This window comes from Canis lupus, chromosome 15, assembly GCF_003254725.2.
Source record: "Canis lupus dingo isolate Sandy chromosome 15, ASM325472v2, whole genome shotgun sequence".
Classification (NCBI taxonomy): domain Eukaryota; kingdom Metazoa; phylum Chordata; class Mammalia; order Carnivora; family Canidae; genus Canis; species Canis lupus.
This window is the reverse complement of record NC_064257.1, coordinates 32,557,595-32,629,683: the sequence shown is the minus strand read 5'-3', so window position 1 is coordinate 32,629,683 and position 72,089 is coordinate 32,557,595. Positions and strand designations below refer to the sequence as shown.

The 72,089-nt window shown below is 40.1% G+C and overlaps 1 long non-coding RNA gene across 2 annotated transcripts; it reads left to right on the top strand.

Annotated features, from left to right (window-relative positions):
- Positions 1-35,846: 35,846 nt before the first annotated feature.
- On the top strand, positions 35,847-64,978 carry LOC112654771 (uncharacterized). 2 transcript variants are annotated; one of them, XR_003133349.2, is made up of 4 exons: positions 35,847-35,980; positions 59,986-60,052; positions 64,047-64,166; positions 64,695-64,978. It is a non-coding gene; the product is annotated as an uncharacterized LOC112654771 (long non-coding RNA). The 2 variants fall into 2 exon arrangements; XR_007402166.1 differs by having other exon boundaries at positions 35,978-35,995.
- The last annotated feature ends 7,111 nt before the right edge of the window (positions 64,979-72,089 follow it).

Genomic DNA, 72,089 nt, shown 5'->3' with positions numbered 1-72,089 from the left:
TGGTAATGTGTTCTGAGTTACCTTCCCTCCTGTGACCAGTGTCACGGAACTAATTAGTCCTGGAGAAGGGAAGAGACATCATCTCTCAGTTTGTTGCTCCACCTCTGTTCATGTTATCTCAGCCTTTGGAGGATGGGATTCCTGAAATCCCCAAATGAATGATCTCTATGGTTACACTAAAAAAGAGGTTAAACTTCTTTTGGATAGTGGTTTGCGATGCTCTACCAACAACTTTTACCAGAGTTGCTAATAGTTAACCAAAGGGAGTGACTAGATGGAAAATTTTCCAGGCCTCTCTAGAGCGTACCTTGCCAAAAACCGTGTGAGAGGCAGCCAAAGTCAGGACGAGAAGGGAGAGCCAGGGGCCTGCAAAACACACATGCGTGATTGAAAGTCTTGGCTCTCAGACAGACGGAGCTGTGAGACACCAGAGCTCTTTCTTCTTTTGTATATTTACAGATTCGGGATCTCATTTAGGATCCAGATTCAGAGGCTTGGACCAATTCTCAGGACTTTCTCAGTGGTGCTTACTTCCTCAGTAAATTCATTAGTGACTTTCTGCAGCCTTACCTGAATCACAATCTCTATTTTAGCACCTTGACCTTACTGGCGGCGGGGGGGGGGGGGGGGGGGGGGGGGGGCGGTTGTGCACAGGGGGTTTTGGAAGGGAATGGAGACACGTGGAGTGGGGAGTAGTGGTGTTTCAACCTAAAGCACATTGCTGTTGGTGCTCTGGTGCCTAGTGTTTCTTCATCAAGACCGGAGAGGGGTGCCTGGGTAGCCTGGGTAGCTCAGTCGGTTGAGAGTCTGCCTTGGGCTCAGGTCATGATCTTGGGGCCCTGGGATCAAGCCCCATGTCTTGCTCCCTGCTTAGCAGGGAGTCAGCTTCTCCCTCTCCCTCTCTGTCTCCCTCTGTTCCTCCCCACTGCTCTTGTTCTCTCTCTCTCCAAATAATAATAATAAACAAGACTGGAGATGAGAGAATGCTTAAATTAGATATGAAGGTAGAAGGAGAAACTAGCAAGCCTTACCTTCTCTCTGTAACACTAGCGAAGACATTATTTGTCGAGTGCCAGTGGTGGGCTGCAGAGCAAGCCACTGTTCACTTTTGCTGTCCAGTCCCATGGGTCAGTGAGGATCAGATGGAATTTCTATGTCTCTGGAAACTGTCCCTTTCTCAGGAAGGATCGGAATCTTGCCCCGTGCTGTTGTCAGAGTAAGGCCAGGAAATTTTTCTTGCCCGGTTTCAGAATGAGAGGTCAAAATGCACTAGGACACCACCCCAAGCTATCAAACAGTTAGAGGCTGTCATGGCCACCAATGAATCCTGAAGGCATAGACCAGGCCGGAATTGTTCAGGGTTTCCTTGTGGAACAAAGGAGCAATGCAAGTGGCTAATTATGAAGATAGTTACCCTTGATTTCTATGACTCAACCCAACATTAGCTTGCTTGTTGGGCAATATTGATTTACTTATGGTACCCTGTTAAATTCCATCTTTTAGATGCAGACACTAAAAAACAAACCAAGATCACTAAGGAAGCAAATGAGATGATTGATTTCATTTGAATTTTTTAATTGTTCCTGTTCTAAAGTTATAGAGGAGTAATTTGAACTCTTTTATTGAAAACGAAGATACTAATATCTCCATTGTAAGGTTGTTGTGAGGATTAATAAGTCAAACATGCTTAGGACAGTACCCGTCAATAGTGACGGTTCAATAAATATTCCATTTTTAGTATTATGAATATTACTATGTTTTGAGCTTGCTTTTGAAATAGCTTCTCATTCTTTTTTATGATTTTTCATATATAAGGTGTATATATGTAATTTTGCATAAATACCTAGACATTATCTCACACAGGTACTTACCTGTTATTTAAAGTCTTATTTTTTCCTTCATGTTTACGTTCAATGTCCCTTTCCTTTCTCCTTTGAATCCCCTCTGCACCCCTCTCCACCATGTAGCTGTTGTAAGGTATGTACTTACACATTTCCACCCTCGCTCATATGATCATCGTCTACACATTCCACATTTCTGCTTATCTGTGGGAGAGGTGTGGTTATGGCCCATCTTATGAGCATTGCATCATGCACATTTTCTGTGTCTTACTATTATTATTTTCACTTCAAGTGTAACTGTATAGGAATTCTTCAAAAGTGGCCTTTCTACTGTAACTCATTTTTTGGAATGGCTGCATGATAATCCGTGGTGTGAGTGAGCTGTAATCTATGTAAACATTCTCGCTGATCCTCAGGTACTTTGATCCCTGTTCCCCTTTCCTTTTCTTGCTACTATAAACACTCTGACATTAAGTGGCCTTTTACAAATGCCCTTGTGCACTGGTGATCTGAGAGGTGTCAAGGCAATTGCAGCATTGAATGGCACATATATGTTTAAATTTTTTTTTTTTTTTGTATATGCTGCTAAATGGCTGGTCACAGCAGTTTTAACCACTAAATCTTTCTCAGCGATACGTGACACCCATTTCTCCACATACCTGCCACCAATAGAGGTTACCGATCGTTTCAATTTTTACTAGTCTCACAGATATAAAAAGAGACATTCTTGTTACTTTAATTTGCATTTCCCTGAGTATGATTTATTGCAAACATATTTTCATTTGCTTGTTGGTCTTTTGGGTTTGCTCCTCTGTGAATTTCCTATTCTAATTTTTTATTCATTTTTCTATGAGTTCATTTGTCTATCTTTGTTGATTTGTTAAAAAAAAAAGATTGTCATCTATGGTACAAATATTTCTGAACCTATCATTTGTCTACTGAACTTGTTATGGAATCTTTCTTTTGCCAAACAAAGTTTTAAATTCATATATGATAATGTCTATCTTTTCTTTATAGCTTCTACATTTGATTAAGAAATGCATTGGTCAAGACAGTTCTCCTCCACCTGCAGATTGTGCATACCACATGCATATAGTTTGCTGGGTTTTCTTGAAAGTATTTATTTTTTTTTACAGTTACCTTTAATCCAAAAATCATTTATATTTGTAGATGACATAAGAATGGGGTTAAATTTTTAAAAAAAAATTCAGTTGAATCACGGTATCATAATCAGTTAAATACATATATAAATGTGTGTACACATATATGTTCATGTGTATGTGTATATAGATCTCCACATATATGTGTGTACATATATCCATATATGTAGGGTGTGTGTATACACATATACACATATGTATTATATACACATGTCTACACATCCATATATATGTGTACATAGACCCTATAGCCGTATGTATGTATCTATATAATAATTGATTATATAGTTTCACTGACTTCTTCTACGACCTTCAGGCCTCATCAACCATTTGACTCAGGAGCCAAGGAGAAATTTGAATTAATTGCAGAAGACAAGAAAGCTATGTTGAAGTCCACATTGATGCCAAACCTTCCCTTTCAAACATTTTGATCCTGTGACACCGTAACCCACACTTTCTTCTCAAAATGAATCACTCTTTTCTCATGGATATTTCTCTTGTACTCATCACTATTACCAGTAGAGAAGTTTCTTCATGTACAGATGGATTCTAAAGATCTCACACATCTCCTGCCTACTTACTTTTTCTAAGTAGCCAGAGAAGCAGCAGGCACCAAGTTGGTTTGTCAGAGAGGAGAGGAAAGAGTTAATATATCCGTCTCTCTTTTTTTTCTTAATTTCTTTTACTCATATATCCTGTTTTGGCATCTGGGTACCCGAGACCTAATGTTACTTATAGTCCCATTAAAATTTGAATACCAGTTGTGGACATTTACCAGCAACAATTATGATAGTAAAATTTCAGCATTAACATCTAAGCTTTCAGAAAAGCACAATTAGAAACATTTCCGAATAATCCAGACTTGTTCTTCCAACTTGAGTTATATTTAGAGTCATGGGGGAAAAAAAAGCAAGACAGTTCAATGATTTAATCTAAAATGTGACATGTGATCATGATTCCCCTTTATCCTAGGACAATGTCTCAAACTGGTAAGTGACTAAAGAGTGGTGGTTCTTTATGGGTTTTCCTTTTGGTGACCTTTACAAAGAGGCTAACGTAACAACCTAAGTCAGTTCATTTCTCCTTTCCTCACTGGCTCGAAGAGGTATTGGAGAAGTCTCATTTCTACAAATCCAGTCCTGACTCAATGTCAAAAAATGTTAAGGAACAAGATTTTAAACATAGGTTGCCTAACCCAAGAAAGAAAGGACTTTCTTTCTTTTCTTTTCTTCTTTCTTTCTTTCTTTCTTTCTTTCTTTCTTTCTTTCTTTCTTTCTTTCTTTCTTTCTTCTTTCTGATGTTCGCTGTGAAATTTTATTATATAAAGCATATCCTTCTGCCTTTCTTTTCTGTAAATAAGAAAATAGATTTTCTTCTCATCATCACAGAAACTTACAGAATCATAGGACCTTAAAATTGTCAGGGACATTATAAACCAGTCAATGTTAGAAATCAGCTTCTTTAAACTCTTGTGAAATGCTCTTTTTTTTTTTTTTTTTTTTAAAGCCGCCAGTTGATTTTAAGGGAAGGCCAGATTCTGTGAATGCCTGAACTCTGTTTCATGTCCTACTTCTGTGTTCCTCTGAACTTTATTTAAATGGCTTTGCCTGGAGGACTTTCCAGGGGTGGGGTTTTGTACTTGAACACGTGTGAGAATCCACTTGTGCCCTGCATTCTTAGGGGAGGTGATTTCGGCAGGGGATTTTTGCTTCAGGAAGGGAGGTTGTGTGAGTGCACTTTTTTTTTTCTACTCAGCACAGCTGGTAGTTCCCTACTGACTGGTGTTTGTTTCAAAGTCATGTGGCAAGGGGGGTTTCTGCCAATGTGTACTCATTACACATTCAAATATGACACCCTGACGCCCATTCACAGGATAACTTCAGTGTCGTTATTCAATTTTCCTGCCAGAAATAGGAAGTTTATTCCCAGAGTGAAAGTTGCTTTCTTTGCAAATGCAGGTTTCATACTCAACAGGCATATTTTAGAATTATTGCCTTTCTTAATATTAAATTCATTTAATTATTTAATTTTTCCTTTTTTTTTTAGATGATTACTTGGATGATCATATCTGAAATATTTCTTAATCGGCAGCACATTTGTTAAAGAATACCTTCATGGAACAAGGCAGGGAGGCTTAACACTACTTTATACATTACTATCCTAATATAAACTGACATGTTGTTATTCTTATTTGGGGGGCCCCCTCCGGTGGAAGGTAACACATCTCTGCTATATTGTATGTGGATAAGGCCACATGGTTTGCTTTGGCCAATGAACGGAGTGTGACAGTTACCATCAGAGGCTTCTAGAACCAATGTGGGGTCCACCACTCCACCACTCTTCCTTTTTCTTCTGCCGCATGAGTGGATGAGTTCCAAGTAGGGCAGCCCTGTCAGGTGGATCCTGCTATAAATACAAAGTAGATCAAAACCACAGTGGCCATGGAATATGGGTAAGAAATCAAGCTTTATTATGGTGAACCCCTGAGATCTGAGGGCCATTTGTTATTGCAACATAACCTAACTCATCCGGACCAAGACAGATGGCATACCGGAAGGACTGGAAAGAACTTAAGTTCAAATCCTGGGTCTGCCATTAAATAGACACAGAAACTTGGACATTTTTAAGGTACTGGTGACCTTTAGAACTTGAACCTCAGTTTCCTTGGGAATGGGTACAATAGCCATCACCTTCTAGATCCTACAGGCTTGTATGAAGCCAATATGGCAGCATTTATGCTACAGTGCATTGAAAAGGGTCCTGCCCTATACAAGGATAAAGGGCTGTTATAATTGGATTTTCTCTTTTTTAGTGAGTAGTATGCACCAACCTTTGGCTCTTTTCAAATTTCTAATAAATGTCTTGAAGTGTATCATTCTCATAAAGTTTTATAAGCAGTCAAACACAGATACTCACATACATTTTTCTGAGAATGGCACTTCTGACTGTAGAGGACCACACTTTTTAAGCATCCAGCTTGGAGAAGGATACAGGTGGAGTAGTGTAAAGGTATGTGGACACCTACCTGGCCAGGCCAATCAGCCTGATTATCTTTTTGGAGCGTCGTTCTGGCCAAACAACTTTCACTTTTTGACCGAATATTATAAATGATAGGGATGCCTATTATTTTATTTATCTTATTTGGAAGATTTAGGTGGTAGAAGACCATTAGCTTTCGAATCATGGAGACCTGGCACGTAGTTGCCCCTCAACAAATATTTATCGAATCTACAGACAAATCAGCTCAAATCTCATCAATAATTCTAGCTGTGTGACCTTGTGCAAGATACGTAACATTTCTGGGCTTCAGTTTGCTCACGTGCAACACACAAAACAATAATCTCTACCTTCATAGGGCTTTTAAAGAAAGGATTAATGAAGTGGTAGATGTAGAAGATCTCTCAGAGTGTTTTCTAAAGATTTCATAAGGGTGGAAGTTCATTAACTATGTTATTTCTGGAATGGGTGGCCAGCTTATAGGAAAAAAAGGAGTGGGCTTTTTTTGTTAGAGTAGGCTTTTGAGCTTTTTTGCAAGGTTCTATTCTGGATGTCTCTGAACAATATCAATTAGCATTTTGATAAGCCCACACTTTCTTTGCCACAGAAGGAATCCCATATGAGCGCACCTGTGGCAAGCATTTAAAATGCTTTTGAAAAAAAATAAAATAAAATAAAATAAAATGCTTTTGACACACAAAAGTTTGAAAGGGGGCTCGGAAAAGCTTCCCTAACAAAAGGAACTGCACCACCTCCCTCCAATTGCCTGGTTTCTGGATTGCTTTTCCAACTCCTCTCAGCTATCCCATCTCTACCCCTCTGGGCCACCACCTGCCTCTTTAATCTCCTTGCAGGTCCTTGAAAGGCTGGCTTGCAGGTATTCCTTAACATCAAACTTAAGGCCTTTATACCAGCAGCAATAAGGGAGATGGCCAAGTTTTCAGTGATCTTCATCAACAAAGGGAGACAGGAGGGAACCTGTGCTACACCTGGTGTTCTGCTAGGTATTTCCCATTCATTTAATCCTTGTGAGGTAAGCGGCTTTGCTCATTTTTTTGCAATGATAATTTTAAAACAAGGACACTAAGATACAAAGAAGGTTCAGAAATTTGCCTGAAGTCACATCACCAGTAAGTGGTGGAGCTAGAACTGGAATGCAAATCTAACTCACACGCCCCGCCTCACCCTTCCCTGGCTGTTCCCTAAGCTCAGTGCATGACAGGACAAATCAACAGCTTGGCCCATCTGGAGAGAGCCTTTGGAGTCAGGGGTCCTAGTTCGCCCACTGATCATGTCATTTACTAATTATGTGACCTTGGGCAGGTTACTTATCATGTCTGAACCTCAAGTGTTTCATTAGTAAAAAAGAGATAAATTGCCTCTTTCAGGCAGTGTCCAGGAGAGGACTAGAGACAGAGGGAATCGAATGAGGGCCTGGCATAGAGGAGACATTCAGTGGGTGAAAGTCCTCATGTTATTATTATTGCCCTCAATAAACAGTCCCTGAATAGGATGATGAATTCTACAGAGCAGTACTTGAGAAGCGTCCAATGGGTGATACAGATAGCACCCGCACTTGGAAGGAGGTGTAGGGAGGATTGTTCCTTGCTTGAATAACGGCCAAGATGGAAGCGCAGACAGAGTCACTGTGGAGTCCATGATAGTGGCTCCTGGGCCTGCCCTGCTTTTCCTCAGCATCGTCTCTCTAGGACTGAGGACAAAAGGCTTGAGCAGAAAGCCACATTCAATCAAGGGTGTCGGATGAACTCAATGCTGTTCTGTAAGGGGTAGATTTTGAAGGGGCAGGATGGAGACCAGGGAGGAATGGAAAAGATGATTGAACAAGGTGGGATGGCCAGAAAACTTACAGTATTTACTGGTCTGGCAGGAACTGGGCTGAACTGGAAGGAAGTAAAACGACAGGGCTGGAGAAGAAGCAGTGGGCCAAGTAACGGGGGAAGTCACAGAAAATGGGAGCTTCAAATACAGCACTGCACCCGGTATCTACTGCTGCAGAGTTTGGAGAAAGGGCGAACTCAACAACCAGGCAACGAAGAGACCACTGGTTGTCCTTATAATTCCGTACTGACCTATCTGGTTGTTGGGAGGATGAAATGAGGTATTAGATGCAAAGAGCTTGGCTCAGTGCTGAGCCTGTCCTAGGGGCTATTATTATAGTATCAGATTATTATTTATAACTTTGCGGCATTTAGATCACATTGTGGGGGTAGGAGCAGCAGACCAGAGAGACAGCAGACAGAGATATTTAGGGAGACCCTGTAAGTACAGAGCAGTGCCCAGCCCCTCCAGGGACAGAGATGAAGCTTCCTCCTGCTTCTCAGAACACTGACACATATGTACGTCCCTCAGGGACCTTATTGCCAGGTGTGGAGTTAGCATCAGCATCATGGGTGCAGTATCACTAGCCAGTTTTGCAAGCCAATCTTGGGGACCCTTTCTCGGCACATGTCCCCAACCCAGTCAGTTCCCAGATGTCCTCCTGAGGGATAAAGGCGGGGAGCAGAGATCAAGGCCCGGCTTTTGTCCCAACAGGACTGAGTTACCTGAAGTGATTTTCTATGATCAATCTGAGATTATGAGATGGGACTAAAATTTACTTTGCTTTTTTTCCTGCTTCCAGCAGTGTGGGGTCTCTTGAGGAGGAACAGAGAAGTTGGAGACTAAATAAAGAGCAGTTTCAGAACAAATGTTCTCCGCATAGCTGAGTATTGCATTGGCAATTTTATGACCCACTATGCGAGCACTTAAACAACTATAACACAAGGTAGAAAGTGATAAACACAGAGTACATAAGTGCTGTGGGGATTCGGGGGAATTATTTCAGCTAATTTGGGAAAGGCTTTGTGAAAGTGATGGAACTGGAGCTGTTTTTGTCTCCAACATCTGATTTTGAAAGATTTCAAGCATACGGAAAAATGGAAAGACTCATACAATGAACACCCGCATACCCTTCGATGAGATTCGATGTTTAGCAATATCTTGGAATATTTGTTTTCCCTCTATGTATGAGAATATATGCATACATGGATACGTGTATATATAACATACATAGTATGTGATTTCGAGAAGCATTTGAGGGTAAGTTATGAATATCACGACACTCCATTCCTACATACTTCAGGATGCATCTCTTAAAAATAAAGGCCTATGTAACCCCAACATCCTATCACTGAGAAGAAAATGAGAACTAGTGAGTGATCTGGGGGTTGGAAGAAAGCTGGGGTTTGGGTTTTTGACGACCTATGACAGGGCCCCTTGGACAGAGGTCTCGGAGGGAGACCAAGCCCAGATGCAGTGACTTATTTGGATCCCTTCATTGGACAGGGAAAGTGCTCCTAGACCAGAGAGTTGCCACAAAGGCAGATTTGGAAAGATCTGTGACCAGAAGCCACATTTTCTGATCCCTTTTGCATTGTCCCCACGATTCTCTTCCTGCCACCGGGCTAAATTTAGAACCCGACACTCTTGGTTTCTACACAGGGGTACCTTTGACTCAGCCTCAGTTAGAAAAGCTTATTGGATGGCACCTTTATGTGTGGATTTCCAAGGTGTTGCCAATCTGAATCCCACCAGTTCTCCTGGAAGATCAAGGTTTAAACAGGTGGAGGAAGAGAAGTAGGAATGACGAGCTGCACACCCAGGGGGATTGCTGTGCTGTGCATCAGGACACTGAGTGCTGTCCCGCTTCGCCTTCTGATTAACAGCGTGACTTTACACAATGGTTCTCAGTAAGAGGTGGTTTTGTCTCCCAGGGAAGGTTTGGTTGTTCTGGAGATGTTTTTGGTTGTCACAGTTGTGAGGATGCTGGTGGCATCCAGTTGAAAGAGGCCAGGGATGCCCTTCGACATCCTGTGAGGCACAGGGAGGTCCCACAGGTCAGTAGTGCTGAAGTAAGACCCTCTGTTTTTGAAAATCACTCATTTTCTCAGGCCTTAATATCTTCCCTTTGAAAGGGGGACATCTAGGCTAGCTCAGTGGCTCTCGATCTTGAAGGTGTTTAAGAATTCCCCAAGATGCTTGTTAAATGAGGCAGTTTTCTGGCCCCGTCTTTAGGGACGCTGTACTTGGTCCACATGGCACACCTTGAGAAATGCTGCACTGGTCAGTTTCTAAGCTCTATCTCGGCCGTTCCATTTTCCAATTTTAAAAATGTGGATGAGCAACAAATGTACTTAGCGTTCCTGCCAAAGCACAGGATAAATATGGAAATAGGAAATGGCAATCCTCCTTAAAATCTCCTCACCTAGGTTGTTCTGGAACAACTGATGTGATGGAACAGCAGGAGACAACACATACACTTCTTTGAATTCAAGCTTTGACCGCCCCCCCCCCACCCAAGCATCTTCTTTTCAACAGAGGCTCTTTGTAGCATAGGCCTATGTTTATTTGTTTATTGTGGTGTTTGAATCATAGGTTATTTTAGGGAAAGGGCAGGATTGGGTGTGCTGCTACTGTTGGCAAAGCATGACTCCGAGTGTACTCATAGCCACCAATTACTGCACTTTTTCTTTGTGTCAGATACTTACGTGAAATCATTTAGCTTTCCCATTCCAAGGAAGAAATTACTGGTGTCATTTCTCAGATGAGGAGACTAAGGTTCACCGGCATTTGGTAACTTGCTTTGTTAATGAGTGGTAGAGTCCATTGATCAACCTAGGACTGTTTGATTCCCAAACTCATCCTCTGTCTTTATCACTTACTGCTTCTGGTGGGGACTAGGGTGACCCAGAGGGGCAGAGACAGGGAAGCACGAGGCCAGCGGGTGCAAACACCCTTGCACGTGGCCTGACCCCACACACCTCCATCAGCATGTTCTTGGGCTTGCTTTTGCTTGGGATTTATGTACTTACACTGGAGTGAGATGCTTATTTACGTCATCATTCCTTGAGGATCCAAACTTCTCCCCCAACATTAGTATCTTCAAGGAAGATGTTTTTAAACAAATGTTTGTTTTTTCTTTTATAGAGATGCACTTATTTTTCTAAAGCCTCACATCAGAAATACTGATTTAGAATATCTGGGAGAAAGGTTTGGGTAGTTTTTTTGGTTTGGTTTGGTCTATCAGTATCAAAAATTTCATTAGTGAGATCAGTATTCTTTCTTTTGGTTAAGATCTTTTCTCCAGAAGGCCTCAGGTCAAATGCACATGTTACCTGAACACAGTGACACACTGAGTCATTATGGCAGCCGACATGCTGGGAGGGGTGGGGTAAGAGAAAAAGAAACCTGCAATTGGTGAATGGATGTGAAGATACATTTGGGAGAAGTCTATCCATCCTACACATAGCATGGTGGTGAGACGGACTTCAGGTAGATTCTTCAATGGGAGGTGCAAGATAATTATTTAGGGCCCTTGGTACTGAGAAAATAGGATATGGATTTTGGAAAAGCTAAGGTAAATACTAAAGGGGTTGATTAGAGGGAGGTGCCACAAGTGAATTTCTGTTATTTTATTAAAGCAAGTTGATGGCAAAGACACTACAATGTATTTTAAAGGGACTTAACACAAAAAATATAATTATTACATTGACAGTTTATTAGATGCACTAAAAAAAAAAAAGGAATAGAAATTACAGCTGATAACATGGTTTTGCCACAAAAGGATAATGGCATGCTTCCCATGTTTTCTCATTGGAATGATCACACTTTTTGCAAAATAAGTGTGTGTTCACAGTTGCAATAGTGTACTTTTCAGCTGAAACAGTAAGTCCTGGGTTTTTGTGATTTTTCCTTCTAATCATCTAGAATCTTTTAACTGATAGTTCGTCTCTATCCTGGAAGATGGCACTTTGCCCATATCTCTAAAGTAGCATTTACCATGTTTTATTGCAATTTATCCACTATGCATTGCCTCACTCATGGTGCAGAAAGAAGTACCTAAGGAGCTGAAACTGTGTACCATTCATTTTTGTATATCTACTTGATGGCATGGAGAAAGTATTCTGTACACGTATCAAATAAAAAAAAATGAACAAATATATTTTCTTTCCATATAATCCAAGTCTTGCTTTCATTGACCATAAACTTATTAGAAATAGAAATAAAAATTATTTTCTGCTTGTATAGGAAGAGAATACTATTGATCTGCTGTCACTTTGAAATGAGGACATGGAGTAGGTGATTTACTAGGAGCAGTGATGGAGCAGGAGAGGCCAAACCCCACATTTAACCCAGGTTTATTACAGTCAAACGTATTTCAGACTGGTACCTTGTACTGTTTTTATCGTTACTAGATCTTTAACTTTCATTTACCTCTATTTTTGAGTAATAAAGACAAAAGGTGTTAATTGTAGAAAACAGAACATATAGACATGTGTCTTTGGTCATAAGTATCAGAAACCACCAAGAGCTAATTTAGCCAAGAAAAGACAATTTGTTGAAAGGATATGAGGAAGCTTCCAGAATGGACAAGAGGCCAGAGAATCCGTTTAGAAATAGAACAAGTAGGAATTCATGTAGGTAGAAATTGATTGTGTAGTTCTGGTGCCACTATAGGATTGAATGGGATCTGACGTTTTTCTCTGCCAGTGTAACTCAGCTAAAATGTCTTATTGGCTCATTGTGGCCAATGTGCAAGGTTCTTGGCTTATGCTGTTCAGGTGAGGGAAAGGATCTGGCTGAGGAACCTTGATTATTTTCCCATCAAGATACACACATGAAAAAAAAAAAAAAGATACCCACAGGAAGAAGAGGTGATTTTCCAAAAGGAAATCGGGGACACTAATGGAGGGCAGGAATGAATGCTGGTAGAGAAAAAAAAAGACAGTTATTTAAACCATAATCATGCCAGCACATGAAGATAGCAGCTGGGATTTTATGTTTCCTTTCTAGACTTCATTCTAATCATAATTATAAGATGAGGACCTTACTATATATAGTTTGATGTTTCACTTTTTCCCACCATTAACCATATTTCTAAAGCATTTTTTCTAATAGTGGCATAAAATTTCATCTTTTGGTTATTCTGTAATACATTGAACTACTCTCTATTTGGGCTGTCTTCAGCCCACAAAGACAAAGTGATGTGGAACGATATGGGCTTTGATGTCCAGGAGAATTGAGTTTAAATTCCAGCTTTACCATTCTCTAGTCAGGTGCTCCTAGGTACGCCGTCACGCTTCTGAGTCTCCAGTTCCTTAGTACAAAGTGGGGGAACTAAGATACCTTACAAACTTGGGCAGGCCGAGTTTGAAGGGATTGTGGGCTACCCAAGTAGAGTTGGGAGAAGAGCTACAGACTGGAGGTACAGATTTTGCAAAAATCTGTTTTTAGGAGGTGGTTGAAGTCTGAAGAGGAGATGAAATCAGCCAGAAGGAGAAGGTAGAGAGTCAGAAAGACAGGGAGCCAAGGATTCAAAGTGACCTGGGGAACACTCCTATTTAGTGGAAGGGGGAGAGAGAGTGCAAAAGCCACATGATAAAGAACAGATGGTGGAAGGATGAAAGAAGAGGCATGGAAATAGTGTGGAGGAGCCAAAGAAATTGTTTTAGAAAGAGAACAGAGAGGAAATGGCCAGGGAGTCCCAGCAGAAAGAAGGAACAGTTGGGAGTCAAGAACAGAAGAAGAGGAGACCTGGATGTGGCCAAGTGGTGCACTAATGCAAGGCCTGGTTTGGCAACTGGGAGCTGGACCAATCTCCACGGAGTGGAGGGTCAGAAGCTTTAGAAGGATATACAACGATAGTCCAGTGTTTGTATAAAAAAACAAAAAAACATTTCTATCAACAAGGAAGAGGAAAGAATGGAGAGAAGTTATAGGAGATGAAGGGAGGATTTTTCTTTTTGAAGGGTGTAAGAGACTTCAAGTTTCTAGGCTGGTGGAAAGAAGACAGTCAAGAGGGAGGGGATTCAGGCACAGGAAAGAAGGGGAAGTCACTCATTTATGTACTTCTTCATGTATTCATTCACCAAATTAGAATAGAGTAGCTGCTATGCCCTGAGATCCGTTCCATGCACTGAGAGTACAGCAACGATCGAGGCAGTGTAGGCTGCTGCTTTCAGTGGGGGTGTATTCTGTGAGGAGAAAACAGTTAACCATGATGACAGCCCAATAGCAACACCACAGGAGTAACTCAGAAAGAAAATTTTAGGGAGTAAATATATATATATATATATATATATATACAGAGCATCAAAATAGATCTACTGTTTTGTAATGAGTGGCTGCTTTAGATCAGATGTTCAGATGTGAGGCTAAGGAGGTGATATTTAATTTAATAATTAAGTTAAATGAATATTTAAAGAAGAGCTTTGTACCTCCAGGAAACAAGGGGATTAAAGGAAGGGATGGAAATGTGATCTGAAAGGAAGGTGTAGCCTAGATATTGAAGGGCATTGTGAGTCAAAGTTGTCTTCTTCTTCTTCTTCTTCTTCTTCTTCTTCTTCTTCTTCTTCTTCTTCTTCTTCTTCTTCTTCTTCTTCTTCTTCTTCTTCTTCTTCTTCTTCTTCTTCTTCTTCTTCTTCTTCTTCAAGATTTACTTATTTGAGAGAGAGAGAGACAGAGAGAGAGAGAGCACCTACATGGCACACAGTGGGGTGGGAGGCACAGAGGAAGAGAGACTGGGAGAGAATTCCAAGCAGATTTGCTACTGAATGTGGAGTCTGATGCTGGGCTCAATATCATGACCCTGAGATCATGATCTGAGCTGAAATATTTAACTGGGCCATCCAGGCACCCAAGCCACAGTTTTATTCTAAGTGGGATGAGAAGCCACTGGAAGGGAGTAGTATGACTATATTCATGTCTCAAAAGGACCTCTCTGGCTATGGTGAGAATATAATTTAAGAGGAAGGAGCAGAAGATGGGAGCCAGTTAAGAAGTTATTGCTATAGTCAAAATAAGAGATGATATGGCTTGGACTATGGTGAAGATGTCAGGCAATGGTGGGAATAAGGCTGTATATAGGAATAGAGTCCAGGGACATGCTGGTGGATTGGACATGGAGAAGGGCTCATGGCTACAGCACTTGAGTGGATAGTGGATGATTTTATTGAGATGGAGAAGACTGGGGGCTATGTGCAAATCAAATTAGTTATATGTCAAAGCTGAAATTCAAAAACAACAACAACAACAATGAGCTCTGGACATGATAAAGGAATGATTGATGGGGAAATCACTTGGAGGAACATTTACTGGCTGCCTATCTCTAGCTCTGTGATTGCAGTAGGAGCTCCAGTGCTCCAGTTACTGAAAGCATGTATGGTTTGGAGTAGCCACTCTGGCTGAACTCACTGCTCTCTGTGCTCCTTTGCCCATCATTTTGTTCCCCGGTTCCATACTGTGACTTCTGAGCCACCTGCGTGGTTCTGGAAAATCAAATATCCTTTTTCTGATTTATCATTCAGCTCCCCATCTGAATCTCTGCTCTGCATACTTCCATGATCTCATCGTTAGCCTCAGCTTCAAGATACGCTGTCAGATAGTATCATGATTTCCTTACCTTGTTTTACCATTACACAGAACTAGACCAAAAGACCTTTGCTATCTAGCATCTCCTGCTGTATGACATCTGGGAAGAGAATTCAGCTGTTTGTAATCTGTTAAACTACTAGGTAAATTCAGCCAATGGTTTACGTATTCTGCTATTGTTACTCTTTTTTTTTTTTTTTTTTTTTTTAGAGAGAGAGAGTGTGTGAAGTGGGAGGGGCAGAGAGAGAATCTTAAGCAGGCTCCATGCTCAGCACATGAGCCTGACATGGGGCTTGGTCTCATGACCCTGAGATTGTGACCTGAGCTGAAATCAAGAGTCGAAAGCTTAACCAAATGAATCACCCAGGTGCCCCTGTTATGTTATTCTTAAGAAAATTCTTCTTTGTTACAAGTACCAGTTTAACCAATTTCTTGTTAGGATTTTTTCAGAAATGTCTGGATAGAAGTGTTTATTAAACCAGCAGGCTGAAAAAAAATCAAACTAAGCCAAACCAAAAACCGGCAGGCTGACCTCACTGTATTCTAAGCTACCATCTTCTGTTACTTGAACTTCTGAAAAATCTTCTAACTGATCTTTCTCTGTCCAATTCATTCTCATCCAATTCATTCTTCACAATATTGTTGAGATAATTTCTACAAGAAAAACTTGATCCTAGCAGTTTCCTGCTTACTAGGCTTTAGGACATTATCTTTAGGACAAAGCCTGGTAATCCTTGACAGAGATATTGGGGATCCCCAAATGGCCCAGGTGTGTCCTATGTTTTCCAGTGTCCCTTGCAGTTATTTGGGTCTTAGTGACTAGTTCTGGACAGCAGTGAATGAATGTGTCTCTTTTGGGCCAAAGTATTTAGGAGCCACTGCCATACATACTCATCACCTCTTGTGGTGAGCCTGAAAACTACATCTTGAGATGGCAACATCAAAAGATAATGGGATCCCTGGTGTCTGAATTATTCCGTGGAGAACTGCCCTGAAATGCCATCTGAACTGCTTTGGAATTTACTTGACAGAGAGATAAATTGGTTGAGCCACTGGGCATTAGGGTTCTATTTCTGCAGCACAGCCTAGGCTATTGGATGGCACACATGGTGAGCATAGCCCTGCAGACTCGGACTCCAGCCATCCCTCCAGCTTGTTCAACTGTCAGGCAGGGAGGGAACCTTTCCCCCAAGGTACCATGCTTCCTTCTGCCTTTCGTCACTTCCCACTTGCAAGGTAATTTCTCCTTTCCCCCTCCTTCTTCCAACAGATAGACTTTGGTTAAATCTTACTCATCCTTCAGGTCACAAGTTAACCAGCACTTCCTTAGGGAAGCCCCTGTAGCTTCCCCTTGTCTTGCTCCTTACACATCATTTCAATTACTTGTGTTTAAACAAACCTGCCAGTCAATGCTGCTAGACCCTAAGCTTGGCCCCTTAGACCTTGTCCTTCTTAGGCACCACTCCTCGCTGGCCCCTACACAGAATCTGGCGTTCTAGTAAGGGCTCCATAAATATTTGTTGAATGATGGAATGATTGAATGAATCAGCAGAAGATAAATAAAGGTGAATAAGATGAAGATTACAATGGAAAAAAAAAGGGAGATGTAACACGCGGGCTTTAGCCTGGACCAAAACTAGGCTTGGCCCTGGTGAGCCATCCTAAGAAGCCATGTAAAGTATCGATTCTAACTGAAACTTCTCTATCCTCTGTGATTCCACCTGAAGTATTTGAGTATAAAGGAAGTCTTTCCTTGTTAGGAATCTCTGGCACCTTTTTCTTGCATGTGGGGTAAGGCCCAACTACCTCAGCAGGGTGTATGAGTCAACTGACTGGGCCCTACTTTCCCTCATCTCCTCCCACCTCCTCCATCCATCCGCAGGCACCCTCTGCTTCAATCAAAGCAAATGCCTCATCCTCCCCGAAATACGTGTGAAGCTCCCCCCTTGCCACCTAGCCAACTCGTACTTGTATTTTAAGACTCAGCTTAAATGTCGCCTCCTCTGTAAAGACAGTTTTAAATCCCCTAGTCTTAGGCACTCGGCATTTTGGACTTCAATAACGCTGTGTCTTTACGTAGTAGGTAGAGTGTAATTGTTGATTTCTGTGTGTGTCACTCTCAGTACGAGGGGAGATCCTCTGAGTAGGGGCGATGTGTAACTCACTCATTTTTAGTTCCCATTACAGTGCGTGGCCAAGAGGGAGGCCCGTGAATGCCTACCGAGTGAACAAATGAACAAAAGAACAGAAACAAGGCTGGGTTATTGCAGTGGACGAGATTTCTACTTTCACTCTTTGTTTTAAAATATTTTCTTGAGTGAGTACACAGGGATGGGAGTGGAAGTGGCATAGGGGAATAATAGCTTCTTTTAAAAATCTATTTTCCACTTTTACGTTTTCTCCTAGGACCATCTAGTTTTCAAAGTGCAACACAATTTGGATGGCAGATTTCAGACTCCACGCGTGTTTATGAATTTATTAACTGGTAGCAAAATCTTTATCCGGAATGTACATACCTTTGATTTTTGATGAATAGAAACTAGTTTTTTTCTAATTACCTGAGAATTAATGTTCTGCATACCTTTAGAAATCCGGGCTTTTCTTTGAAAATTTTTTCCTTTATGGCACATGTAGGCTTAACACTTTTTCTATGTTGAGAGTGGGGAGGAGGGAGTTTTATTTGCTTTCTCTTCTCTTCTAAGTGTTTTTTGGATTGCTTTACTTTTTTATTTTTATTTTTTAATTTTTTGCAAGCATTCAGGCTTGAGCCGTGGAAAATCCCATTTCCCCTTCCCATTCGAGGATATTATTGCAAAAGGATGTTAGGTCTTGACAACTCTCCAAGATTGTGTCACTGGCCCCGTATACTAGATCAATTAAAAAAAAAAATCCACATATCCTAGTGGATTGACTAGTTGAGGACCTATTGAAATGCTTACCTTAACACCGGGCACTGGGTCTGCTTTGCTCATACCTCATACCCTTATTGGCTATAGATGAACTACTCCCTGACCCTACCTCACATCAGAGGAACTGGGAAGGGTTTGAAAACTAGGTGCTTTGGAAAATTGGAGCAGACTATCTAGGAGCAAATAATGCTTCAAGGCCCACCATATAGCTCAGAATCTCCACAAAGAGTGGCAGGGGCCTGAGGATTTTTGAAGGAGAGAGATTCTTAACCCATTCAGATTGAGCAAGATCACAAGGAAACAAGACATAAAGATGTCAGTAGGCACGGAGGTGGCTGGTTTCAGTTATGTGTGGTCTGGAGCTGTCAAACCAGAGATATACCACTTGAACCTGGCTGAAAGATCCTAACATCATCTCCGGGACTGTCAAGAACAACGTGTGTGTGTGTCTATGTGCGTGTGTGTGTGTGTATACACATGGTTTTGTACATATGCACCCTCGTCTGCAGGGACGATCATGTTTTGGCCCACAGGTATCAAGTCCTGCTTCCTCTGTCAGGTGACCATGAGTTTCGTGGTACTCAGCAGGCTTTTTGTCTAATGCATTGACACCTTAATGAAAAACAAAAGGTACATTCATCAAAAGAGACAAGATTACTCGAATCATAAATGGAGAACATCAGGGAGGCCAGCAACAATAATAATAATAAATTGCGGCTATTGTCCACAGAAACTTGCTTTTCTAAGGTACTTTTGATAATTGCCTGTCAATGTTTCAGGTTCCACACCCGCTCCTTGAATTGATGGGGTCTATTTATATCACATAAAATTCTTGTATTTGCCTCGTGAAGTGCCTTCCATTCTCAGGCCTGAGTAGGCCGGAGGTTATTTTATTTTTCCAGAAAGGGAAAGTGGCCTTGTTGCATGTGATAACTGTAAGCAGTGCTTTCTGGTTGAAGGCAAGCCAAACAAAGAGACAAATAAACATCAGCCTTAATGGTGAGGCAAAAGGAGCGGACCATAGCTTGGATGGTTTGGGGGCAAGCACGGTGGTGCTCGGCTCCTAACTCGTCTCCGGCAGGTGAGGTGTGGAAGCTTAAATGCAACCTCAGCATGAGGAGCAGCAGAAGGTTCTGGAAGAATGGAGACCATGACAATTGATGTCAGGCATATAGAAGCCTCAGGGGTTATAGTCTGTCTTTATTTAAAGAATGTCCTAATATGAGGGACCGGATTTCATAAAACCACATGCATTGAAAGATACTGAAAGGTCCCATTGGTTCAGTTCTTCTTTAAGTCCTCTCTCCATAGACATAGAAGTGGGGGCATTGGCTGCACAGGACAATGAGGTGAGGAACCCACCATTGTATTTCCATTGAGGGAGAAAGTACCCATTCCAGACATTCGGGTCCTGGTGGTGTTTGTGTTGCTGTGTGACTGGGGACAGCTAGTTTGTCTGCTGGGGGCCTCGGATTCCTTGTGTGTTCCGTAAGAAAGTTGGGCCAGGTCCTACCCGGCTTGAATATGTATTGTTTCCAATCTTGGAGTCCTTCAGCTTTTGTAGCATCTGATCTCACAGTGGGGATCAGCTGGTGTTGACTAAATGAATAAGCCAACCATCGAGCTTTTCTCTAGGACATAATTTGCCTGTGCAGCAATCTCATTTCAGTGTGTTTGGTGACGGTCTGTCAGAATGACAAGGGTTACCCAGGAGAGTTAGCACCCTCCACAAACGCATACCTTCCTCCTTCTTACTAGGTGTGGGAGGCAGCCTCTAAGATGGGCTCCCATGACTGTGGCCTCCTGGTATTCACGTTCTCATGCAATCCCTTCCTCTTGAGTATGGACTGGACACATTGACTCACTTCTAATGGGTAGGAAATAGCAGAAGTGATGCGTTGTCACTTCTGAGATTGGGTTGCTAAAGCCTGTGATTCTGTTTTGTTCTCTTTCCCCTTCAGAGTCTTTGCTCTGGAGGAAGCCAGCTGCCATGTTCTGAGCTCCTTCTGGAGAGGCCCACAAAGCAGAGAACTGGCGTCTCCAGACTACAGCCAACAGAGACCTGAGGCTGCCCATAGTCATATGAGTGAGCTTGGGGGTGGATCCTTTGCTTGTTCAGCCTTAACAGGACTGCTGCCCTGGTGGACGATTCAGGGGTAGCCTCCTGCGACACTCTGAGCCATTCCCAGATTTCTGACTCATAGGAAGTATGAGAAAATAAATGTTTGCTGTTTTAAACTGGTCAGTTTTGGGGTCTTTTGTCACATGGTATATTAGATGACCAATTATGTTACAAAAAAGCATCTAAGTCCACCAGATAATTTAAAATACATGTAATCTAAATAAAAGATATGACCAATAACGTTATGGACAGTTGGAATAGTAACAATAACCAACTCCCACCTGGAACTTATAATGTGCTCAAACTGATAGGTAGGTATAGACACAAACATATATATATCTATATATACTATTACATACCTACATCCATATTAACCCATTCATTCCTCACAACCATGCTGTAAAGTATATGACGTGACTCCTCCCATTTTACAGATGAAGAAGTAGATTCACAGGAATGTTAAATAAATTGCCCAGGGTCAACACAGCTAGTAAAGGCAGGAAATGGTAGACCAAAAGTTTAAACTCAATTTTCCAGATGGCTTGCTTGTTACTGCCATGCTATACTGTACCCATAAAGGAGATTAGGGGGTACCACAAAATGATGAGGTATGATTACAACCAATATAAAGAATGGGATTTTATAGGGAGCGTGAATTGTGATATGGGAGGTATTAGACACCGTGAGATAGAAGCCCAATACAAAAGGTTCCCTGCTGCCGTGGGTTGAAATGTCTATGTTCTTTCAAAATCCATTTTACATTTTGCTAATATTTTGCTAATTGTATGCAATCATCGTTAAAATTGCCGCTGACATTCATTCACACCTTTGATAATCGTCTCGTTACTTACTTGTAAGTCCAGCAAGGTGGACACACTGCATTCTATTCAGTTCAATCTGCCCCCCGCCCCCCCAGGGATGGAAGTCAGGCTGCAGGGTGAGAGTAGGCTGCAAGGTGTGGGCGGCCTCCTAGAGAGGTTTCCAGGCTCCTATTCCACAACTTGGAATCCCAGGAGTTCAACTCAAATGCAGAGTCTCATTTTCAGAGGTGTTACATTTGCATAATTATACCGCTGGCGATAGCTGCAGCTCAGGTAAGTCCAATAAATTGGTGCCTCTGCACAAATATATACTTGCTCCCTTTTCTCCAGGCCCCCATCATCCTCTTATAACCATTCCGTGGCTTCTGGATCTTTCTCAGGTCTCCTCCCCCCTTTGTATCTCTTGCTGGGAAATAACTGACTCTGTGGTCGTTTCCCTCTGTCCTACCAGTGTGTGCCTTCTGCGGGGACAGAAGGCTGAGCTCAGGCGGTGGAGAAGGGCAGGAGCTTCAGCTGTAGGTGACCTGTTTCTGTCCCATTGGAAGCCAAACAACTGTCACTCCAGCCTCATCTCCCTGCCTTCTTCCTTGCCTCCAATTTTTCTCTCTGTACAGTGGACAGCGTATTCACTGAAAACAATTAACTCGGTATTTTTTAAATCTCAAAACAAGGTAAGAATAGGTTAAAAAAAGAAACAAACCAAAAAAAAAAAAAAAAAAAAAAAGAAGAAGACAAGCTCAACAGTGCATGCAATGAAAAGTCTCTGTATTTGATCAGCCCTCTGGTTTCCGAGAACCTCTTCCTATAAGCAGCCACATTTACTGGTTTATTGTATATTTTTCAGACATAGTCTATGTATATACATGTATGTATCAGATGTACACACACATATTTTCGATGAAATTTTTCTTGTACAAAGATGTTTTGAATATGTAAGTTTGATCACCACATACAATTTGGAGCATGACCTTTGGAGCATGCTTTCTGTGACTTTCTTTCTTTCTGTGACTATGAACAAATAAATTGTCATCAGTAGACATAGTCATGATAGAAACTAAGTGACTGACACCAACATTGAAAATTTGGTAGCACAGTGAGACTCTTAGAGAAACGAAAACCAGGGTCTTGATCAAACTGTGCCTGAAGCTATACCAGTAAATATTTTTTAATGTTTTAAGCAAATTTGCATTGGGTTTTCTTGGACTTGCAGACAAGTTAAAGCATCCTGATATACCCCCCTCTTTTCCTGCACTGATCTTTTTATATCTGGCTTACTCTTAGCTAATCTCCAAACCTCTTAACTGTTTTCTCTTTAGAGAGGCTTTTTCTGACTCTCCCAGACTAGGTTGGATCTTCCTTTTATCTGTTTTCCTTGCATTAAGGCCTTTTCCTTCTGCATGCTTGTCACAATGGTAATGAAATATGATTTTTAAATATCTCTCTCCCCCAGAGGACTGTAAATTAAATGAAGTCAGGGCTCTATCTGTCTGGTTCACTGCTCTAGCCTCAGGTTCTAGCATGCACTTCACACTTATTAACCACTCAATAATGATTTGTTGGATGTAAAACTGAATGAATGGTAGAATTTATTATAGATAAGTTGTTCATTCCCAACGATTTTTAGATCAAAGTTAACAGTATTCTCATAGACGGAACTACAGCTTTTTATCTCTGGTCAAACTTGGGCAAGATATTCTGAGTCCCCAGGATATTTTACCAGCTGTAATCCAATTTCATTACTGCATCTCTTGGACAGGATGCATGGGTGATGGTTAAGAGCCCCGTTCCACTGCAGGTTGGATTAGAAACCTGGATCTCTCACGTACTGGGTTTCTGGTATCGGACAGGTTAAAGAACCTCTTTCAGCCACAGTTTATCTGTAAAATGAGGATTTTAATGTATGTACCTCCCAGGGTCACCGTGAGGATTAAGTGATGTAATGTACGTAATGCGTGCAATGCACCTATTTCAATAATACCTACTGACATACAGTATTTTCCATCACATAGTAAATATGTTTACATATTACATGACACATGGAGCTACTTGCTATTATTGTTATTATTTAGAGGTGGACCTCAATTTCTAGGGCTGCAAATTGCGATTTCTCTTTACTCCAGGGCTTTGAAGGGCCTTACTTATGAATGATTTAACAGACACAGGATTGACCCAATGCTGGATTTTTTATGACTGGTGCTTGATTCAGATTCTTGCTTAACCCTGTGATTTTGAACAGCTATTGTTGTTCGAGAAAGAAAACGGATTTGAAGGAGTATTTATATTGATTTATTGTTGGTTGTCTGTTGAAATGTAAATAGCCCTGAATGTGCCACTCACTGGGACAGGGCAGTGTTTTCATAATGGACAAAATAGCCTTGTTTCACTTTAATAACCTGCTTGTGGTCAAACCAGTCATGGGATTCTTTAAACCACAGCAGAATGCCTGCTATTGTCATTTGCATATCAATGAGCAGACAACTCTCTGCTGTCCCTATTACAGGGCACTGCCATTTCCTTAACTTGGGGACAGTACTGAGAAGTTGGTTTGCACACACGATGGCCTATCTCTCCCGTACAGACACATGTGCACTGAGCCAGCACAACAGCTGCTGAGACAGTGACGCAACTTATCTATGGTGTATTTGTACAAGTTAGAATAGGTTGCCCACCCCCAGTATCTCATAGACATACAGGTGTCTACTTCCTTTACAGAAGTTGCGCTGTGAATAGTCATTTTGGGTTGTCAAAGCTGGATGCTCTAGATGAGGGAAGCTTCCATAAGAATAATAAAGGAAATAAGAACATCAGTTCACAGGAAATCGACTCTCAAATTCAGAGAGCATAAACCCCACACGTTTCCCTTGCTTGTCACCCCCTTCCCACTTCTGCATTTCCTCAGAGTTGGAAAGAGCCCGTCCATTTTACGGATTTGGAAATAAATGGGCAGGTTAATCTCTTGCCTTAAAGGGTCACTGAGGGAGTTGAGGTTGGGCATGGTTTGTGATTCTAGATTGATGGCTGGCGGCCCCCGGGAAGTAAGGACTGCTAACTCAGGGACTGTGTCTTGCCCTAGGCATCAAGTCCTACAGGCTTTTCATAAGCATTTTAGGTGACCTCGAAGGCCACCACTGCAGCATTGAGCAGTGGCTTCCCTGTGGAAGCCTGTTGGGCAGGGATTTATCACTCACACCAGTTCAGAGGGAACGCAGAGCCAGGGCACCCACGTCTCCATAACCTTTCCCACTTGTCAAGGCTGTCCTCCACCCTGTGGAAGACTCAAGTACGGCACATATCCACGTGGTAGTAGATTTCATTTTTAATTGAAAATTGGTTATCAATGTTGTACTCATCCCTTGAAAAATGTGAGGAACACACACACACACACACACACACACACACACAGAGGAAATGTCAATGATCCTACTTTTTATCTGCTTGACACTGTTCCAGACCCTATTTAGGGATAAATTCATCTAATTCCTTTCCGCGGCAACATGAGACAGATACTACTATTATCCATTTCTTTCATTGAGCAACTGAGGCAGGAGGAGGCCAGGACTTTGCCCATTCAATAAGGACTCTAAGTGCAAACGCACAGTGCTATCTCTTTCATGCGCACATACCGACTGAAGGCAACAGGTGCTGAGGCTGTTAACCAACTCACCGGCCATTCATTTGTAGAACCTGTAATGGTAAAAAGCAAATTGTATCCTACTCTACAGATACTATCTAGTATATGGTGGAGATATTACCAATAATAATAATAACTCCCATGAACTCAGGGCTTCCGAGGCCAGGCAGGCCAATCTTTTAAGGGCTTTAGAGGTATTATCTTACTTTATCCTCCCAACAGCCCAAGAAGAGAGTTATTTTTTTTTATTATCATCTTTTCTAAGAAGAGAGTTATTATGCTCATTTTAGAGCAACATAGGCTGTATACTTCACCCTAAATCCTACATCTAGGAAGCAGGAGAACAGGGGTTTGAACTCCTGAACTTGTGTGAAAATTATTAAAGGGTGTGGTGTATCTTGATGGGAAAACTCTAGGAGAGTCCCCAGGAGAATGCTGTGGGCATCTGAGAAGTATTGGCTATGCAGACGCTGAACTTGTCTATTAGATTTCCTCTCCCTCTACCAAAGCTCAGCCTCCTTCTAAGCCCCTCACTGCCACAGCCCGTTGCCACAGCTGCTTGTTTTCCTCTCTAATGTCCCACTTCTTTAAGCACTAGCTGGGGCTGGTTAGCAGATGGCCAATCTGAAGAGGGGCTTCGCAACCACGTACAGTGGGAGCAAATGAGTTAATATGTTCCAGATACTTTCATATCTTTGGCCTAGACTCTAACCAATATAATCACAGTTTATTATCCTTCTTAGGTAACAATCATTCTTTTATTCGTTCAATAAGCATTGAGTGGCTCTGATGGCCTGAGCTCTGTGACAGGATACTGCAATGCCCCATTCATTGGCGTGACTTTAACGGTGGGAGCCTTAGGCACCTTGGCAGGCAGGCTTTTTGGCTCTTCTGAAGTCACATTAACTCAATGGCCATTGACTCTGCTTATCTGAAGGGCTGGTCTCACTGGCACCACATTTGAAAAAAGTGACAGAGTTTGATTCCATTGTGGAAAAAAAAAAAAAGGAAAAAGAAAGAAAATGGCTTGTCTGGGGTTAGATGAATTCTTTTAGATATGGAAGGTGCCGTTTTCTGACCTGGGACATAAAACAATATGAAATGTAACTTAGCTGACATGAAATCCAGCTTCAAAAGAGAAGTTTACATTAGTTTCCATGATGGGATTGGGATAATGTCTTCATAATTTTCTTTCTTTCTTTTTTTTTTTTTTTTTTGGTCAGTTTGCTTAAATAACTAGGTTATCTTTTGCCCATTTCTAAGCCATTCTAGAGACCTTTTCTTTGATGAGACCTTGCCACTGCTGCACTATGTTGTTATAATTATTATTAGTTTTTTTCTAATAAAACTGTTTATTTTTAAAATTTTTAAATTTCATACACAATGACCATCATCTGTAACCACTTTGTTGGGAGCCCTTCCTGACTCTCCAACAGCCAATTTGGGGTGACGTGAACAGGTCAGGGGACCCAGAGCTCCAACGGGCAGGATTTTTAGATCTAATGAAGACTCTGTCAGGCCTGATTTGGATCTAGATAATGAGGGTCTGATTGAATTTGCCATCTTCATAGCATCACAAGGTCTTTGGGGTCAGTAAGCGATTCCCTTTATTTTTCTGCACAGAGACAAGGAGGAGGTTGAGTTGTCAGAGCATTTGTGTGTCACGCGTTGTCAGGAGTCACGCGCTGGGGGGATGACTTGCGAGGTCATCTTAGATAGGCTGTTTAATCTTTTTGTGTTTTCGTTTCTCCATCTGCGAAGGCGTGATAACACATGCTGGGCTTCTAAGAAAAGTGCTATTAGGAAGGTTAGGGTAGGTGTGCTACTTGAGAGGCTTTAGCAAAAACCTTTGCATCACTGTTTGCTAGAGAGATTGTAATCTGGAGGCGGTCTAGCAACTTGACAGCAAGGGACCTTGAGTCAAAGTCCCCACCAGGGAAATATCAGACCTAAGGGAAGGGAGGGTCATCCCTGATATTTCATGCATCTGCAGGTGACTTCTGGCATGGATGGTGCTGGAGTTTTTCCACGGGAAAAACTGAAATTCTGAGAATGTCATTCAAAAGTCCAAATTAAACGTACAATTTTTAAAAAGGCAAATTCTTATGAGCTCAGCTCCACAATTATAAATCACCAATAACACGTTGGCAGCTGCAATCTGCTGCTTTGGGGGGACGTTGGTGCTGGAAACAGCCCCAGAGCAGCTTTGCATACATGACTCCAACAACGGCCAGAGTGTTGTTTGTTAGTCCTTGAAAATATGGAGGTTGGCGTGCTTTGGCTTTTGAGGTTCTCTGTGATGATCTCGGTTGCCCTACATTTCCCAGACCAGGTATGCTTTTATAAACATACACAGACCCAATAGTATTTATTTTTGGAATGTTAAAGCTGTTTTAGTAAACACCTTAATAAGCCCCCTGGATGAAAATACATCTGAATTTAGAGAACACCTTTGTTTCCATAACTTCCAGTTCCTCTACTTTAAAACACCAGTGTGAGTCTCTTCGGACATACGAGCCAAACTCAGGGGAACCTCTTATTTATTGCCATGTTCTTACTTACTTACTTCTTCTCCTCCTCCCTCCCCCCTGCTGAAACTCCTGGATTGAGACCTGTTGCTTTCATCTGCGTGGATTTCCCACTGGCAGGCCCCCAACTCTCAGATCATCCTAATTCCCCTAAGGGAATCACCAGATGCTCAGTGTGTGACCAATGTGCAGTGGGCTGTTGGGCTCTGCCCCGGCCTGCCCACGTGGCCTGGCAAAAATGTAAACAAGAGACGCTGCGACTCTGCCCCAGACAAAGGCAGGAAGTGTTGCTCCTTCCCCACGCAGCTGGAGCTTGTAGGAGGTGGACTCTCTCACCCAACGGTTCCAGGGCGTCAAGCTGTGGTGTCTGAACCATGAGGGTTCTGCTGGGTGAAAAACCACCTTCTAAGAGCTTGGCCATTTGTCACTCTGGGTTACTCCACAGACTTTAAAAATTCTCAGCAACTTCACATCCTGCAGCATCATGGGGAAATAGTTATGTGGTCAAACTTTAAAGCAATAGTTACAAATGAGAGCGGGTGCTTTCAGGGTGGTCTTGGCCGGAGACTGACTGACCTCTGCCTCTGAAACTAATAATATATGATGTTAATTAATTGAATTTAAATAATAAATAAATAAAATAAATACAAATTAAAAAAATAAAACCATGAGTAACTGAAAAAAAAACTTAAAAAACAAAAGTTGTATATGTAATGCTGATAATTCTGAAGACATGTCCAGTTTAATTAAAATAATCTCATATTAGGTTTAAGATAAAATATTCCCCTGGATGGCTCGGTGAGTTAAATGGCCGACTCTTGATTTTGGCTCAGGTCATGATCTCCGGGTCCTGGGATCAAGCCCTTCAACCTTGGATTCCACACTCCGGAGGGAGTCTGCTTAGGACTCTCTCTGCCCACCCCTCCTCCCCCCATAGTAAGTAAATAAATCTTAAAAAAAAACAAATCAGGGGCCTGGGTGGCTCAGTCAGTTGAGCATCTGCCTTTGGCTCAGGTCATGATCCCAGGGTTCTGGGATCGAGCCCCACTTTGGGTTCCCTGCTCATCAAGGAGCCTGCTTCTCCCTCTGCCCTTCTCCTTGCTTCTGCTCTCTGGTTTTCCCTATCTCTCTGTTAAATAAATAAATAAAATATTTAAAAGAAAAAAAAAGCAACAGTTACATTCACTGGGCATTATTTGTAACAGCCAAAACCTAAAATGGATCTAAATGTCCAATAAGGAGGCTTTGGTTAAGTAAATCATGATCTGAATTTGTATGTCTCTTTTTCTGCCAGATGTATCTATTTCCACAATTTTAAATTAGGGTCACTTATTTTAGATTGTAGACATTCTGGAGAGCTTGATGGAAACTATCAGCCATCTCCCCAGAAAAATACTTACACGCTCAACATTTTCATATAATACAGGGGATTTCAACATAAACTTGTCTACCACTTATTTAAAGGTTAGGGACACTTAATAAACAGGAGAAATAATATTTAACAATTCTGATATAGGGAATAGTGGAATAAGCAGGTAATAAAAAACTAAAATCTCATTTTTGTTTAAACTTTTGTTTTGTTTTGTTTGTTCTGTTTTTTTTGGGGGGGGAAGGATAAGACTTTTTTTTGACCCTCTTAGGATCCCTGGCTCGGTCTGAAAATTAAATCAACATAGACAGATTACCAAGAGAAAAACTCACACGTTTATTTAATGTAAGTTTTATGTGGCATGAGAGACTTCTAAAGGAAATGAAGATCCAAAGAAACAATTAGACCTGAGTATTTTATGCTAAGGGTGATGAAGAGTGTGCAGTTGCAGAGTAATGTGCTAAGTTAAGAAGTATGAGGTCAGATCAGTGTAGTAAACTGGGGAAAACGTAGCAAGGCCTGTTTGTTTGGATTCTTCTTGATGTCCCTTTGCCTCCTCAGATAAGGCACTCCTCTCCTCTGAGTGTAGGGAGGCTATCTCTCACGTGGGGATTTTATGATCTGTTTCAGGCCAAAAAAAGTGAAGGGGAAAAGGTCAGAGTGACCTTCCTGCTTCTGCTGTTTTCTCAAACTTCTTTAGCTTAAAATATTTAATTTGCCAAGATGCCATAGTTTGGGGTAAAATGTTTGGATCCCCATCACAGGTAATTGAACTTGAAGATGCTGACAATAGCTTCTCTGGGGGAAGATATCATAGTCTCTCTGTGTGCTTATTTGTATCTTTCAACTCTTCTAGAACTATACACAGATTGTTTTTATAAGAAGAAATATGCCATCCGAGTTTATTAAAAAAAAAAAGCTGTAATTAGTTTTGGCAAGTATGTTAGGAACCTAAAGACATTTTTAGCAAACCTCTTTATTTACTAAATGATGAAATGCTAGGATGAAGGGATGTTTGGATGAAGGAACACTATTTCTGAATGAGATTTCATTAGGGCCAAATAAAAAGGTACCATATTGACAAACTTCTTTTCAATATGAAGTACACATTTTAAGATTCAAGTGAAACAGAGCCAATTAAAAAAATGCCAGGACCACACTCTGGGACCAAGAAAAGTCAGGCCATAAGTAACCTTTAGCTTAACATCAACAGCATTTCCACTCCTGGGATGGCCTTTAGGATACCTCTGGTAACTGTGTTCTGAGAAACTATGAGTCTGATATTCCTAATTCTTTCATCGTAGGAGGCAGACTAGTTCTTTGCAGACCTAACTTTCTCAATTTGAAGGTAAAGTTTGCATATCTTTTTTTCTTAGATTTTATTTATTTATTTGAGAGAGAGAGAGAGAGAGAGAGAGAGCAAGTGCGCAAGGTGGAGGGAATGACAGAGGGAGAGAGAGAAGCAGGCTCCCTGCTGAGCAGAGAGTCCAGTGAGGCTGGATCCTAGGACCCTGAGATCATGACCTGAGCCAAAGGCAGGAAGGCAGATGGCTAACCAACTGAGCCATCCAGGTGCCCAGAAGTTTGTGTGTCTTCTATTGGCAAATATCTTTAAGGAAAGAGAAGTTAATCAGGGGGCTGCAGAGATATCCACTTGGCATCCATGTCCCCTTTCTTGGGTAACACCACCATCTCTGTGTGGGGAAGCCCCTTCTTCTACTCCCCATTGCCATGGCTTTTGTGAGGCAGGCATCACCCTACCATCCCCATGATGAACATGTGACTCAGACCTGATCAATTTAGAGTGTTCTCTCTTTATCTGAGGCCACACAGAGTGGTCCCATAATGGCATAAGGGTCGCATCAGTGAGAGGCAAAGAGGGAGGTGTTGAGAGAGATTTCTCCAATCAAGACTTCTCAGCTGGAAGAATGTAAGCCTGGAACTGTCGTGGAAGAAGCCTGTAGAAGAATGAAGACAAACAGCACAGCAGAGCCCCAAGATGGGAGAAAGCAGAAGGGGTGGGGAGTCAGGGATCATCAAAGCCTGAGGCTTCAGCTGAGCCCCCAGATTCATGTGAGCCTGAACCCAACTTGCCATTGGAGTTTTCAACTGGGTGTGGCAATAATTTTCCTTTTTTGTTTAAGCCAGTTTGTGTTGGGTTTGCCTTACAACCAGTTGGGTCCTGATTAATATACTCATTTAATAATAACGCCTGTTGAGTACTTCTCAAGTCACAGACCTTGGGTAATCCTTTATGTGCATTCTCTAATTCCTGCATTAGTTCTTTTTAAGAAGGGAAACTGAGACTCAGAAAGGGCAAGTAACCCGCACAAGATCCCTCAGCAAGTATAATAAATCTATATTCAAACCCAGATATTTCTAAAACCCTATGCTCTTCCTTAGCATACTATCAACTGAGCAGTGGTACTTGAAGAAAGTTAGGCCTGATGGCTGCTGGACGGTTCTTTTTTTTTTTTTTTTTAAGATTTATTTATTTATTCATGAGAGACACATACACATACACACACACACAGAGGCAGAGACAGGCAGAGGGAGAAGCAGGGATCCCGACTCAGGACTCGATCCCAGCACCCCAGGATCACAACCTGAGCCAAAGGCAGACACTCAACCGCTGAGCCACCCAGGTATCCCTGGATGGTTCATTTTTAATTACAACTTACAAAGGGAAACCCTGAGGATAATAAATGAGTACTTAGGAAGTATGGCCAAATTTAGAGGTTATACTTTCTTCACCTTTGGTTTCTTTGTCAGTGGCTCCTGTTATCATTTTGTTTTGTTTTCTGACTCCCCAGCAGTGCTTAACAGAAGAATCTCAACCGTGTTCATTTTATAGTTGAAGAGTCTGGGAGAGACCTGTTGACCCTGTGCATACACAACGACTGCTCCAGGGCTTGCTTCAGCTACAAATGAGCAGATGTGGAGAAAAGCCACGAGTCCTTTGAAAACCAAGGAGGAGCCACAGGCCACTTTGGGGTATGTTGTTATAAACTAGGGTGGGCTCTCTTCTCATGAATAAAATAAAAATAAGGAGATTTATCAGTTCTGCATTGCTCCATTCTCAGGAGAGTTCTTTCTTCAAGTTTGAAGAAGACATGGTAAACACAGGCCTGGGAAGCCCCGAGCATGGTTTGGACACTGGCTCTGAGGTTCACGCTGTACTCATAACATCCTGTTCTTCTCTGCTGGCTTGTGATGTGGTAGATAGAGGTCCCTCCACAGGCTGTTAACAGCTGAGTTCATTTTTCGTAAAAGATACTGCTTGGTGAGACTGCGGAAATGGGCCACTCCTGCCCCCCCTTGTCACTCTTACGGTTAAGGATGGGTACTCCCAGTTGCTCTGAGAATACACTTTCCCTCTGCTCTAAAATTAGGTCTTTCATTCCTTGGGGATATTTGGCAAACTTAAATTTACTTGAAGCCCAGAGGGTATTAGTGAGTGGTAAAAAAAAAGTCTCAAAAGAAAAAAAGTCGTTTATTTATTGTAGGAGAAATAGGCTCTGTTGAACTTTGCAGCTATGGTCAGGAAAGGAAGCGTAGCTGTTGGAGAAAGGTGTGATGATAACCTGCTATTGAGGAAAAAGAGTGTGAGTGAAGTCTTCTGCGATCCTAGGGACTGGGATTTATGACTTCTCATCCACGTTTTCTGTAGGAGGCTGGAGGGCCGAGAGATGACTTCTTGTGGGATATGTTTATCAGCTTCCTAGGAATTTGTGTTTAAAAATCACACCTACAGTGAAGACACAAATGGAATTAAAAAAAAATAATATGTCACTTCTGTGGTCAGGGAGCTGACCCCAAAGAAGCTCATTGCACTTGGAGATTCTAAAGGCATAACTAAAATAGCAGTGACTTCTGCTGGTCGACTACAAAGAAAGGTGTTTCCCTTCTGTCTTCTCCACTGAGTTGCAGAGTCACTGATTTGCCATCCGGGAGACAGACAACAACAGTGGGCTGGGTGTTTGAATGGCTTTTGTTAGAGAGCATAATGTACATTCTGTGATGGTGCTTCTCTTGGGCCAGTTCCACAACCTGCCTAGTCACAGGAATCACGAAGGTGCTTTACAAAGGATAGATGGGTCCTTTGGCAAACTCAGACCTACTAAATAAAAATGCATAAGATCAAGCCCTGGCCACCTATAATTTTATCTAAGTGATTCTTATAATGGACCAGGGAACCACCCCTCCCGTCTTCCTTCACTGGGACAAATTCATCAGATTAGCAATTCACCATTTGAGACCCCTAGACATGACTGACAGGACAGCTCAGCCTTCAGCTGGGGGCAGAGACCAGGGACAGAAGGTGGAGATTAGCAGAACGTGGCAGAAGCAAGACCAGGATGGCAGGTGGCAAGAAGGTGTCCTATAGGAAATGCCAGTGTGGGCTGAAGAGGATTCTTGGTATGGTTGTCTGCATGCTTTCAAAGATTGCTTTGTTAAAAGAATGGAGAGTGGCAAAGCCCTCTTGGCCTCTTTCAAGTGAAAACACAAATCTTGCATCTGTTTATAGTGTTCACCACTTTTGTGCTGTTCTTCAAAGTAAGAAATCAGAAGTATCTATTGAAACCTCATTCCTTTCAAACAGAGCCATGAGAGGAAATCTAAACACACACGCTTCAATGTAACAGGCATATATATGTTGTGAGTTTGGCCTCCCTTTGCGCTTAGGAGAGCACATCCCATGCTCATTTACTCATTCGATCATTTAATTAGCCATCAGTTATTGAGCAAAGGCAATAGGTTGAACAAAGGCAAAATGGCCTGGTGGGTCCATAGAAGTCTATGCAATTTGCTATCATAACGTGAGAGGGAGAGGTAGTGGAACGCGATGTGGTGTTGGCAGCACCCGAATCATACAGGGTCTTAAACGTTTCTACGTCTGTTCTAAGGAAAAGAACCTGGCACAACCCCAACACCTGAATTTAGAAGCACACGGCAGAAGAGAACAAAGGCTGCTCGAAGGCTTGGATGAGTATGCATCAACTCTTGCTCTCCTTACCTCCCTTCCTTGGGCTTGTAGGAATCTACCTCTCGGATAATCTGGGCATATTGACCTGGCAACTCACAACTTTTAGAGAACTGCTAGATTTTTTTTTCCACAGCTGCAGAATATGTTTTGTTTTGTTTTTGTTTTTTTTTTTTAAATGAAAACCACTTCTAGCTTCAATTTTAAAATGCCTTAATTTGAGAGACCATTAGTCATGAAGGTGTTTCCATAGCAAATGCCTGTGGGATGTCCTAGCTTCGTTGGCAATAGTTCAAGGGAACTTATATCATTAAATTGGGACAAGGCCTGGCATGATGGCAAGGAAATTCATGGCTCCGTTCCCATAGCATGAGGCCTCCATTTAAGGGCAAGGTAGAGGAAAGGCAAAGAGCACTGAAGAGAAGTGCTGGAATGAAAACAAGTAACAAAAAGGAAAGATAAAAATGCAAATCCCAGTTCAGAGTGAATAATAGGAATGCAAATGGTGCTGCTAAAATAGGAAGGAACATTACTTTTCAAAAAGGCAAAGCAAAAGAAAATTGTAGTAGCTAAAGCATTTTGCAGGGTAAAATTGTACACTGTGTATGCCTCTCAGAAGCAAAGCCACCTACTCTAATTTTTCCCAGCACGATGCTGTGAATTTAGTGAGTCATTTTATGAAGGTTTACTACAAAGCTCCAATCTGCTTTTTTTTTTTTAATTAAAAAAATTTTTTTTTATAATACATTAGGATTAAATCCTTCTTTTGCCAGTGGATGCTTACTAATGCTCCCATTTTATAGCCAAATTTCTCACCTGGGCTACAAAAACACACTTTTCGAAAAATTAATAAGTTTACAGAATGATCTCCAGAACTTGTTAAGTCAAAAAAATATTGTGATGTAAAGAAGTGCTTATGGCATCCTCCTCTTTATCTAAGAAGGTCATCTGAATATAAATTTGGTTATATTAAAAAAAAAAACCAATAACCTCGCAGGAAAAAGTTTTTTATGGGGGAGGAGGAAATGAAGTGGAGAGGATAGAATTCCAAATTGGATGTCATTGAATGTATTCTGTTTTTGAATTCAAAAACATGTAAATATTTAATGTGATTATAAAACAAAATTAATCATGAGACAAAACAATCTCTCAAAATTGAGAGCAAAATGACACAAGGGAACCTGAGCCTCAAATGAGAGGCCTAATTACAGAGAGGAATTATTTCAGGTGACAAAGTAATTTATCTATAGGTATATGCTAAGCAAAAGAAATTGCCAAAGAATTTGTCAGCGGTTTTTCTTAATTTTATTGTTGGTGATAGTAGTGTTACTGTTTTGGCTTCTTTAGTTTCCTTCCTTCTTCCTTTCTTCCTTCCTTCTTTCCTTCTATTCTTTTTTTTTTTTTTTTTTTGGGACTGATGTATGTACTATGGGATAAAACAAATGAGAAATTATGTTCATGTTGGAAGTTAGGATTTGGGGAATGGAAGAAGGTAATTCAAATATAAGATCAAGGATGTTAAGAAAAAACTCTGTAGTCTTGACTTTATAATTGTCAACTGAAATGTGTTATAATATAAGAAAGTACAGGTTTTCTAGGTCTACTCACTGCAAAGACCTGGAAACAGTGACACAAGCTCAGTAAAAATGAACATGTTCATTAACCAGGCTCAAAACCCAGACTGTGGTCTCTCAATACCATTCCCTCCTGAAAAGAAATAGAGTTCCTCGGGAAAGAACTGATTCTAGATCTGGGGCAGGAAATGTTTAACAAGGAGCCTGGAATAATTTATCCTATGGAAGAGCAGGGAAGCTATTTTGGGGTTATGTCTAAAACACTCTGGAGCCAACTAGGAAAGGCTTTCTGTCGCCAAAGATAGGACAATTAGAGCATCAATAAAATAATCACTGCAGTGACTTAAAACACATCTATTATGCTTAATCCTACGGAGATTCTAAAACATACACACACAGAGCAAAAAAAATCCCCCCAAACCCCAAAACCATTGGTTGTCTTTGGAGGACATTAGGTAACCAACTCAAAAATTTGAAAGCTAATAAATGAAGAGAAAGAATCAAACATTTATCCTGTCTTTTCTGTACATACCATACCACGGGGTAACCAATGGGAAAATAGTTTCTGATTCGAATCAGCAAAATGAAAATGAAACTATTAGACAATTGGAAAACGTGAGTACTGATTTGGTTAGTTAGTATTATACTTACTGTTAATTATATTTATTATGATAATGAATTGTCATTATGTTTATGACAAAGTTTTTATTCCGAAAATACATAGTATATATTTCACATATATGCATATCTAATAATATATTATGTATAATATATACATTATATAGTTACAGATGAAATGTTGTGATGTTTCAGTTTGGTTATGAAATAATCCACTGGGTATGAGGCCAAAGAGAATTGGATGTGGGTTTAAATAAGATTGATCACGAGTTGAAAATTGTTGAAGCTTCTTACATGGGGCTTTATCTTATAAGTCTTTTTGCTTTTGCATATATTTGAGATTTTCCACATGAAGATTTTACACAAAATCAATTGCTTTGCTCATCTCTTTTCTCCTGTAACCTGATTATTCTGCGTCCGATGTGGTTTTAGGCTCACAAGGCGAGTACTCAAGGAATGTTTGGTCAGAATCGTGCTGCTCTTGGTGAAGGTGTGTTCCTCTAGCGTCGTTCAAAATTCTCATTCCAGATAAAACTTGGACAATTACAGAAACAAATTCTAGGCCAGTTAGTGGGTAATTGCTTTCAGTCATAAGTTTTCAGACATAAACATTTGACATTCTACAAGTGGTCTTAGAGTGAAAGATATTGGTTCTCTTATCTAGAAGAAATATTTCCTTAAACCACAAGAAAACAGTTTTAGTTTTTCCAACTCAATTGCTCATGAAACATTGACATGATGTGGTCTCATGACTGATTAAATCCTCAACTGTAGGAAGACTCATCGCTAATTACTTTACCATATATTAGTGTATTTATATTAGTGTATTGATATTTTTTTCCTTTCAGTTTATTTTTTTTCCCCTGAAACATTAATTCAGATCTCTGGCCTTCTGGATTGATCCCTTAATTGGCTACCCACTCTCCCCACTTCTGTTCTATTTTCCATTTCTATTATTTTTATTTATTTATTTATTTTAAGGATTTTATTTATTTCTGAGAGACACACAGAGGGAGGCAGAGATACAGGCAGAGGGAGAAGCAGGCTCCATGCAGGGAGCCTGATGTGGGACTGCATCCCGGGACTCCAGGATCACACCCTGAAACAAAGGCAAACTCTCAACCACTGAGCCACCCAGGCATCCCCATCTCTATTATTTTGATCTAATTTCTACTTTATGTTTCTGACCTTTCTATTTACTTACATTTTTTCTGCTCATGAAGAAAGAATCCTCTTATATTTGCTGTTTCTTTAAAAAAATACCATCCTATTCTTGTTTCATTCATAACTACAAAAATCTTTTTATATTTATTTGAAAGTATAACTTTTTTGAAGTTTTCTTCTGCTCCCTGAATTCTCTGTTTCCTCCAAGTTCTTTTTATTATCATTATTTTGTCTTTGCTATTCCCTTTGGGGTATTTCTCAAATATCTGGTGCCCCTTGGCTGGATATTCACATTTAAGAAAGAGGCTGTAAATAGTTGATTGAACATTCTATGCAAGAGGTTGGGTCTTATTGACTGCCGGGCTTCCTGATAACTTAGAGTAGAACCAACAATTTACTGGGAGATTCCAAGGGTTAATACACACACACACACACACACACACACACACACACATATGTGCTGTGCGTGTATATACATATGCTGTATTTATATATAATTGGTTTTATCCATGTATATATTATTTATATACTTATTTGTTTAACATAATATAACTGCTAATCAGCTCATCTACCATTGTTATGCTGTTTCAAAAATAATTTTTGATTTTTTTCTTCCTTCCTTTGGTCTTGTCCTTTGTTTTTGTTTGTTTTAGATCTGCTTATCCTTGTTGTTGTTGTTGTTGTTGTTATTGTTTAGCATAATCTAACCTGAAGGTAAAAGTCTATCTTTTTTTAGTCAGCTACAGATAAAAACCATCAATAAAATCTTAACTCCGATATTTATTTACTATGTATACTCTACCAAGTGGCAAAGAATGCATTTCCAGTATAGACACCCCACTGGTACTAAGGTCATCTGTAAAGACTTTGATATGAAAAAGAGCCAGAAACTTACAATGGAAGCAGTGTTGTCCCAAACAGTTTTCTTTTAAGTGTACTTGTCTTGAAAACACTCTGTATGTTCCTTCAGGGAAATGGATGCTTTCTCTTCCCACATTTCAAATTGGTAATCATCTCTATGTTCTGCTCTAGAACTACATTTAAGAAAAAAACATTTTTTTGTTTCATATTTGGATCAAGGCAAAGAATAATGAGTACTCTATGAGGAAGTTATTGTTTTTTATTTAAAAAATATGATTTCTAAACATACATGTCTGTATATTTTAGAGTAAAGTGTTCTCATTTATTGGTGCCAATTATTGCTTTCATCATGGAATTCCATTTTTGAAATTATAGTGCCAAATCTTAGAATGAAAGCTGATTCATATAATTTCATTTTAGGCATTTTTAGCATCAGAGTTGAGGTTGGGGTATCATTGTATTATATGTAATATATGTATGTTATAAAGTGGCTGACTTAAATTAATGCAATGCTTTTCCAACTCATCTCTAACACGTTCACAATTCCAATATTATCATTCATGTAAATTCAGGAAAATTGATCAGTATATAAACAAGAGCAGTCTGTTGAAAAAGAAAAGAAAAGAAAAAGATTTATTTAATGCTTTTCACAACTCAAAGTCTGTACTTTGAGAGTATGGTTGTACCAGCCTCTCAAGATATATCAGATTTCTGGACTCTCAGGCCATTTTTCTCTTAATGCATATGATTTGTGTATTATGGCCCATGTGTGATTCATATGTACTTTTAGATTTTACCTGGACTCTCTTTTGCTATGTGGATTATATTTTTGCCAAATCTCTCTGTCCCTGGGACATGTGTTGTCTTATTTAGATTTGGGGGCAAATAATAAAAATGAGAACCAAAAGGAACTGGGTATTTTGCTTTTGCAAAGGACTAATCAGCTAATTTCTTCCAGATTTTTCATTGTTTACATGAGAAAACTTAGACCTAGAAAAACAAGTGCCTGGTTAAATTTTCACAACTGGCTAGCACTAATGAGAAGGGATGTACAGTGGTAGGTGGAGTAGGTTTTCTGGCATCTCATTCCTGTCCTTGTTTCAAGCCAGATGATTCAAGTTAAGATGATGCCAAATTTCAGATCTAAAAGTGTTTTTAGTTCTACAATGTAGATAATACATATCAAATTTGTGCCTTGCTTTTGAAGAAATTTACTCTTAAAATTTATGTCCTTGCATTGTCTTTTTTTTTTAGTCACCTGAGGTTATGCTATTTGAGTCAACGAACTACAATAAGTTGCTAAGGTAGATTCTGAATAACACACTATGGAATGTGACATGAATGTCACCTTGGAAAAAAGTGTTTCTTGCCAGAGACTAAGTATAATAATATAATATTTATTTTGAGTCCTTGAAAGAGTTCCGGTCTGTTCAGCTTAGGCTTTTATGTTGAAATGCTAAACGGTTTTCTGTATAAAATCAAACAAACCCACAAGTAGACAGCAAAGCATCTAGAGTAATCGACCGGGCTTTGTCTAAAAGCCTCTTTTAGGGGCAGAGTGAACAATGAATGCACATTTTTTCTGTTTGCTATGTAACACTAGTAGTGGAAAGCCAGGTTACTATTTAGTTGATAGCTTTTGCCTTAAGCTCATCCTTTTATTGGTGTGTGTGTGTGTGTGTGTGTGAGAGAGAGAGAGAGAGAGAGAGAGAGAGGGAGGTGGAGAGAGAGAGAGTGAAGGAGAGAGAGATAATTTTTAAAAACAAATGATGACCTCTCTTTGGTAATTAGCACCCTTACACAAAAAGTAAAGGGCTTATTGCATCTTGGTTTGGGGTCAAGAACACTGAATGAGGAAAGCCAAATTTCACTTCCAGCTCTGATGTGCCTCTGTGTGTGATGTTGAGCAAGTTACTTGCTTTCTCTGGGTTTTGATTTCTTCATCTGTGAAATGAGGGAGAATAAAATTTAACTTCAAACCACCCGACTTGAAAGTTTCATAGTTCTCTGAAATAAAATGAGTAGTGTGGGCTTACTTCACTGATCCTCACAAAGCAAATAGATGATACAACATAGGCATAAGTGTCCAAATGCTTTGCTGTATCACTTCCTTCTTGGAAAGAAATGCATGAGAAAGTTGCCTGCCTTAGAAGACATTGCCTATATTTAGAATTTTTTTTCTTCATTATCCTAGCAGGCTTTATTTTTTGGAACTTATTGGCAATGTTGTGTTTAGTATAGACAACATTTCAATTAGACTTCTTTACTAAAATGTCTTCATTATATAATCAGAAAATAATTTATTGTGTCTCATGGGAATGTTAGGGTTTATACTCACCTGTATTTTCTGTGATTATTTGATTATCTGTTTTCACACCAGAGTATACATAGAATCCATGAGGGCAGAGATCATTACCAAACGTTTGGTTCACAATTTAATTCTAGATTTTTGTGTAGTGCCTGGCACCTAGTATCTAATCTATGGAGGAAGAGATATGTTTGAGTGGTGTGGCCAGGATGGTTCTGCCTCAGATGCCATATATCATCTTAGACTCATCCATAGAAGCTTCCAAAAAGAAAACATGAGACTCATATATACTCTTTCTGAGTTCCCTGGGTTATAACACTGATAGGAGATGCATTTTTTTAGTTATTGGTTTCCTTTTTTTGGAAAGTAGACATGATGTTGATCTGACTTGATAAACCTCCTACAGCCACCAAGTGTTAGAAAGTATTTGGATGCTATCTATTTTTTTCTGTTTGTTGTCTGTACAGAAAGGCTGTTTGCAAACCAAGTTTAAGTAGCTCATTGATTATGCCTCCCCCCCTACTTCCATGCAAAATTTTATGACTCTTCATATAGAGCCATAACTTGAGTTTGCTAAAATACTTGGCTAAGCATTTTGTCTCACCATCTTCTGCAAGGGTGGTGTGATTCACTCTAGCAAGCTGGAGCAAGGATGAAACCAATTGGCTTCATTCTGATTCTGGGTGCTGGATGCGCCCACTGAGGACAGGAGGCACCCCAGCCTGCCAATTCTGGGCGCTGGATGCACCTACTGGGGACAGGAGGCACCCTGGCCTGCCAATTCTGGGTGCTGAATGCACCTACTGAGGACAGGAGGTGCCTCAGCCTGCCGGTTCTGGATGCTGGATTCTGGATGCACCTACTGAGGACAGGAGGCACCCTGGCCTGCCAATTCTGGATGCTGGATAAACCTACTGAGGACCCTTGTGGCAAGAGGAGCTGGTGGGCAGAGCCTCAGTCTCTACGTGCTTGTCACATCTCAGCAATGTCACAGCTCCGTTAGGTCAGAGATTTGGATCATTTTTATAATTTTCCTTCATCAATCATACCTATAACAGTTGGAGCCTGGATGCTTTACAAAAAGCAACACCAATAATACTTGTTTGAAGAATCATGCCAAGATTACAGTTACGTAGGGTTAAAAGAAAAATTGTCTCAATTCCCCTTCCTTTCTTTCTTTGTAAATTCTCCTTCCCTCTCTCCCTCCTCCCTTCCTTCTTCCCTTTCTTCCTTCTGTTTCAGAGAGGTCAAAGGCTATAGCGAAAGAGCTTGGATTTTGGAATTAGGCAGTATTACTTAGCATCTCGGCTTTACCATTTCCTGTTAAGTCAGTGTAACTTCTCTGAGGCTCCATCCTCTCAGGTGTTATTACTTACATCATGAGGTTGTAGTGAGACTTAAGTTATATAATAACTTCAGCTACTATTTATGAAACATCAAATACGTGCATTATCTAATTTAACATCGCAGTAATGTTGCAAGCAAAAATATTTGGTACATGGTGGGCGACTAATAAATAATGAGCTAGGGGAAGTATTGGATGCTCCATAACACGTTTTTGGAGTAAGTGCTTATTTATTTGATTCGCAGGTGTCATTATCCACATCATTATCCCCTACAGCCCCTGGTACCAAAGTGAAACTGGCTATTCATTCATTCAAAAGGTGTTCTTTGAGTATCTGCTATGGTTGAGGGGGAAATGGGGAGCAAAGAATAAGGCAGTTCCTAACTTCAAAGGGGTTATAATTAGTAGAGGCTATAGATGACTAAAAAGACAATTATAACTAAGTGGGATGAGCCCACTGACAGCAGGGAAATGCAGAGTGGATGTTTAGGAGGGACCCCCAAATTCCAATTTAGGGGTTCAGGAGGGTTCCTTGGAAGAAATTACATCTATGCTGAGACCCAAGGGGGAAATTAAATGTGGATTAGAGGTTGGAGTATCTGTAAAGGCACTGAGAGGAGAGGAGATTGATGTGTTTGGAAAACTGAGAGCAGATCATTCTGGAATGTGAAGGGATCACGGTGAGAGGAGGCTGGGGTGAGCAGGGCTGCTAGTCATGGAAGGGCACGATGCCCATCCTGCAGAGACTGTCTGATCTCTCAGGCTGTCTTTCAGCTGTGACTGGGTTCTCGTTCCCCTCCTCCTCAGCTCGGCTGTGTGGTAATATTGCTAAACCCTCATCCTTGTGTCATCATTGAAGCTGAGTTCTTAGTCCTGAGAAAGAAAGGCTTATCTTACTAGTACCAAGGTAGGACATTCTTGGCCAGTTGGCTATGTCTAAATATCACCCCTGCCCTAATCTGAGGGGTACTGGGCTATGGGGCAACGAGGCTCTTATCAAGGGTCTCTTCTGGTCAGCATTTTGCAGTCCAGGGCACTTTTAGCAAGCCTGAGAATCTGAGGCCAAGCTGACAGAGAGTCAACTCTCTTTCCACTGGGCTTCCCTGAATCTAAAGGCCTTCTGGAAGACCTGAGCAAGCCAGACTCTGTGGCATGGTAACCTAATTACCATTTCACTTTTCCTGGGAGCTAAGAGATAAACGATATGTGGATCTGTAAGCTAGATGGACGATGGATTCATTTATTGACCCACAGATTGTTTACCTTTGAGTTGGGGCCACAGAAAGTGCTATCCCAGGAGCCAGGCCTGCCACAGAGCTGAGAGAAGTCTGAGGTGTGCTCAGGGCACACGGGAAAGCAGACAGCCAGTTCTCAAGCTTCACCTTTCCTTCGTAGGACCAGTCAGATGCACCTTAACTCTGAGTAAGACAACCATACACTTCATTGTCCAATTCTGGCCCTTTTGAAAGTGAAAGAGGCTGCTAGTAACTACAGTCCTGGGACAGCCGGTATAGGCTGGGATGTTTCAGGAAAAAGCCAGACGTAGGGTTTGCTACAGAGGGAGCTCTCTCTGTTCGTCTGATGACAGCTCCCTAGTTCATGGTGTCGGGGCCTAGGTGGAGAACCCAGAGCCAGGTCATTTCTGGGTCTTTTTATGGTATTACTTTTCCTGTTGCCCAAAGCAATTTTTGAAACATTTCCCACTTTATGAGATCCTCATGTTCCTGAAAAGTCATTTTAATACAAGACGGTTGATTTCTATTCAAAACAAAGAAATGGGGGTAGTAAAAAATGGAAAACCAAAGAGAAGATAATCCTGAAAGCAAAACTGCAGCTGTATCTTCTGCTCTTTTATAATCCTTTATCAATTAGAATGGGGAAGTAGAGACATCATTCTCTCTAAAGTGGTGGCCCATAGTTATTAGTTTTGACGATATCAGGCTAGATGGGTAGGGATAGTTATTTGAGTTATTATTGTTTGTCCAGAGAGGTGACAAGAGAGAAAATATCTCACATACAACTAACAGGAGGCACCTTCTTTATTTATGCACTGTTTTCTTGTAAACATGTTTCTTGGCAAAATCATAAGGAAAATGTCAGTGCGTTATGAAGCCGACAGTACCTCAATTTTCTCCACTTCAGATTAAGCAGGTCGTGGGAGAATTTGGTGACCAAGCATGACTTTCATTTTTAATTTCTTCCTCCATTATAATGAATGATATTAAAAACTATGACTTTTAGCTCTTTCTCCTGAAGCAGAAGTTCTTGACCCAGAGAGATTTTGCCTTTCAGAGGATATTTAGCAATGTTTGGATGTATTTTTGCTGGTCACCACCAGGGGTGGGGTGTTCTTGGCTTCTCCTGCTTAGAGGCGAGAATGCGGCTAAACATCCTACAAAACACAGCACAGCCTCCGTTCTCAAACAAATCAATGATCTGCATCCAAATATCAATAGTGTCAAAGTTGAGAAGCTGTCCCTCAGCATCGTAATCATCCATTCATCTCCTCACTCAACAATTATTTATTGAGCACTTACTATGTGCTCGTCACCGTACTACTGAGGGTATGATATTGAACAAACTAGGAAAGATCCCCATTCTTCTCTAGTTTGTGTTTCAATAGGAGGGATGGATCACAGACAAGAGACACAGAGAGTTACAAACATGATGGAGAAAAATAAATCTGGGAAGAGGATAGGCAATGTCAGTAGGGAGCAGTGAGACCGAACCCTTGCCTCACTTGTGGAGGCATACAATATATAATATAATTATATTATATAGGTATATAATCATGATATATTTGTCATGATTATGGTTGAGTAACTGGGTCTATAAAGGGAAGTGGTGTCCAGGGAGGACACTGCTTCTAAGAGATACAGCTGGGATTTGACATTGGATATGTCTGATACTTTAAGGAGAAATGTCCACTCGTGCTATGCTCTCTATCATCACCAGAAACTAGGGTTGTCCTTGTTTCATTTTGATGGAATTCCCCTTTCTCTAACTTGCTGATAACCACCTCCTGCCCTGCCCATTCACTTTTAGCATCTATATTTCTGTTAGTTAGAACATTCCCTGATTACACCCTTTGCTCAGACTTGTTATCCTCATTACTTAAACACAATCCAAGCAAGCTGCCCGCTATCGAAGAAATAAAGTGAACGGAGTCTCTTCCTTTATTCTACATGCCCCTTTCCCTAGCCTCTCCCTCTCCTCCTTTCATAGCTAAACTTCTTAAAAAGGTGCTCCATTCATGCTGTCTCTCTTTACACTCCTCCAGTTTACTTATAATAGGGCCTCCCTACCTTTCTCCACGCAAACTGGTTTTCAAGGTCCACCAATGACTCCATAATCTTCATTTTTATAGACTTTTTCTCTTTGACCTTTCTTATGTGGCCTCCTCCCAACATTTGGTGCTCATGGCCTTCCTTTTCCTGTGTTTGGCATACTTCTCTTGACTTCTGTTTGTTGGCTCAGGATTCCCTTCTTCTTCCTCTTTGATTATTCCTTCTAAGTAGCCTTCCTGGGTTTCTCTTCTCTTCATCGCTTTATAAATTGGTGTCCTTCAGGATCTTGTCCTTAATTATTTTTTCCTTTTAACCATGGCTTCTACGGATTTGTCATGTAGAGTAGTCCCAAAGGTATATAACATACTCTGCAATATGCTGAGATATGAATGTGATTTAAATATGGTGAGGGGCTCTTGGGTGGCTCAATAATAAGGCTTAAGCATCTGCCTTCGGCTCAGGTCATGATCCCAGGATTCTCAGATCGAGCCCCATATCAGGCTCCCTGCTCAGCAAGGAGTCTGCTTCTCCCTCTCCCTCCACACTCCTGCTCGTACTCTCTCTCTCTCTCTCTCTCAATTTCTCTGTCTCTCTTGCTCACCTTCTCTCAAATAAATAAATAAAACCAATAAATAAATAAATAAATAAATAAATAAATATGGTGAGAGTATGATTGGAAGAGTGAGGGCTATCTCTAATTAGTGATCCTGGCCAGCCACCCAGAATCCACATTGCTGCACTCAGCTGAATGAGTTTTACAATATGGACTACTCCCCCACCCCAACACCTTGATGACTACAGGAGGTCTCTGATTGGTCTCTCTGTTCTTAGTTTTAGCTCCATCCTTTACTCTCACCATATTCATCTTTCCAAAGGCAAATCTGATCAGGATCTAGTGTCTACCCACTGTATCAGTCCACTTGGGCTACTATTACAAAATAACACAGACTGGCTGGCTTAAAACAGCAGAAATTTACTACTTCCCTCAGTCCTAAAGTCCAAGATCAAGGCACCAATGTGATTGGGTGGCATCCTCTTTCTGGTTCATAGATGTCTGGTTGTCTTCTTGCTGTGTCCTCACATGGTGGAAGGAGTGAGGGACCTCTCTGGAGTCTTTTTTATTAGGGCACTAAGGACCTGATCACCTCCCCAGTTCCTCACTTTCAGATACCATCATAATGGAGATTAGGTTTTAACATATGAACCTGGAGACATAAACATCCAGTCTGCAAGACCCCTTCATTTCCACCCCATAATTCATCTCCAGGCATGTTTTTTGTGCTGCTACACAGCTGTCCCATTGGCTTGGAATGCCTTCCCTCCTACTCTGACTCCACAGTGCTGATGTTGGGAAGTCCTACTTTCCGCACAGCTCACCTAAGTACCCCTTCCCAGCTTTCTGCAGAGAGTACTTTCTTATATATGCCCCAATTTCCTCCACTTCCAGTTAGATTGTGGATTCCTTTAGGGTCGGGAGAAGAAAATTCAACAGCAAAGTTCCTGTTCTCAAGCAAGCTATTGTACTTATGATCTATCGGTATCTCATTGTAAAGTTTCCCTACTCTGTCCATTACAGATTATTGAATTTCTGTTGCTAATTTGCTGTGTGATCCTGTGTATTTCACTCAACTCCTCTGAGCTGTTATTTTATCAACTTAAATTCTGTCCAATAATGTTCTTATTATAACTCAAAGAAATGTATCAAATTCTCTGAGATCTCCAGGGGGAATGATGTCATAAACCAAAGATGAAATAAATTATCATTCATTAAAACAATATTTTTGTTATCAAACATTTTATTCAAACCTCAACAAGGTGAAACTATTTCCAAGGAAAAATAACTCCTCCTTATATATCTTTAAAGCTTGACACCACTTAGGGGCACCTGGGTGGATCAGTGGTTTGACATCTGCCTTTGGTTTAGGTAGTGATCCCCGAATCCTGGGATTGAATCCCGCATCAGGCTCCTCCTCACAGGAAGCCTGCTTCTCCATCTGCTTGTGTCTCTGCCTCTGGGTCTCTCATGAATAAATAAACAAAATCTTTAAAAAAAATTAAAGCTTGACAGGACATAATATAACAAAGCTTTATCATTTATTTTTTTTCTTATGCACAACATCATTTGTCCCCTCACCATTTCTCCTTGCATTTTTGAAAAATTTAAGATTCATCCTTGCTATTTTGTAGAGCTCTTCCCGACCTCCACCCCCACCCCCAAGTGAAAGTTTCATGTCAGAGAAATGAGGAGATAAAAATTTACAATTATAAGTCCTTGATCATGATCCAAACTTTTCTCATGCCATCAGCAGCACTTACTGTTCTAACCTGGGGAGAAGTGAAGCATTGAAGAAGGAGAGATTAGAGGAAAAGAAGTGTAGATATGAATGCCAGGTACCTTTATTCATTTTATTACTCCAAGTTTTAGAATTAAAATCATCTTTGAAAAATCACATCTTGGTGATATGAGTGAACATGAGTCCATGAATAATTGTAAGAGAAAATAATACAAGAGGAAAATTTCCCTCTCAACACTTTTGTATCCCATTGACACTTCCATGGAATATCTCCATGCAGGGGAAACCGATGTTTAGATATTAAGGATGAGGTGAATATGGAGAGAGAAAACTAGAATTTATTGATTATAATCCTTGTGCTATGTGTTTACACAATTTCATGTAAACTTTCCCATAACTCTGTTTAGTATATTTACCTACTTTTGAGATAAACAGACTGGAACTCACCATACAGTTAGCAGTATGTAGAGCCAAAGCGGAAACCTAGGATTTTCTAACTCGAACACCATATCACACTGATGCCCTGTTATATAGAAAATAAACGTCCTGGCTTCAAGCAGTTTATAATCCAGAAAATAAATGCAAATGCCTCTGTAAAAAGCAGAATTGATAGAAAACATATGTGTCCTATTTTAAGTACTATAAAAATAACTCCATGATTATGAAGTTTCAGCCTCCTCACTAATAGAGCACCTACTTTTGAGTTGTTTTTTTTTTTTTTTTTCCTTTACAGTAATGCAGCAACATAGAGATACTATTTGTGGACATTTTTTTAATTATTTTTTTATTTCAACAGATGATGTAACATGTCACACAGATTTTGAAGTCCTCCACATTTAATGCCTTCACTTGCTATGTGATTTTGGCAAGATATTTAATCTCAGTTAGACTCAGTTTCTGCTTAATAATTGGAAGATGGTACCTATTTCATAGAGTTGCTATAAATATCAAGAGATGCTTGATTCATGAGTAATTCTCAGAAATGATGGTTGTGATGATTTGTGGCAGCCAATATTGTTGGTTTGTGGATTTTTGTTGTTGCTGTCTTTTTGTGTGTGTGTGTGTGTGTGTGTGTGTGAGAGAGAGAGAGAGAGAGAGCGAGAGAGCAAGAAAGAGAGAGCAGGAGCATGGTCAGGAGGAGGAAGCCTGCAAGGGGGAGGAGCAGAAGGAGAAGGAGAAGCAGGTTCCCCGATAAGCAGGGAGCCCAACCTGGGGCTCTAGCCCAGGATTCAGAGATCATGACCTGAGCCAAAGGCAGACGCCTAACTGACTGAGCTACCCAGGAGCCCTGGGCTTGTGTTTTGATACATTTTGATGCATTCTGGAGTTCTTTGGTGGTAGGTGGGGCCAAGATCCCACATGGAGCCTCTGGACAGTGCTGGTCAACTGATATGTGCTTCAAAGTGCTAAGTATCAGGCAGGCAGAGGGGAGATGCTAGGGTCAGGGAGATCCTGGAAAGAAGGAATCAAGGGTTTTGCTAAAAGAACTCTTAGCTCTGGGAAACAAACTGAGGGTTGCTGAAGGGGAGGTGAGTGGGGGGATGGGGTAACTGAGTGACAGGCATTAAGAAGGGCATGTGACGTGATGAGCACTGGGTGTTATACTATATGTTGGCAAGTTGAACTTAAATAAAGAAAAAAAACACATTTAAAAAAAATACTTTTCAAAGTCCAGTCAAGGAAATGGCAAGGATATATAGGAAGAAAGAAGGTAAGAATGGGATAGGGAATGAATGTCTGTTTCTCCCAATTGAAAATCACCAAGAAGACCCTTCTTGGACGAATGGTCACAAAATTTTCCTCTTAATAAGGAATTCTTTTTTGAAGGATTAACCTTACAAAACACAAAACCACAAAGTGATGGCACATGTTTTCCTCCCCCTTATTTCATCCTTTAATGTAATACATTTAAAAAAGAAGTTGTTTCCCATAAACCTGATTAACTCTGAAGAGAGTCATAATCCATCTAAACCAATCCAAATGAAGGTAAAAGGAATAATCAGGCTCCCATTATGCAAAATGGTGCTCAGTTAATTTATTGCACTGCACTGAATAATAAGCTGTTAGGCTCCACATTACTTTCTTCACGTTAGATCAAATAGCTTATTGCTGCTGGAGCTTATTTCATATTGCATAAAATTTGGATATATTACAATAGACTAGATATTAGTCCATTATAAGAGACAGACTTAAGTACTTCATTTATAGGATCTCTCCATTTGGAAAATGGCAAGGGAGAAGAAGAAATGCAAACAAGGTAATGGACAGAGGGGGATTTATGTGCATTGCCCACCAACCAGCTCTGCTGTGGGTGGCTGCTGGTTACAGCATGGGTGTCTTGGAGAAATGTAGCATTTCCAGGGGAAGAAAATCCAAAGAGAGTTTATGTTCCTTTTCAGGGAAGTGTTGACATTTTAATTACTTTCTGTTTTCTTTGGAGCTACATTTAAGAATTGGAAGCAAGTTAAAAAATAAGAATTGGCTTTATTAGAAATCAGATGAATTGACATGCAGCCATGAGCTGGAGAAAGTCCAGATTCAACTCTTGACTAACTCAAGTCTCCAGCAGGATCCAGAGAGCCAAAAAAACCCCCAGCCATTGGACAGCTAACCAGAAGAATTCCTACTCAGGTCTTATCGTCTCTGAGAGCAGACCGTGCCTCTGCACAATCTAATCTTTTCCGGCCACGGGGCCCCTGTGCTTCACTTTGGTGGTTTGTTTTTTTTTGTTTTTTTTCCTTTAAACTTAGGTCTCATAGGGGTTTGTGAGGATAAGTAGAACAAGGATGCAAAGTAAAAAGAGAATGATCATGGAGAGTTGGAATGAGTTGGGGATGTTGGTGGGTTGAAAATGATTGAGTTTTGAAGATAATCTGACACTTTTGGTATTTCATAGAAGAAAACCGCCTGAGGAAGTAAGGGTGGGACCAGAGTCAACAGCTTAGGGAGATGTGATATATTCGCACCCTCTCTCCTTGCACCAGGAGCTGCCTCAAGTTGAATAAATATTTAGCAAACCCAGGGTACCTACATGTGTTCCAGGATCAGCAGATTTAAAAATAGTAACTTGGTACAAGAGTGAAAAAAAAAAAAAACACAAAATACACAACTCCAACCAGCATGTTTGTGGTGCCCTAAAGGGTGGCGCCTGAGGACAGAAGCTCTCTGTGTCCCTTCCTCACCCTCCCCAGACCAATCAATTCAGGAATAAATGGATCAAACCAAGTTCCTAAAAAATGATCTAATATCTGCTGTGCACCGGGCGCTTTAAATACACTATTTGAATTTACAAAAAAGCCTATAAGGAGATATTACCTCTACTACAGATACTGTTATTTCTGTTTCACAAATGAAAACTGAAGCTTGAGCGGGTTCAGCAAATTCATAAGCTATACAAACTTTTACTATAAAACATTTCAAATATATGCATGAGAAGATCAAATGGCATAATGAACCTCTAGGTTTATTTTATTTCACCCACTCAGGGTCAGTCTTTTTTGTCAACATCTACTGCACCCCCATTATCTTGAAGCAAATCCCAGACATCATGTCCTCTCCTCTGTATATCTTTCAGTATGTGTCTCTAAGTGATAGGGATTCTTTAAAACAAAATAACCATGATACCTTTATCACTCACACCCTGAAAACATTAACAAGAATTCCTAATAGCAAGAAATACACGATGTTCACTGATCCCCAAAAGTCTTGTAATATAATTTTTTGAAGTGTGTTTGAATCTAGATCCAAACACGATCCACACACTATGATTGCTTGATGAATCTCTCACGCCTCTTTAAATCTGTAGTTTCCCTCTTCTCTAATTTTTTTCTTGGACTTTTTGGTTGAACAAATGTGTTTTGTTTTGTTTTTTTTCCCCTGAGGATTTCTAACAGTCTGAATTTTCTTGATTCCATTCCCTGAGGTGATCTCAAATATATTTATCATCTGGTACTTTGCACTTCAGAGCTAGAAATATTATCAGTTTCTGATTCCACATTTTTAGTAAGCCTAGGTCATAAGTAATGGCATAATTTCCATGAGTGGGGATGTACATGAGTATGTGTAACGTTATCAACTATTGAGGATTTTTTTTTGGTCTGGATTCTGTATTTTGTTAGCTATTGTAAAGTTGCCATATTCTAGTTTTATGATCTAAAAAAAATAAAATTCATTTTTAGAGCAGTTTTAAATTCACTGCAAAACCGAGTGGAAAGTACACAGAGTTCCCAAATATCCCCACCCCTCCACCTTTAGCCTCTTCCACTATCAACATCCAGCACCATAGTACTGCATTGTTATGATGAGCTATCCTACACTGACACAGCCTTATCACTCAAAGTCCATAGTTTACATCAAGGTTCACACTTGGTGTTGAACATTCAGTGGGTTTTGACAAATACATACAGATGACTTATTTTTCATTTGCTAACCAGAATGCTTCTCTAAAGAGAGATATCCCCCTCATTACCTAGTGGGTTATATGAAGTGAAGTTCGTATAAAAAACCCAGGGTAAATGCTTTTTCTTTCCCTTTATGTACCAGTTTGCAGAATAATGAGTTGGTTCTCTCTGGTATCCTCAAAGTGAACATAAATTCCTATCTGGATTTATACTGTTAGTTTCGCTAAGAAGTCATGGATTTAAACATTGTTGATGTGCTTCAATGTTCTATTATATTTGCACACAATATATCTAATATATATATATATATATATATATATATATATATATATATACACACACACACATACACACACCTATGCTAATAACTCAGTGGTAAAGTTCTAGATCAATGTCTATAAATCTACATTATTTTGCTGCCTAGATTTTAAAAAAGTAATTCTTAAAGTAGTTTAAAATTTTGTCTTAAAACACTGTTCCATCTACTGACTCTTATAAGGATTCCCCTGAGTCTTTGAGGATGATAGAAAACCTTGCTTTGTTGCTTCTAGAAAAACAGAAGCAGCTATTGAGATATAAAAGCAGGAATGAAAGAAGGAAGGAGGGTGGAGAAAAGGAGGAAGAAAAGAAAAACAGAGCGCAAATAAATGAGTATAAGAGATAAGCCAAGTAATTAATAGGCTATTGTGTAGTCTGGGAAAATCATTGCAGGGAATTTATTTCTATAACGGCATGTGATGTTGTTGTGAAATAGTTAAGCAAAGAGGCCTTAAGATTTGGGCTGCTTGGGTCAAATCTCCAGTTCTGATACCTCCTGGTTGGGTTGGCTTCGTGCCTCAGCTTTCTCATCAATGTACCAGGGCCAAGTCAGCACAGGCCTATAAGGATGACATAAATGAACACAGAGTGCTTAGATTGCTCACAGCAAATGCTCAATAAATGCTGATTAATGTTTGTCCTCGTTATGATGGTGATGATGACAATGGTGATGATGATGACAATGATGTGTAAGTATGTGGGTGGCAAAGTAGCGAAGAGCAAGACAGATTTGCTGAGTCACTACTTGGGGCAGGTACTGAACTAGCATCTGTATTAATAATAATTACATATAGTATATATAATTTGTTACCAACTTTAGTATATTTTTAAATCCCTCATCACTATTCATTCTTTATTTTGGCACAATAATAGGCATAGGGAAGGAATACAATCTACTCTTTTTTGTGAACTGTGGAATGCTGTTAGGTTTTGCTAACATTTGCCCAGAACTTTTACAAGACAAAAAATGATATAGCGCTAGTGAGGAACAGAACTTCAATATTCTCTAAGTAGAGCTTAATAGGCAAATCCCAGCAAGTATGTTCAAGCACTAAAGTGGGCCGTGAGGCACTAGTGAATCACACAATTCTAGTATTGCCCATGGCGAATCAATATCAATGTTCACCGAAGTTTTGTCCCCACACAGGAAAAGAAAGAAAGAAAGAAAAGAACAATTTTCGAATCACTCCTCCAACCACAGAAACGATTTTAATTACCAATTCATCTGTTGGCAGACTCTTCTGGCAGATGTACCTGCAACTTGGAAAGATAACAAATGAACTGATTCCTTACTCCAGAGTTGACACTGAGAGTGCTTGCTGAATTTGTTCTCAGAAAAGAATCCCAGGCAACAATACATCTGGCACTCTGCTCGAGGAATTTGTCATGTCGTTGACATGTTCAGCCTCCATTGTCCACACCACCCCGACAGCAGGTCCTTTATATTTCAAAGAAATTGCAGTCTGAATTAATATAATTAGAATGTAACTGCTATTCACTGCACAAACTCCTCATTTCCAGGAGTACAGATCTGATAGCGTGTCTGTGCGCAAAATCTTCCCAATGATGGCTGGAGGGGAGCGAACAGATAATACAATGACAGAATAGACACCATTTCATCAGCCTTTGTAAGCACCAACTAATGGAAATATAAGAAGAGAAGAAAACTGTCCTATCTTTGGCATGTCTTAAATAGAGGTATCATTCAAGTTTACCGGCCTGTACAGATTTTTCATAAAATATGTAGAACAGAGTGTCTGAAGCAAGAAAGAAGATGCAATAGGAAAGATGGTGTATCTTCCAAAAGACAGCTCTAGGAAGTAGAGTGGATAATTCACGGATAGAGTTACAGAATTAAAAGGTGGTTGGAGGACTTCATTTATTCTTTACTGCTTCACTGTAAAGAGCTGATGTCACTCACCAAGTAAACAACTTGGGTGCTAGATTCTTGAATTTCACTGTTTGTTATTGTTGTGTTACTACAAACACTTGATAACTGATATGGTGGAAGCCTACATTAGCATTTTTTTAAATAAGATTGATTTATATTCTCTCAAACGTGGCATCCGTACCTTGAAGGACTCATTTTAAGGGAATAATGACCTGGCATATCCATGTGTAGGCTGGTGCTCATGGTCTCTCCTCTGAAGATTATAAATGGGTATGTTGAACCCCTAACCCCCAATGTTATGGTATTTGGACACAGAATCTTTGGGAGGTAATTAGTTTTGAGGAGATTATGAGGTTGAGGTCCTATGATGGGATTAGGGTCCCCCTAAGAAGGAGACATACAGAGCATGCTCTATCTTGCTCTCCTCCATGTAAGGACACAAGATGTTTCTGCCATCTGCATGCCAGAAAGAGAACACTTACCAAGAACCAATCTTGGGCTTCCCAGCCGTAGAACTATGAAGAATAAATTACCATTGTTTAATCACCCAGGCTGTGGTATTTTGTGACAGTGGACTGACCTGACTCACAGTGGATGGGAACTTATTGGGTTCATGAGCACTGAGGAAGGATAATGGTTTCCATTTTCTTGTTTTTCTTAGAAGTGCGTATTGATCTTCACCTGAATTTCTGTGACAGAAATTGCAATAATAGAAATATGGAGAATGAGTAATATAGTATAAAATAGGGCCAAGGTTTGTGAGTGACAGATGATTTCCAGAGGAATACCAATGTCCCTTTTAATTTTAAATTAAATACATTTTATAAACAAATGCATTGTGGTAACGAGCTATGTGGCTTTTAGGTTTTCTTTCTAACCTCTGGACACATCTTTCCAATCAACATCTTAGAAAAGTCGAGAGTGATTCGTGGCCTCCAAGTTCTCCTGTGGAATATCTTCCTTGCTTCCTCTGACCTGAAGGGATTGCCTATTATTTTCCATCAGCTAACAGGTTTTCAGAAATAGGTGGGCTTCAGAATCACATATATGTATATGTGTGTGTGGTGGGGGCCATTGAAGGGGATATGCTATACCTAGATATCCCAAATACACCTAATCAGAATTGCCAGCTGGGGTGCCCAAATTGTATAAGTTGACAACCATTCCAGTGCTTCTGGTACCAAACTTGGTACCCAGAGACCAGTGTTCTTTCTCACTGATACAAATATCCAGATTTACCATTTAGGTGGATCTTTCTATAGATGATACATATGATTTTTTTTAATGGAAACATTTAATTTTATGAATGGAAATCCACTTAGGATATTTTGGGCCAGTGGTTTGTAAAGGGGCTTATCAGAACACCTGTCAGAACTTTACCCCGTTTGTGTGTGTTCCCTTTCCGCTCTTCCATAGTCACTTGTGTTTAGTTTCCCAATCTGTCTGTCTTGTTTGGGCTAGAAAAAAAAAAAAAAAAAAAACGTTTCACGGTACAATGCAATTTATTTGCAAACAAATACAACAGAAATTTATATTTTGAATGTGAAAAGTCCTTTATTAGAATAAATGAATGTTCCTCCCTCCAATGCATTTGTCTTATGACTTTGGATGTTTATTTTTAAAAAAAAATTTTTTTTAAATTTTTATTTATTTATTAATTTTTTAAATTTTTATTTATTTATTTATTTTTTAAATGTTTTTTAAAAATTTTTATTTATTTATGACTTCGGATGTTTAATAATAGGATTGTGTGTTATAAACACCTTTGGACATCTAAGTACATGCACAGATGGAGAATATCGAGCTTGGAGGAAAGGGTCATCTTCCCGACATGGACACTCAGTGGAGTTGGTCTCTGTTTTCTCTGTGGAATATGAAAGTCAGACTTGAGTGTGGGAGGTTTAGGGAATTCCTGTCCCAAGCCTCCTAGTTTTTAGCAGCCACTGGCTCTGACATTGTCATTTTGATTTTTAGTGGCCTTACAAGAATTCTCTGTAGGGTGCGTGGGAAGTGGTGTGAGGAGAGGGGCTTTCTATCCTTGTTTGACCAGTGGATTGTGGGATAGACTTGCCATATGGAAAACAACTTGATCTATCCAAGGGAGGTAATAGTGACTCCTAGGACCCAGCCTGTTCTATAACACCCCAGAGGGCTTTATTCCGAGGTTTCAGAATAAACTGGCAAACAGCTGCATGAGTGAGTACATAACAACTATTTATCGAAAAAAAATTTTTTTTAGTTGTGAAAGAAGTGGAAGACACCATGCAGGGGGCTGGAGGTTTGGGGTGGAGTGATATAGGAAAATAAAAGGAGAAAGTCTGAGCTAGAGTGCTAATTGTAGAATCAGAGATGTGGATTACAATCCACTTTTACTAGTCGTGTGCCCTTCATGGAGTCACTTCATGCCTCTGGGTCGGTCTTCTTATAAATTCTATGGGACTAATTCTCATACATTCTATAGGAATAATACTTGTCTCACACGGTTGTTGTAGGGATTTGCTAAAAGCATTCTGTAAGAGACTTAGTGAAATTCCGGGAATAGAGGAGTTTTTAACATCATACATAAGAGCTAAGAGCACTGTATTACATGGTGGTGGTTATTAGCACATGCTTGCCAGGAGAGCCGACTTTTGAGTCCTTTTTGACTTTAGGCAGAACTACAGATATTGGCATCCCTAGCACTATGGCTAAATAACACTTAAATTAATTTATTGAGATGTCTTAAATTACTACCATTATTGTCAGAAAATAGATTTCATTCATGTCTATTTTTTCTGACTCATGAACTGAAATTCCCTAATTCTTGCCTTAAGCTTACAAGCATTTTGTTTGTAAGAATTATTTTTTTAAGAACCCTCAGAAAAAAACTGATGTTCATAAGAAAGTAAGGAGTCTTTGCAACAATGTATCGTTTTATTATTATATTTTCTCTTTCCTGGAAAACCAATGAAGAATGGCAGTTTTATATGTAAAACAGTAGTTAGCCTTTATATGGATGACATTTTCCTAAAAGCCTAGAAGTATTTCACATTTTGCAGAAAAACACCCCGTTCCCAAGTTGGATCTGATTAAAATTCAAATCTATATTACCATCTCATTACTTTCTGAAAAAGCGAATGCCACACTTAATGGGAAATGCTCAGAGTCTGTGAGCTCCGTTTCATGGGTTCCTTAGCAAGACCGTCTTAGGACCCAGGAGGGCTGGGTCACAGCCACATCCTTGTTAAAACAGTCACCTGGCATGAATGCTAGCCCTCAGTTTTCCTTCCGTTCCCCTCTCCCATCCCTACATTGTTTCAGCTGCCAGCCCCCTAATATTTTCTCTAAAGTAAGGGAAAGGAAAGGGCAAAAATGACTTTGAAAGAATAACATTTCTTTCTATGGACTTAAATAGAACACTCAACACAAAACATCCTGTGTTTTCTTTTAATTGATGGCACTCCAACCGTAGTGATGGGAGAACTTGACCAGGACTTGCTTTTCAAATAGGCATGGTTTTGATCGCAGACTATGCTATCAAAGGCAAGTTGTTGCATTATCTAAAATTACACGCTCCAGGTCTCCTTATCTTGTTGTGCCTATGTGCCCCCCTCCATTGTACTTGTTGCCTTCTAGCTTGTGTTTATTGTGTCTTTTTGTTTATTCTCTGACTCCCCTAGCCATCATGGAAGCTATGACAGCAAGCATCTTCGTCTACTTTGCTCACTGTTGGTTTCTCTGTTCTTAAAAACAGTTCCCTGGCAAAAGTTAGAACTCAGTAAATACTTGCGACATGAATGAATGGACTGGTTTTCATAAGTTTCCTTTCCCATACAATTATGGGGAAAAAAACTGGTAAAAATATCATCTCAATGTCCTTTAAGTAAGTTTATACCTAGTAGATATATTTGAGAGTATAGTTTTTTTTTTTTTTTTGAGAGTATAGTTTTGTTTGGAGTTTACATGTCTTAGTTGGCAAAGCAAAGATATAAGGGTTAGATAAGAAAGAAATATCTCCTTGCTACCATCTCTCTTCTTACATTGCTTTATTTTTCTTCAAAGAGTGACTCCCTTACCCTACAAGCTCTCCAACAAGATATATATTTCTTTGCTTATTGTCTACCTCCCCTTACTAGGCATAAGCTTTCTAAGGGCAGGAACTTGTGTATTTTGCTGTTATAGCCTCACTTCTTAGAATAGTGTCTGACACAGAGTAAGCACTCAATACATATTTGTTGAATAAGTGAATTTTTGGATGAATATATGTTTTATAGACTATCCATGCCTGGTCCTGATGCCTGTGAATTCCACAGCATGCTCAGACATTAGTACTTTGGTACTGCTGAGGTGGATGTTGGGTAGGAAGATGAGAAAGGCAAAAAGATGACCACCATGGCACTAATATTATACATTTGCCATGCATAGTGAAAAAGAGGTCCCATTCATTTTATATATGTGGTATAATATGAACTTAGGTTAGGGACTGTTGTTTGAATCCTGGCCCATCTACCAATTTTCAGAATAAACAGAAATAATTTCTTGATTTCTTGATGTCACATTTTCATTGTCTGTAAAATTAAAACAAGACTACCTAATCTATGGGACAGTGGAGGATAGAAAGGGCTTGACACATAATAGCTGGTCAGTAAATGTTAGCTATCTCTATCATCATCATCAGTATCATCTTCCTCCTCATCCAGAAATTGATAGACTATAGCTTGTGGGCCACATCTAGCCTGCGGCCTGCTTTTAGAAACACAATTTTACTGGAATACAGCCATGCCCATTCATTTTCTTACTGTCCTGCTTTCTTACTGGCTGCTCTCTCACTACAATAGCAGAATGAAATAGTAACAGGAGACTGTTTCCTATAACACCTAACATTTTACTCTCTGTTCCTTTGCAAGGTAAGTTTGTGTATCTTGATCTAGAATATAGTTTATCAGTAATAAAATAGCCTGGACCAGTGTGACATGGTAAGTGCAGAAAGTAAGAGGTAAGTGTCTAGAAATGTTTATAAAATTTTGATATGCTTTTGACATTTAGGGGCATGATTTTGGTTTATGCAAAAGTGTTGATTTGTGATAGATTGAAAATGAAAAACCAAAACCAAAACCAAAAACAAACCTCTGGTCCTTCCCACTGGGAAAGAATCTGGTCTTTTGTAACAGGATTTTGGTGTATTAGTAACTTAGTAAGATATACTTGGTGTGGTTTCAGATGGGAACATCTGGGGGCTCATCCAGTGGGAGTGACAAACAGGTCCTGAGATTGCAAGTGACCTGGGAAGGTTGATGGTGAGCCCATTAATAACGTCATGCAAATGGATTTTATATGCAGATGGATGGGCCAGCCACAGTTCACTTATCAGCTAATACAGTTGTAATGTGTTGTTTTGTATCTGAGAGAAGGCGGCCACCTCAGGATATTGTGTGTGTCTCATGTATGAATATAAATGAATTCCTTAAATGTATTTTAAGTTGATAATTCATCTTCTCTGAATAGTAAGCCAACAACTTTCCTGGAAATCTAGCAAAACAACAGTTCTATGACCAGCCTTATGTTTTGTTGCCTGTGTGCTTAAAAAAAAAGCAGACTGACTCTTTCCTTTTCTGTCTTAGAATCAGTTCCAAACAGTAAGGCGTGCCAGAAAAAACAGACAAACTCTCAGGAACAACAATGCCCATTATGCGTGGGGTAGGAGCTGCCAAACTTTGATTACTGGCCAGACGTTAACCCCTTTGGTGTCTTGTGGGGGAAATGCCAAGTCTGGATGGAGACACTTCCAGGATTTTGCAGTCACTCGTGGTGTGAGAACAGGCGATTTATAATGACTTGCGCAAAAAAGGCCCGTGCTGAGGAGGAAGTGCGAATTCAAGGCCACATCTCCTTATTTCATGAATTTTACCCTAAGTCACTCTGGCCAGTGGACATAGACTCCATTACCTCTGTTTGTCCCTTTGCAGGCCTGCTGGTTGTGAGAAACATGCCTCCCTTGTCTCCTGGGTTTGCAGCTGGATGTCACAAGGAGAGGGGAAAGTTTGACCCTCACGGAGGCCAACCTGGGGGTTCCTTGAGCTATGGTAAAGCTGCTAGAAAGCATTCCTGCAAACTCTTTTATGATCAATTTCTTCCTCTCTGTATATATCCTGTAGGTGGACGGGCTGTATCGCATTGTGAGAACTACAAGAAGCAGAGAGCAATGCAGCTTATAGCAGGAGGGTAAGAGCATGTGCGTGTACTATGTGAGTGCATGTTTGCATTTCATTTGTTCTTTCACTTTGCTCTTCATTTTTTTTCAAGATTTTATTTATTTATTTGAGAGTGTGTGTGTGCAAGTGTGCGCGTGCAAGTGCATGGGGGGGGGGAGAGGCAGAGGGAGAGAATCTCAAGCAGACTTCCCACTGAGTGTGGAGCTGGAAGCAGGGCTCGATCTCAGGACCCTGAGATTATGATCTGAGCCAAAGGCGGACACTTAACTGACTGAGCCACCCAGGCACCCCTCGACTCTTTAATAAATATTTATTGATAGTCTACCATGGTGTGGCTGAGGATACCAAGTTAGTTACAGTCATAGCAATTGCTACCATTTCTTATTTACTTCTGCATGTTAGTATTATGTCAAACATTTTGCACATACATACTTTAATTCACTTCATCCTAAAAAAAGAAAATTTTATAAAATAGCCCCATTTTATATACTAGTAAATTGAGTTCCAGAAAACTCAAGGGCACAGGGCCAATGAATGTCAGAGCTAGGATTTACATACAGATGTGTCTGATACAAAACCCATTCCCTTACTCATTTTGCTGAATTGCTTTCCTAAAGGTGAACCAAAAAAAAAAAAAAAAAAGAAAAAGAAAAAAAATATTTCCTTAATGTCTTGGAATTCACATTCTGGCTGGCAAGAGGCATGTCATTCTGAATGAAAAGGGCTGTAACACAGCTATGTACGGAATACCATGATTAACTGATTCTGCTGGAAGGCAGGAGAAGGTGGAAGAGGGTAGAAGAAGGCCCCACAGAGAAAGCAGTACTTGAGCTACACCTCTGTGGAATGGGATATTCACAGGGCAGGGCGGGTAGAAAGAGAGATAGAGGGAGAGATTCAGTTCGGTGTGCTTTGTGTAGGAAGAAACCTGGATTTATTCAGGCCACAGAGAGGTCTGGTTTATATAGTGATTCTATGATACAAGACAGAGGACTTGGCAGTGGGAAATTCTTTAAGGTTGCTCCTCCACTTACCATGTCCATGAAGACTTTTGTCTTCTTTATTCTCCATGACTTTGCCATGTCTTACTAGGAGGTGACACAGGGAGAAACTACATGCAGCCTGAATAAATTAGAGGTGATGATGACGGCTAATGGAAACAACAGGAAAAAGACAAAGCTAATCCTGTGCTTCTGCTTGTTGCAATGGTGGGACCCTTGTGGGACAACTTTTCAGGGATGAAGTTATCTACCAGCCTTGGAAGTGAAGATGCAGGCCTTGGCCTTGTCTGTACCACAAGGAGGAAAAAATGAATCAATATATTTGGTTCTCTTCAGTTGTATTGTTTCACCCTGTAGGGCATGGGTGCCTAATTCTTTCACCAGAGATGGAGGACAGATAAAGAGAAGAAAGTAGCAACCACAGACAACCCTCCATGAAGATGACTGTGGTAAAGGGAATGCCCTATCTGAATATTTGGGAATAAAGTCATCACCTTCAGTCCAGCAAGGGGACCAATCCTGCTCAAAACAAAGGAGAACAGTGACATTATAGCTGGGATGTTTGTGAACCTTGGGTTGTTCTCTTTGGAACAAATGAAAAGCAGTTAACATAGATGCAACTGGCATTGTTGACAAGCCCAACATCACAACTCTGGGGTTTCACTTTGAGAAACTGAGGCTTATTTTTGAAATTTGGGAGATTAAGAACAGAACATAATGATCCCTAGAATGTTCACTTGCAGCAATCCTGGGTTTTGTGCATATTTAAAAAGGGATACTGGGCTTTCCTATATTCATTACAAAGTCCTCTCGGCCTCCAAATCTTCCTATAAAATGCCTATGTTTCATCTTTAGATACATTCTGTGACTGAATATGATTATGGGATATTACATGCATCCTTGTCTATTCAAAAGATCATGAAAAAAATGCCCATCATTAAAGCCCCAAAGTGATTGGATTGGCATGAGGAACGGGGATGGGTCTGGCATGAGAGAGAGGATCTGACTCTGGGATTTCATGAAATCCAAAACAATAGGACAGCTGCTTTTCTATAAACAGATTATTATTATTATTTCTACCTAGACAGCTTGATAGCAGCCATTATCTTCTTTCTGGGTGTCTTATCAAGTTCCGGCTGTGTGCAGCATGGGTGATAAGGAATGAGAAATGTCACCCATGGGATTGCCAAAGATTATTTCCATGCACTGCTGTTCAGCAAAAGCCAATCCCTTAGAACTGAAAAGTAGTCCTATTGTTCACACTGGGCAGTTGCTATTCTGACTACACCAAGAGAGCAGAAAGAGGATGTAGTTGCCATTGTGTGAAAGATTGAAATTTCATTACTCTAAGCTAAAGTTCAAGCAGTCTTGATTTTGAAAAGCAGAATCATCATGGAATATCTTTGAAGAGGGAGAAGACAAGGCAGGGAAAGAAGAATGAAATGAGCTCAGAGCTTTTCAGGACTATGAGGGAGTATAAAAAGAGAGAGAGAGAGAAGAGAGAGAGAAAAGGTATAATACTTTCAATCACTGGAACTTAAAATGCCAGGTATCCAAGCCTTGAACAAATTGAGCTTCACTGCATAACCATAACTTGTGATCAGATTGCTTAATGTAAAGATTCCATTCTACATATTATTCATCAGAAAATAGTTAATTTGCTGAATTTTTATTTAGTTGTCTTTGGTTCACATTAAGTTCTTGAATGAAATTAATCTGTTGATATTGAAAAGTATTCTTTTGTTTCTCAATGAAAAAAATAAATGTTTTATTACAGATGTGTGTTGCTCTAAATATTTGAGGGAAAAAACAAAATCTTATTTTATTTTTATTCTAGTATCTCAGCATCTCAGCCTTTTCTCTTCCTAGAGAAAACACTGTATTGGAAAAAACCAAACCAAACCAAACCAAACCAAAACAACAGCAAAAACTGAAGCATATGATTAATTTGTACTATATTCATATGGAATTTCCTCCCAAAGTATTCAGAGTTCTTTAATCTCCTTTAGACACAGTTTTAGAGTCATGCTGATATTATAATATAAGCTCCTTGGAAGGGAGCCAAATAAAATTTTTCCAACATTTTAAATCACTACTCTGAAATTGGAATTTCAGATTAATAAAATACTTTGCTCTTAAACCAACAACTTCTGAAATTAGATTTCAATCACAGAATCATAAAAAATGAGGAATGGGAGGAGCTTGGGAAGGTAAAGAGCAAAGAGAGTGCACTAAGAAAGAAAGAAGAACATGGGAAAAGAGGAAGGGACTTTGATATCCTTTTTTTTTATTTTTATTTTTTCAAAGATTTATTTATTTATTCAGAGAGAGAGAGAGAGGCAGAGACACAGGCAGAGGGAGAAGCGGGCTCCATGCGGGGAGCCTGATGTGGGACTCGATCCCTGGTCTCCAGGATCATGCCCTGAGCTGCAGGCGGCGCTAAACCGCTGCCCACCGGGGCTGCCCTTTTAGAATGCGATCTCTGGAGAGGGGTGAGGGGCAAGACCTGTTCTTGATGTTTCTATAACACCTCAAACAGAGTAAGTATTCAGGAAGTATTTGTTAAATGAATTAGTGCAAGATGTGTAGAAAATATGGTTTCAGTGTTAATATATCCAAAGGAATATCCTTCTAACTAAACAAGTTTTTTTGAAGTTCTTTCTTGCCCCTGCTATCTAGAGCTTCACCAACTTTAATACATATATGAATTATCTGGGGATCTTATTAAAATGAAGATTCTAATTCAGTAGACCTGGGATAGGGATCTGAGATCCTGCATTTCTACCAAGGTCCTATGGAATGCTGATGCACTGGCCCATGGAATATACTCTTAAGTAGCAATGTGCTAGAGTTAAGACATGGGGGGCTGGGCTGGCAGTCATGAACTCTGAGTTTTTGTCTCTGACATTAGCCATTTGGGTTTTTAAGCCAAGTGATTTGTTTTCTTAGCTCCAGTCTCCCCATCTGTATAATGAGTGGGTTCTTACAGCCTTAATATTTCAGGGTGAAAGAAAGAAAAAGAAAAGGAAGGAAAGAAGGAAGCAAGAAAAACATTTAGAGAATGCCTAGCCTGTCTCTAGAAATCCTAAGGAGGCTGAATTAATCCCTTCCAAAGTCGCACAGGTAATTTGGCATAGCTGAATTGTGATTCAGTTGATTTGTAATTTCTAACAGAGTAATTTTCCACTATCATTTCTTTTATCGTTATTAATTATTTTTGTGGGTTGCGTACAATTTGCTTGATGCAATACTAAGTGTTGGGAATACAAAGATGAGTAAATTATCATATTTTATTATCAAATCTCTTGCCTGATTAACTGAGAGTTTTCCATGCTTCAAGGTGACAAGCAACTCATCAGTGCAAATGTCTAATATGTGTGTTAATATGCTAGTCATTCCTTCTCAGTGATATAACATATTAATGGTTACAATAGAATGTCAGCAAAGATGGCCCCAATTCTCCAACTATTTCCTATCCATTCCCTTTGCTGTGAGATTTTCCAGTTTATCATATCAAAAGGTGAGATTCTTTTCCCCCACTTCCTCTTTTGGGGCTGGTTTGCTGTGAATAATAGAATGCAGTGGAAGGGATGAAGGGCCAGTTCTAAGTCTTGGCTACAAGAGCTCTTGTCCATCTTGTTTCCTTCCTAGGACTACTGCCGCTATCACTAGACAAGCCTGGGACAGACTCTTGGAGGATGAAGGATCACAAGGAGTGATCAACTGTCCCAGCTGAGGCCAATCTAGACCAGTCTACAGCGAGCCCTTGCACAGATATGTGTGAAAACCCAAACAAGAGCAGCACATTTGCTTACTGAGTCCACTGTTGACCACAGATACACCACTAAGTCAGCTGAAACCAGAACTGATAGGGTATGTCCAGTTTATGCCCATTCATAAACTCCTGAGCAATAATAAATGCTTTTTAAAGCCAATTATTTTGAGGTGCTTTGTTATGTAGCATAGTTAAGCAGTAGGACGGCTTTCTGAACACGAAGCTTTCATTTAGATAAATGATTTTAGTTTGGATTCTCTCTAGAAAATAATAGGTGAGAATTTATGGGGGTGGCATGGGCTTTACTAACTTTCATATTTTTTCAGTTCCTTCTCACCTTACAAAAAAGGGGGGGCATTTAGTTTGTATTGTTTTTCCTTTTACTGATAACAGAAAGGTGTGCAAGGATGACAGGAAATGCTGTTTGGAGATTGAAGCCGAAGGTAATATACATGCATATTCCTGTTCCAAAGGAAGCAAAAAAGACAGTCAAGATCTGAAATCACAAAAGAAAATGCATGTTTGAGTTGTGGTTTTGCTATGTAGGTAGGCTATCTTGAGCTTTGGTTTTCTTCTTGGTAATCAGGTATAACGATAGCTGCCTGTCTTCCTTCAAATGTTGTCATGAGAATGGACAGATGTAGTAATACAAAAATGCTCTGTCAAAGGTATTTGCAAAAGACATATCTGATAAAGAGTTAGTATGCAAAATCTATGAAGAGCTTATCAAACTCAACACCCAAAAAACAATCTAGTTAAAAGTGGGCTGTTTTTCCAAAGAAGACATCCAGGTGACTAACAGACACACAAAAAGATGCTCAACATCACTCGCCATCAGGGAAATAGAAATCGAAACTATAATGAGATATCACCTCACACCTGTCAGAATGTCTAAAATTAGCAACACAAGAAACAACAGATGTTAGTGAGGATGCAGAGAAAGGGGAGCCCTCTCGTACTGTCAGTGGGAATGCAAGCAGATACAGCTACCCTGGAAAACAGTATGGACGTTCTTCAAAAACTTAAAAATAGAAATACCTATGCTCCAGCAATTGCACTGCAAGGTGTTTACCCAATGAATACAAAAATACTGATGTGAAGGGACACATGCACCCTGATGTTTATAGCAGTGCTAACAACAACAGCCAAATTATGGGAAGAGTCCAAATGTCCATTGACTGGATAAAGATGTTGTAGTGTGTGTGTGTGTCTCTGTGTGTGTAATGGAATACTACTCAGCCATCAAAAAGAATGAAATCTTGCCATTTGCAACAATGTAGATAGAATTACAGGGTATTATGCTAAGCTAAATAAGTCAGTCAGAGAAAGGCAAATACCGTATGATTTTGGTCGTATGTGGAATTTAAGAAACAAAATAGATGAATATAAGGAAAATAAGAGAGAGGCAAATCATAAAACAGACTCTTGATGATAGAGAACAAACTGAGGATTACTGGAAGAGAAGTGGGCAGGAGGCTGGGCTAAATGGGTGATAGGCATTAAGGAGGACACGAAAAAAAAAAAGAGGACACCTGATATGATGAGCACTGAGTGTTATAAGTAAGCGATGAATCACTAAATTCTACTTGTGAAACTAATATTATACTGTATGTTAACTAACTGGAATTTAAATAAAAACTTGAAACAAACAAAACCAACCAAACAAAAAACAACCAGTCTCATTTTAGGACAAAATTACTTTCATTTCCCTCCACAAAATTGTATTTCCATTCCTCATACTTTTTTTTTACCAAAAGCACATCTCTTACTTTTCTTGCAGAGTTATTTCCTTTAGGATTTCCAGAAGTTTTAATTATATTCATTAGAATTTTTAATTCTTAGAGATGCCTGGGTGGCTCAGCGGTTGAGTGTCTGCCTTCAGCTCAGGGCGTGATCCTGTGTCTGGGTATTGAGTCCCACATTGTGCTCCCTGTGAGAAGCCTGCTTCTCCCTCTGCCTATGTCTCTGCCTCTCTCTCTGTCTCTCATGAATAAATAAATAAAATCTTTAAAAACATTCTTAATGCTTAGAAACCTTAATTTCTAAGTAAAAACCAAGTAGTAAGCAATTGTCTGTCATATCAGCATTTTTTAATTTGCAAATTTATGGATAAATCTAATAATTTTTAGAAAATTTTTTTTGCAGTACAATCTTTTAATATAGCATAAAACATGTTTACTAACATGTTTACCCAGATTTATCTTTAGTTTCTCTATAATAGGACACAAGTACATAAACCTATTTTTATAATAAAAAATGCTTTGTCAAAGAGTAAGTGGTTTACAAATGTTACTTGTGCTAAACATTATACTCAATTCATTATACTTTCACATAATTGCATCTAGTTATTATTGAGAAGTCATTATTCCCTTTATATGTATAAAAGAACAACTACCTTATATACATTATATGGTTTTCAAATACCTTTTATTTATCACATTCTGATTCTCCAGGGATGCTCAGAAATATATATCTTTATATTCTCATTTTGCAGATGGGAAATCTCTGCTGTTTTCTGTAAGATGGTATCTCTAAAGCAAGATCATGGACAGATTTGCTAAGATAGGAACCCCAATATTTTTGGAAGTTTTTTTTTTTTTAAGATTTATTTATTTGAGAGAGACAGAGAGAGAGAGAAGGTGTGTCACTCATGTGAGAATAGGGGGAGGGGCAGAGGGGGAGAGAGAGAGAATCTCAAGCGGACTCCCTGCTGAGTGTGGAGTCCATTGCACAGCTCGATCTCTCGACCCTGAGATCAGGACCTGAGTGGAAACCAAGAGTCGGATGCTTAACTGACTAAGCCACCCAGGTGCCCCATGGAGGTTTTTGTTTCTGTTTTTGTTTTTAGAGTCACATTTGGTGAATAAATCAGATCTGTGGCTTTTATTACCTGGTAGAAGCCTCACCTAGCATTACAATTTTTTTCAAAACAGCTATAGTCTATGAGGTGCTATTCTTTTTTTCCCCAAGGCATTTTTAAAATGACAAAAAGATAATGGTTCCTCTGAAATTGCATCTCAACCTGATACTTATATTCTTAAGTCATCGGATTATCTATTTGATGATGTTAATGGACTAAACATACAATTAAATTATTATCCTCAGTGAATTTTAATTTTTGATTATGTAGTTGTTTTGGCTGATAATGTGGGCACTGGGCTCAAGCAATCTCTATCCCAAATATGTACAAGGGCCCAAGGATAACGCTAAGCTTATTTTGACCATATCTTATCATTGTTCTAGTCGTGTTATATTTTGAGAGGATGATGGACAGTTGCTATTGCGACATTATAATAGCTGCCATTAATAACAGCTGACTGTGTCAGCACTCATTTGGTTCTCACAACAGCCCATTGGATGAGATCTGTCATTATTCCCATTTTATAGACGAGGGAACTGAGGCACAGACAGATTGAGTAAATGGCCTGAAGACACACAGCTGGTAACTGACAGGACTAGATTTTTAGCTTAGGCCATGGCAATAGAAAATTCCTATACTACACACCTCTGTTTTTTGTACTATAAGCTTTTCTCTAAGACAGACACCAAGAAAAATGCTATATGTTCATAAGCACTATAAACACTAGGAAATGCAGAAATCTTCTAGCACTCAGTTCCTTGTTGGAAGTTTTCCGTGTGCTATATGCATGGAAGATGTAAAGGAAGTAGAAGAAATGTTCCCTCCTAATGGACCTGAAGATTTGTGGGTGGTGATGATCTTTCTGGAAGGGTGGGAGAGCAAAGCTGGTGCTAGAAATTTTGAAGGTTATAGTGGGGTGGCAATTGATAGTAACCCACGAAATCACTTCATTTCAAGGCACGGCTGTCCAGATTCCATTTGGGTCTGTTAGTCCTTGAAATACAGCAGTCTTGCTTCTATCCTCGATTCTTCAAATTGAGAAAGCACTAGGCTGCTCTAAAATTTTTTCTCACAGTCCTTCTGTCCACATCTCGTGGTTTCTACTTACTTCCATGTCAGCTCGGACATGGATGGTAAACCCTTCGCAAATTTCTATGTGAAAGCCAACCTATGTCAGGTATGGATTGAACTCCGTACTGCAAAAATTTGTATGTTGAAATTCTAACCCCTGACACCTCAGAATGTGATCTTATTTGAAGATAGAATAGTTGCAAATGCAGTTAAATTAAGATGAGGTCATACAGGGAGGGAGTGGGCCCCTAACTTAGAGGTGTCCTTATAAAAAGAGGAAATTTGAACATAAATACAGATGCAGGGAGAACACTTGTGAAGATAAGACAGAGATCAGGGTGATGCTTCTATACATCAAGAAACACCAAGGATGGCCAGCAAACCACCAGAAGCTAGCAAAAAGTCATGAGACGGAAGGACCCTCAGAAGGACCCTCAGAAGGAGCCAACCCTGCTGACACCTGGATCTCAGATGTCTATCTAGCCACCAGTATTGTGACAATAAATTTCTTCACTGGTTTTTGGTACTTTGCTATGGCAGCCCAAGCAAATGAAGACACTATCGAACATTTCCTCAGTTGAGTAGGTTTTACTGAAGATATTTGGGGATGGGGAGGCACATCACAGGGAGAGGTCAAATCACAAAGCCCACAACATCCCCCATTAAATTGCCTAATCTCTCTCTCCCCCTACTCTCTCTCCTCATCTTCTTCATCTCAGGTTAATCTCTAAATATCCACTTTCAAATTTGTCTCACTATTTTGTCAGTATTTTCCTTTCCTTTGAAGTTGAGGCTACAACCAACATCTAGATCCTGGGGCTCAGTTGTTAGCCCAACCATTCATCAAAGTACATGTAAAACACAAACGGTCCATTCATTTAGAGAAATTCCTATGCCAAATGTTATAGTAAGAACATTTTTCTAGATGGCCTGGTTTCAAATCTTGGCTCTGCTACTTACCAGCTATGTGAACTTGAGCAAGTTACTTCACCTCTCTGAAATGAGGAAAATAAAAATAGTAGTAATTGCAGTGCAGACTCTCTGCCTCAGATTTGGTGTCTCCTCCCACCAAAATAGACTGAGGCAGATATTTGCATAGAGATGATGCATTGGGCAAGGCTCTCAGGAATAGCACTGTAAGGGAGTGGGATGAATAGTAGGGATGGCGAGAGAGTTGACTTGGGATGTAGGTACGAGTAGGTAGGTCCTCAGCCCTTTCCATGGGAAGCTGTCCTTCAGAGCAGTCTCATATTAAGGTAAGTGGGCCTTGCCTTCATCCAGTCTCACTCACAACAACTCGTTATTGAAAGCAGGCTACACCCAGCAAGTGTTCATCACCTTTGGGAAGGCAGTTCCCTTAGGCTGAAAGCAATTTTTTGAGAGCAACATAGCTCTGCGCAGTTGGTTACCAACAGCATCCTGATATCTGGGGAATGCAGGTCTTGGCCACCTGTCAAATTTCCAGGCAGGCAGGAAAGTTTCCAGGTGACACCTCACAGCATTTACTACAGGGTTCTTGTGAGCATGAAACAAGTTACTATATAAAATATGCTTGGAACAGTGGCTGGTGTGTGGTCAGCCCTGCATACATGAGAACCATCTTGTACTCAGGGTCTGCATGAGCAAGTTGTAGCTTTCTGTAGTTACACACAGTTTACAAAATAATTTCACGATTTTGATTCTTACAGAGGGCCCAGAGGTGAGTGAAGTAGTAGATACCTCATTTCAAATACTTTCTAAGGAAACAGGTTCAGAGCAGTCAAATACCTTGTCCAATGACACTCAGGTGGTAGGGACTTATCCTCTCTGTTTTTAATTTCCTCCTCCTGACTTGTAAGCATGGCTAATTTTGGAAGCCACAAGTACCCATGTGCGGGCTCAGTCTCACCAATCCTAATCTCAGGACAGATGGTTTTAAGGATTTACAATGCCCCAGTCCAAAACCAGGATTCCGCCTCCATGGTCTCATGGCTGGCTCGGCCCTACCCTGAGCCATGCTGAAGTCACAAAGACAGCTGATGGGGATGCAGGCATTTCAGCAGGGAAGGTTGACCAGCTGGTTTTAAGAGCCCTTGTGTGATAGCCTTGACCTTAATGGTTTCTATGTGTTGTTGGGTACATCTGGCCTGCCACCTCAAAGACCTGGTTTTGTGTTGTCTGAGAAGAGAGAAGGCTTTCAGGGGAACAGTACACTAAACAAATACAGAAAAGACTGGTAGTTAAGCCAGAATTCTACTTTTTAAAATTACTCCAAATATTTGAATCCCCAGAGCAATACAGTTTTTTCCCCTACAGGCAAACTAATCAAACATTTGCTTGGTGAACTTAACATCAGGGCAAAGGGAATTGTTTGGTCTTAAGAAATATACCTCACCTAAGATGCTGGGAGCCTCTTTTCTCTTGTATAGCAGTGCCAGCCTCAAATGCCTTAATGCCTTTTTCTGGATACCAGAGGCCCCACACCCCTGGTTAGGGTTGTACACGCACTGCTGGTCTTTGTCTCTGGGACCCTCATTTTATTATGTTCCATGGTTGACCAACTTGCCTTTTGAGACCATCACATTAATAACTCTAATGAGTTTACAGGCAAGGCCTACTCTAGCCAGATGGTCACTCTGACTCCTTAGAGAGATTTTGCACATTTCTGTGCTGACTTCACGACTTACCTCTCAGAGGGCAGTGCTATGCTCTTTATTTAGAGAGACAGCAGAGTAAGCAGAGTAAGCAGAGTGTTTAGAGCTCACACTCTGAAATTAGATTGCCCGGGCTTACATCAGCTTGGTTTTGCTAACAGTGTGACCTGTGACTGGTTATTTTCATTTGATGTGACTCATTTCCTTTAGCCACACAGTGGAGGTGATAGTAGTACAGACTTTATAGGGTTGCTTAAAGATTTAGTAAAGTAATTGGTTTAAAGCACTTGGAAAAGTGGCTGGACAAAAAGCAATGCCTAATAAATCTTAATTAATGAGATACATCTTATGGATGATTGCTTACAAACTAATAATCAGAAAGACTATTCACTGAGTGCTGCTATATCTGTGCCCTATTATAAGACTTTTACTTGAATATCACTTAAACTTTTCAAAACTCCCAGTAGGTCAGAAAATATTTTGAGTTTATTTTATGGGCAATGAAATAGAGACAGGAAGAGTAGAAACCATAGTCAAGAGGTGGAGCTGGTAATCTAGGGAATCAAGATTATCATCTCTATAAATCACGTACATGTTCAAACCTGCAAATTAATTTGAATGCTGCTGTCTATGCTGGGGTCCTTTCCTTGATAACATTGTGCCTTACCCTCATGCCCTACAGTGTTTTTCCCAATTCCAGAAAGACA